Source organism: Muntiacus reevesi, chromosome 1, assembly GCF_963930625.1.
Source record: "Muntiacus reevesi chromosome 1, mMunRee1.1, whole genome shotgun sequence".
NCBI classification, from domain to species: Eukaryota; Metazoa; Chordata; class Mammalia; order Artiodactyla; family Cervidae; genus Muntiacus; species Muntiacus reevesi.
The window spans coordinates 187,734,762-187,795,709 of NC_089249.1; the positions used below are offsets into that span (position 1 = coordinate 187,734,762).

The 60,948-nt window shown below is 39.8% G+C and overlaps 2 protein-coding genes across 2 annotated transcripts; one reads left to right on the forward strand and one right to left on the reverse strand.

Moving 5' to 3' along the window:
- Positions 1-4,883: 4,883 nt before the first annotated feature.
- Positions 4,884-5,846, reverse strand: LOC136155721 (olfactory receptor 7C2-like). The gene has a single exon (XM_065917746.1). It carries the CDS (start codon positions 5,844-5,846, stop codon positions 4,884-4,886), a length of 963 nt encoding a protein of 320 aa, XP_065773818.1.
- A 40,449-nt stretch (positions 5,847-46,295) lies between these two features.
- LOC136155726 (uncharacterized) lies at positions 46,296-58,287 on the forward strand. Its single transcript, XM_065917758.1, has 3 exons — positions 46,296-47,216; positions 48,736-48,914; positions 57,312-58,287. The coding sequence occupies exons 1-3, from the start codon at positions 46,296-46,298 to the stop codon at positions 58,285-58,287; spliced, it is 2,076 nt and encodes a 691-aa protein (XP_065773830.1).
- The last annotated feature ends 2,661 nt before the right edge of the window (positions 58,288-60,948 follow it).

The window sequence follows — 60,948 nt, forward strand, 5'->3', positions numbered from 1 at the left end:
CTTTGTTTGAAAGATTGCACTCAAAGATAGGAATCCTATTTTGATCCTATATAGAAAAGCAAAGGACTCACACACATAATTTAAGATAGAGAAAATAAATGGCTAATGAAAGATCGGAATCCTATTCTGATCCTATATAGAAAAGCAAGGGACTCACACACATAATTTAAGAGAGAGAAAATAAATGGCTAAGGAATCCACACACACATTCAGCCTCAGAGATAATGAAGCAATTGCAAGGTAATTTCATTAACACTTCCCTGGCAGCTCAGTGGTACAGAAGCTGCCTGGCAATGCAGGAGACACTGGTTCAAGCCCTGTGTCTGTCAGATCCCGTGGAGGAGAAAACGGGGCCCACTCTAGTATTCTTACCTGGGAAGTGCCATGGGCAGAGGAGCCTGGCGGGCTACAGTCACAAAGAGCTGGACACAACCGAGCAACTACCCAACAGCAAGCTCATAGGACGCTCCTCTTTACATTTGATTGTTTTTCACAGGAGATACTGTTAAGTGTATGTCTCTGACAAATACTGCGGCAACGATGCATTTACAAGCGTTCCTTGGTATGCATATGTATTTATTTTTTTTCGGAAGTGCTAGGTTATTGTTGCTCAGTGGGATTTTCTCTAGCTGCGGTGAGGAGGGTTTACTCTTGTTTGCAGCACATGGGCTTCTCTTTGCGGGGGCCTCTCTTACTGCAGAGCACGGACTCTCTGGGGTGAGGACCTCCGTAGCTGTGGTTCCTTGGCTCTAGAGCACAGACTCAGTAGTTGTGGTGCACAGGCTTAGCTGCTACGAGGCAAGTGGGATCTTCCTGACCAGGGATCGAACACGTGTCTCCTGCACTGGAAGGCAGATTCTTTACCACTGAGTTCCCAGTGAATCCCTGTATGTATACTTTTAATCAATATGAAATATGGTCAAATATGGTCCACCAAAAAAATTAGAAAGAAATGCCCTAACTATATTTTATATACCTACATCACTAATACACTAATTCTCTACTCAAACTATTAATAAGATACATGGTCATAAGTTCTACTTTTACTGGAAGCACTTTATGCCTCGTCTGTGTTCAGTCACTCAATCATTTCCAACTCTGTGGGACCCCATGGACTGTAACCCGCCAGGCTCCTCTGTCCATGGGATTCTCCAGGCAAGAATACTGGAGTGAGTTGCCATAGAACCAGAGATAAACCCTTTACAGAGGCACTTCTCTTTCCTCCTTGTGCCTATAGGTCAGCAGGATTCTAATTCAAGTGCAAATTCTGATTGAATAGGTCCTCAGTGGGCCCTGGGACCCTGCATTTCTAACAAGCTACTGGGCTCCGTGTTGATGCAGGTCTGAGTATGAGGGTCACACTTTCAGTAACAAAACACTGGTTCTGTGTTTAATTCAGGTACGGGAACTTGAATTTATGTTAAATTCAGATACAGGCATTTAAATTTATATATGGCAGACTGATTAAACATACACAAACACACATATATATTCATATATAATGCTAGGCGCTCAGTCCTGTCTGACTCTTTGTGACCCCATGGTGTGCAGCCTGCCAGGGTCCTCTGTCCATGGAATTCTCCAGGCAAGAATACTAGAGTGGGTTGCCTTTCTCTTATCCAGGGCATCTTCCTGATCCAGTAGGTCTCTGTTCGTTATCCATTTTAAATATAGCAGTGCATATATGTACATGCCAAACTCCCTACCTTTCCCCCACATTGAAAATATATATCATTTTGTGTGTCGGGGGGGAGAATTGTGGATTGGATTAGATAATCTTTTCATTCTTTCAATCCTTCATGCCAACCAGAGTGAGACAAACTTATCTCTGACGCCTGAAGTTATCTATTGTGAAATATGTGAACTTCTTTCTGAGTTTATCCTGAAATGAGAAGACAGACTGGAGGTTCATCAAAGGCAGGCTGGAAGCTACAAGCAAGAGATGGAAACTCAGGGGGATGGAATAAAACCTGCGTTCATCTGTACTGCTTCTGACCTCAGTGATGAAGGATCCTGCAGAACCCAAAGACCTTTGTCATGGAGACAAATATACACACTTGGCCCAAGAGGTTCTCACGGAATGTAGAACAGTTGTAGGTCCATCTGCAGCTTCATGTGCACATGTGCTAAGTCGCTTCAGTCATGTCAGATTCTTTGTGACCCCATGGACTGTGGGCTGCCAGGCTCCTCAGTCCATGGGGTTTCCCAGGTAAGAACACTGGAGTGGCTTGCTGTCCCTTCCTCTGGGGAAATCTTCCTGACCCAGGGATCAGGCCTATGTCTCTTCTGTCTTGTGCATTGGCAAGCAGGTTCTTTACCACTAGCACCCCCTGGGACGCCCCTGCAGCTTCATGCTAGTGAGCAAATCAGCAGGCCTTCAGCAGTGTGTGTGTGTGTATACACAAATGGCAGCTGATTCCTGTAACCCTCCAAATACACTAAGAATCTTCCTTACAATATGTGTTAGTTGCCTATGGCTGTTGTTACACATTATCACAGTGTGGGTGCCTTATAGGGCTTCCCCTGTGGCTCAGCCTGCCATGCAGGAGACTCTGGTTCAATTCTTGGGTGGGAAGATGCCCTGGAGGAGGGCATGGCAACCTGCTCTAGGATTCTTGCCTGGAGAATTTCTTTGGCAGAGGAGCCTGGTGAGCTACAGTCCTTGGGGTTGCAAAGAATCGGACATGCCTGAAGCAACTGAACACATCCATGCAGGTGCCTTACAGGAACAGAATTGTTTTCTTACAATTCTGGAGACCAAAAACCCAAAATCAAGACATCAGTAGGGCTGTACTCCCCCTGAAGGCTTTATTGCAGTGATCCCCAACCTTTTTGACTTCTCAGGTGTTGCTAGTGGTAAAGAGCACAGCTGCCCATGCAGGAAACGTAAGAGATGCAGATGCGATCCCTGGGTAGGGAAGATTCCCTGGAGGAGGGTGCGGACACTCACTCTAGTATTCTTGCCTGGAGAATTCCATGGACAGAGGAGCATGGCGGGCTATGGTCCATAGGGTTGCAAAGAGGATTGGACATGACCGAATCAACTTAGCACGCATGCACCCCAACCTCTTTGCACAAGGGACTTGTTTAGTGGAAGACAATTTCTCTTAGACCTCGGATTTCAGGATGTTTCAAGCACATTGTTTTTATTGAGTTTGTTGAGCAGGAAGTGGAACTCAGGTGGCAATGCAAGCAGTGGGGAGTAGCTGTAAATACAGATGTAAATACTTGCTGGCCTGCTGCTCGCCTCCTGCTGAGTGGCTCAGTTCCTAACAGGCCATGGGCTGGTGCTAGTCTATGGTCTGTGGCTTGCAGACACCTCCTTTAGGAGAGAATCCATTCTTGCCTCTAACAGCTTCTGGTGGCTCCAAGAGTCCCTTGCCTTGCTGCCACGTCACTCCAATTCCTGCCTTTATGTCACAGGGCTTGTTTGTGTCGTCTCCTCTGCAGTATCTATTTTTTTTTTTTTTTTTGATAAAGCATTTTTAAAGTTTATTTTCATTTGTTTAGCTGTGTCAGGTCTTAGTTGAGGCTTGAGGGATCATTCATGTGGCTCAGGGTCTTTCTCGCTGTGGCGCACAGGCTCAGTGGTTGTGGCTCAGGCCTTCATTGCTCCAAGGCTTGTGGGGTCTTAGTTCTCCAGCCAGGGATCAAACCCAAGTCCCCTGCATTGCAAGGTGGATTCTTAGCCACTGGACCAGCAGGGAAGCCCCTCTCCTGTATCTTCTAAGGACAAATGTCATTGGATTTAGGGCATACCCAAGCAATCCATAATTATCGCATTTGAAGACTTAATTAAATTGGCAAAGATGCTTATTCCAAAAAAGGTCCCATTCACAGGTTCCAAGTAGGCATATATTTTGTGGTGTTGCCAATCAAGTTACTATGTGGTTCAGGAAATGTAGCTCAGTCTAGTGAAGACAAAGATTTTAGTGGTCCTAAGAAACAGAACCATGAGTCAGGAAGAGAAAACAACCATGAAAGACGTGTTTATCAAGCCAATTACCACCATGATCTGCTGAGACTTCTGCTGGGGAAAGACAGGAGCCAGTAAAATATGTGTGCTTCAGACTTATTTCACTCAATAGGCAAGTGATTTATACACCAATTCCTGTTGGTCTTTGGTTAAGGAGTGATTCCTGGGACATTAACTCTCTAAACATGGGCAGAGCAGACTAGAGAAATTTCTTAGGTAATGGATACAGATGTGAAAATTTGAATCCAGACAGAATACACTAAAGTGATCAATGATGAAGGAATATCTTCTATATTATAATTTTCCATTCCACCTTCCTGGAATGCAGTTGCAATTGCTGGAAGGGCAGAAGCCATTTTGCTACCTTGAGGGTAGAAACCCCATGGTCAAGCTAGAGATAGAGCAAAAAAAGCAGAAGGATTCTCAGTACTTGACAGTACTTTGAACTGTTCAGCTCCAGAATTCACATATCAAGAATGAAATAAAATACTTTAAGTTTGATGTGAATGAAAGTTATTCAGAGAAAAGGCACTTCTTCCAGTTCATTTAATTCACACAACCTCAGAAAACGTCTCTGTAAATGAGTTTGCAGGGCAACATTTCCATAATAGTTATACATCCCATCACTTTGACAATATCTATTAAAAACATGAGATTCAGTTTATTTTTTAAGAACTTTAAATCATCACTAAGTGTAACAGAAAATGTCAGGTTCAATTCATATGAAGTTAAAATTCATATGGTTACAAACTGAAAAAGGGAAACAAAGATATATTATGAAGGAAAATAGAGAGGGTTGTGAAGACCCAAGGAAAGTTTTTCTTTAAAACATGAGTATTAGGAAAGATAAAAACATCAAGTGAAGGAAGCCAGGATTTCTGGTCCTCAATGTTATGTGCCCAGTTACTTATGAGAGTCCTCCGAAGGCCCTGTGAATGAGAGACGGTGCCCTGCTAATGAGCCGCACAAGGACCCCCTTCATGTCCCTGCTCCTCAGACTGTAGATGAAGGGGTTCAGCATGGGGGTGACCGTGGTGTACATCACAGACGCCACCAGACTTGTCCTAGAGGATGAAGTGACTGCAGAACTGAGGTAGACCCCTAGGCCTGTGCCATAGAACAAGGAGACCACTGAGAAGTGAGACCCACAGGTGGAAAAAGCTTTGTATCTGCTGCTGACTGATGACATTCTCAGGATGGAGGAGGAAATCTGATAGTAAGAAAAGAGGATCCCAGAGAGAGGAAAAACACCTAGGGTAATAGTCATAAAATAGACCACTGTGTGATTGATGAGGGTGTCAGAACAGGCAAGCTTCAGGATTTCAGGAAGATCACAAAAAGATTGTGGGATCTTCATGCTTCTGCAGAAAGACAGCCTCAAGATAGTCAAGGTCTCAGGCAGGGAGGCTGTGACGCTGAGGCACCAGGACCCCAGAGCCAGCAGCCCACAGACCCGGGGGCTCATGATGACCATGTAGTGCAGGGGGTGACAGATGGCCACGAAGCGGTCATAGGCCATCATGGTCAAGAGTAAATTGTCCAGGCATCCAAACAAAATGAAAAAGAATACCTGGCTGAGGCAGCCTGCATAGGTGATAACTTGACTCTGTTTCTGGATGTTCCACAGCATCTTTGGGACAGTGGTGGAGGTGAAGCAGATGTCAGCGAAGGACAGGTTGGAGAGGAAGAAGTACATGGGGGTGTGGAGGTGGGAGTCTGAGATGACAGCTAGGATGATGGCCAGGTTTCCAGTGAATGTGACCAGGTACATGGAAAGAAAGAGCCCGAAGAGGAGAGGCTGTAGGTCTTGGTAATCTGTGAATCCCAGGAGGAGAAAGTTTCTGATTCCTGTTTGGTTTCCTCTTTCCATGAGTCTGCTGGGCTAGCCAACAAGGAAGAAAAAAAGAATACAAAATTTACCCCAAATAAATATTCCCCAGAGAGGCAGAAATATCCTTAATCCAAACCCAGGAATACCATGAAGTCATTCATTTGCGCTAAGGATTGACTTCATTTGATGACAAATTGTGGTCACTGTTGACATCTAGAACAATTGTCTTTGAGTTCAGCAATCCTCAAATTGTGATTGTCTCTCACCAGCAACATCAGCAACCCCTAGAAATATTAGAAATTCACATTTTTAGGCTCATCTGACCTGCGTGTGCGCTCAATCATGTGTTTGACTCTGCAACCCCATGGGCTGTAGCCCACCATCTCATCTCCTCTGTTCGTGAGATTTCCCAGGCATGTGGGCTGAAGTCAATTGCCACTTCCTCCTCCAGGAGACCTTCCCAACCCAGGGGTTGGAGCCAGCATCTCCTGTGCCTCCTACGTTGGCAGGTGGATCATTTACCAGAGTCACCTCTGACCTACTGAATCAGATACGCTGGGTGTGAAGTCCGCACTTGGTACTTTAACAAGCCCTCCTGGAAATTCTGACACACATTTGAGATGCACTGCTCTAGTGCTCGCCTGCATCCCCAAACAATCGTCCCTTCCCTGGCATCCAGGATGGCTGCTCATGAGGGTTTAACAGTGCTTATAGAAGTGGGGAATTCTCTGACTCTAGGCAGTTTTTTTCATCGTTGAGAGTTTCTTTCGTTGTACTGTCTTTCTGTAATTTCTATATCATATCCTGTGGAACTTGGGTGCTCCTTTTGTAAAAAAAGGGAATAAAAAGCCCAATATTATCATTAATCCTCATTTACATGTTATTTATATTGTCAATAACCCTATATAAATTCAATCACAATTGAACTTCTAAATATAGACTCTCCTAGAGTTTCTAAATATGGAGTTTGTCTTCACATAAATCATCTTTTGTTTTGCGTTTTGGGTGAATGTGTGCTTAGTCGTGTCTGACTCTTTGGGACCCTGTGGACTGTAGCCTGCCAGGCTCCTCTGTCCATGGGATTCTCCAGGCAGGAATACTGGAATGGGTTGCCATTTCCTTCTCCAGGCGATCTTCCAGACCCAGAGATCCAAGCTGCATTTTGTGTCTCCTGCATTGGCAGGTTGATTCTCCCTGAGCCACCTGGGAAACCCATAAAAACAGCCTACCACCTCCAAAACTGACCTTGTATTCTTTTGTGTGGTATGAATACTTACAATCTATCCTTCTAAACTATTTTAAAGAATACAATACCATATTATCAACTTTCTTAACTATGTTATATCCCTGGAGAAGGAAATGGCGATCTGCTCCAGTATTCCTGCCTGGAAAGTTCCATGGGCAGAGGAACCTAGCAGGCTGCAGTCCATGGGGTTGCAAGAGTTGGACACAACTTAGCCACTAAACCACCACCACCACCATGTTATATGCCACATCTCTAGAGTTTTTTCATTTTGTATAACAAAAACTTTATACACTGAGCAAGAGTTCCCTATTTTCCTTGCCTTCTAGCCACTTACAATCAACATCCTATTCCCTGCTTCTATGAGTTTGATAATTCTAGATGCTTCAAGTGAGTGGAATCATACATCATACAGTATTTGTTCTTTTCTGTATGGTTTATTTCATTTTTTATAATGTCCTCTGATTCATCCAAAGTGTTGCGAGCAGCAGGATTTCTACATAGCATTTTAATGTGGTATAGGTTTAATATCATTAATAATGACATTTAGTCCTTCCCATTAAATCTCTGAACTTGCTTTTATATTAGGAAAGCATTAGATTTTGTTTTTTGTACTTATAAGCTGCTATGGGCATTTTCTAGATTTCCTTATTAATTTCAAGATTTTCTTTAATATTTATATATTTTCTCCAAATAACATTATTTTACAATGTCTGTTGGTGTTTAGGTTTAATTGCAATGCTATGAAGCTCCACAACACTGTTCAAATTTATGTTAAGAGTTGGAATTCTTACTATTCTTCTTTTCCTTCAGGGGAATAATTCTAGAGTTTTTATTTAATATATTTACCATAATTTAGGATATATCTATATGTATTTTTATCATCTGAACTTTCATTTTTATTCTTGGATATGTTAGAGGGCCATTTAGAGAGGTAAATAAGTATTTCACAACTGATTAATAATTTAGAAAAAATAATGTTAAATCTTATCTCCATATTTCCTAATGAATTTCAAATGTTAAGTGTGGAACAAGGGACCATATAGACTATCAGAAGGAAATAAATAAAATACATAGATAATATAATTTATATATGAATATATGTAATTTTTAAAAGCAGATATTCTCACTGAATAAAAAGTTTTTGATAGAAAAAAGGTGAGAAAAGATGAATAATTGGACCATAAATTGAAAAATTATTAATGAGAAAATGTACCATGCAGAAAGATAATGTATTTGACTAATAAAAATTAGTATCTTTAACCTATAAAGCCTTAATTAAAAATCATAGAAACATTAATGTATTAGCTGGAGAAAAGGCATAAGATATTAAATATTTATAGAAAGTGTAAAAAAGGTAATAAGTTTTGAGAATTTTTTTTATAGTATTAACCTAGAGTGTGAAAGTAAAATAAGATACACTTTTCACTGAGGTCATTAAGAAGCCATTGGAAAAAATAAAGACTCAGAATGCAAAATTTCATCAAGTGAAAAGAGAAATAGCACTTCATATACGTAGGCGGCTGCACTTTGCTGGAGTGGCCATGAAGAGATACCTCACTTCCAAGGTAAGAGAAACCCAAATAAGATGGTAGGTGCTGAGAGAAAGCATCGGAGGGCAGACAGACTGAAACCACAATCACAGACAACTAGTCAATCTGATCACACGGACCACAGCCTTGTCCAACTCAATGAAACTAAGCCATGTTGTGTGGGCACACTCAAGATGGAGGGACCATGGTGGAGAGGTCTGACAGAATGTGGTCCACCAGAGAAGGGGATGGCAAACCACTGTAGTATTCTTGCCTCGAGAACCCCATGGGCAGTATGAAAAGGCAAAAAGATAGGACATTGAGAGATGAACTCCCCAGGTCAGTAGGTACCCAATATACTACTGGAGATCAGTGGAGAAATAACTCCTGAAAGAATGAGGGATTGAGTCAAAGCAAAAACAACACCCAGCTGTGGATGGGACTGGTGATAGAAGCAATGCTGTAAGAGCAATATTGCATAGGGACCTGGGATGGGAGGTCCATGAATCAAGGCAAATTGGAAGTGGTCAAACAGGAGATGAGAAGAGTGAATGTTGACATTGTAGGAATCAGTGAATTAAAATGGACTGGAATGGGTGAATTTAACTCAGATGACCATTATATCTACTACTGTGGGCAGCAATCCCTTAGAAGAAATGGAGTAGCCATCACAGTCAACAAAAGAGTCTGAAATGCAGTACTTGACTGTAATCTAGAAAACAACAGAATGATCTCTGTTCACTTCCAAGGCAAACCATTCAATATCACAGTAATCCAAGTCTATGCCCTGACCAGTCATGCTGAAGAAGCTGAAGTTGAACGGTTCTATGAAGACCTTCAAGACCTGCTAGAACTAGCACCCCCAAAAGATATCCTTTTCATTATAGGGGCTAGAATGCAAAAGTAGGAAGTCAAGAAACACCTGGAGTAACAGGCAAATTTGGCCTTGGAGTACAGAATGAAGCAGGGCAACGGCTAACAGAGTCTGCCAAGAGAATGCACTGGTCATAGCAAACACCCTCTTCCAACAACACAAGAGAAGACTCTACACATGGACATCACCAGATGGTCAACCTCAAAATCAGATTGAGTATATTCTTTGCAGACCAAAGATGGAGAAGCTCTATGCAGACAGCAAAAACAAGACAGGGAGTGGAGTGTGACTCAGATCATGAACTCTGTATTGCAAAATTAAGACTTAAATTGAAGAAAGTGGGGAAAACCACTAGACCATTCAGGTATGACCTAAATCAAATCCCTTATGACTATATAGTGGAAGTGAGGAATAAATATAAGGGACTAGATCTGATAGACGGAGTGCCTGATGAACTATGAATGGAGGTTTATGACACTCTACAGGTGACAAGGATCAAAACCATCCCCAAGAAAAAGAAATAGAAAAAAGCAAAATGGCTGTCTGAGGAGGCCTTAAAATAGCTGTGAAAAGAAGAGAACCAAAAGGCAAAGGAGCAAAGGAAAGTTATACCCATTTGAAAGCAGAGATCCAAAGAATAACAAGGAGATAAGAAAGTCTTCCTCAGCGATCAATGCAAAGAAATAGAGGAAAACAACAGAATGGGAAAGACTAGAGATCACTTCAAGAAAATTAGAGATATCAAGGGAACATTTCAGGCAAAGATGGGTTCGATAAAGGACCGAAATGGTATGGACCTAACAGAAGCAGAAGATATTAAGAAGAGGTGGCAAGAATATACAGAAGAACTGTACAAAAAAGATCTTCAAGACTCAGATAATCACAATGGTGTGATCACTGACCTAGAGCCAGACATCCTAGAATGTGAAGTCAAGTGGGCCTTAGAAAGCATCACTATGAACAAAGCTAGTGGATATGATGGAATTCCAGTTGAGCTCTTTCAAATACTGAAAGATGATGCTGTGAAAGTGCTGCACTCAATATGCCAGCAAATTTGGAAAACTCAGCAGTGACCACAGGACTGGAACAGGTCAGTTTTCTTTCCAATCCCAAAGAAAGGTAATGCTAAAGAAACTCAAACTACAGCACAATTGCATTCATCTCACATGCTAGTAAAGTAATCCTCAAAATTCTCTAAGCCAGGCCTCAGCAATACGTAAACCATGAACTTCCAGATGTTCAAGTTGATTTTAGAAAAGGCAGAGGAACCAGAGATCAAATTGCCAACATCTGCTGGATCATCGATAAAGCAAGAGAGTTCCAGAAGAACATCTAGTTCTGTTTATTGACTATGCCAAAGCCTTTGACTGTGTGGATCACAGCAAACTGTGGAAAATTCTGAAAGAAACGGGGATACCGGAACACCTGACCTGCCTTTTGAGAAATTTGTATACAGGTCAGGAAGCAACAGTTAGAAATGGACATAGAACAACAGGCTGGTTCCAAATAGGAAAGGGAGTACATCAAGACTGTATATGGTCACCCTGCTTATTTAACTTATATGCAGAGTACATCATGAGAAACGCTGGACTGGAGGAAGCACAAGCTGGAATCAAGATTGCCGGGAGAAATATTAATAACCTCAGATATGCAGATGACACCACCTTTATGGCAGAAAGTGAAGAAGAACTAAAGAGCCTCTTGATGAAAGTGAAAGAGGAGAGTGAAAAAGTTGGCTTAAAGAGCAACATTCAGAAAACTAAGTTCATGGCACCCGGTCCCATCACTTCATGCCAAATAGATGGGGAAACAATGGAAACAGTGGCTGGCTTTATTTTTCTGTGCTCCCAAATCACTGCAGATGGTGATTGCAGCCATGAAATTAAAAGACACTTACTCCTTGGAAGGAAAGTTATGACCAACCTAGATAGCATATTGAAAAGCAGAGACATTACTTTGCCAACAAAGTTCCATCTGGTCAAGGCTCTGATTTTTCCAGTAGCCATGTATGGATGTGAGAGTTGAACTATAAAGAAAGCTGAGCACAGAAGGATTGATGATTTTGAACTGTGGTGTAGAAGAAGACTCTTGAGAGTCCCTTGGACTGCAAGGAGATCCAACCAGTCCACCCTAGAGGAGATCAGTCCTGGGTGTTCATTGGACAGACTGATGTTGAATCTGAAACTCCAATACTTTGGCCACTGACTCATTGGAAAAGACCCGGAGGCAGGGAAAGATTGAAGGCAGGAGGAGAAGGGGACGTCAGAGGATGGGATGGTTGAATGCCATCACTGACTCGATGGACATGAGTTTGCGTGGACTTCTGGAGTTGGTGATGGACAGGGAGGCCTGGCGTCTTGTGGTTCATGGGATTGAAGAGACGGACACGACTGAACAACTGAGCTGAACTGATACCTCTCTGAGGTGATAATTGATCTGTTTTTCTGGACTGGAGAAATTAAATCAGTGTACAGATCTTTTATGCTTCCTTGCACTTATCCAAGGAGAATTTTCTACAAGAAATATCCAAATGTGGATAAGAGTCACCTTGGAGTGATAAAATGAGTCTTGAATTTTATATTCGTTTTCTTCTATTACATATTTCAAAAAACTGCAAATGACCCATGTGTAGTCTATCCTCAAGAAGTAAAGACATGAAGATTTGCACGATGTTGTTAATGAAAGTTACATATAACAAACGTAAGTAAAGCAGAAAATTAAGATAGAAGCAGAGTTAATGAATTAAAAAGCAGAAAATTTCTAGAACTGAGACATTCCAGAGCTAATTCTTTGGCAAAAGCAAACATATGGGCAAAAGTAGTTTGATGAGTGAAATAAAAACAAAAAGAACAAAAAATGCCTAAAATTAGGAATGAGAAAAATAAACATGGAGGTAAGGAGATGCTCAACTTTACAAGAAAATATTAATTAAAGCTTCATGTTAAAATTAGAAAATCTCTAAGAAATTAATTTATTTCTAATAAAATGTAAGTGTCCAAAGTTGATTCAGGATGGAGGAGAACAGATGAATAATTAGGGAAGGAATTGAGCAAACAACAAGACTTACATCCAAAAATGTGTTTGTGGGACCTAAAGACAAGAACAATATAAGAATTTCCCTTTAAATATTAAAGAAGAAAAGAAAGATTATTGTCACTATTATCAATTCTCAGGAAGTTGTAGCCAATGTAGTACAAAGAGAAAAAGATCCAAAAATTGTTAAGTATCAAAAAAGCAATTATTGTTTGAAGATGATAGATTGGCTGAAGATAATAAAAAATTGGCAATGTAAAAGTTCTTTTTAAATGTATTTTTTATTGGAAGAGGAAAACCAAATCTTTGAACTGAAAATGATTTTAGTAAGGCAACTGACACCAAAAAATAAAATAATAATAATATAAAATAAAAACCAATAGTCACCTTAAAGTAACCTTCAATGGCATTTGAATGATTTGCAGCCATTGCTTCTGTCTAGTTTCAAAAGGTTTTCATGACTATGGGAGCTTTCTGTACTATCTTTGCAACTTTTCTTTAAAATTCTCTAAAACTATTAAAAAATAAAAATTAACATAAAAACAGGGTGCAAGGGGGGGAAAAAAAAAGTCCAGGAAGTTTCATATGTGCAGTCAAGTCTCTCAGAAAATAGATCACAATCATTTCACATATTAACAAAAATGTAAGCCAATTAGAACAGGGGCTAGAAACTTGCAAATACACAGTAAATGAAAGTGATACAGTTACTAAATAAGTCAAATTATTGAGGACCTCCATGTGTCAAGTATTTGTGCTAAGTTTTGTATGCCTTAGCTCATTTTATCATGCTCATTGTTGCTTTGATTTAACAAATGATTGTATGTGAACAGTAATAAAATAGTAATGATTAACATGTATAGATGCTCACAGGGTAATTAAAAAACCTCTCGTGCATTATCTCCTTTAATTTAATTTTCATATTAACCTTACAAATTGGACACTGTTATTATCCTCATCTCACAGATGGGGAAACTGAGACAAACATTCAGCAAACTGTTTGAATCACAAAGCTGTTTGAATGGGCTTGTAAGGTGTAAAGAGTCTGCCTGCCAATGCAGCAGAGGCAAGAGACCCGGGTTCAATCACTGGCAGTTGGGAAGATCTCCTGAAGTAAGAAATGGCAACCTGCTCCAGTCTTCTTGCCTGGAAAATCCCATGGGCAGAGGAGCCTGGTGGTTTACAGTCTATGCAGTTGCAGAGTCGGACCCAACAAAGCATGCATGCACGTAGGTACGTGCTAACTAGGAAGGACCGCTAAAATGCTTCTTGTTTGAGTGAGTGAATAAATCAGTAAGATATGATAGACAAAAGGAAACAGGAGAATCTGCTGGAGACTAGAACCACTTGACTCCTAAAAAACAACTAAGATGGTTGCATAAGAAATCTGGAGAGATGCTGGGTACTGAAACAAGTTCAGTTTCCATTAAGAAGGTGAGAGATTCTCAAAAATGGGTCTCAGAAGAGAGGGGAAGGAACCCGAGTGGAAGAGAGTTTTAGAGACTCGGGACATAACTGTGTAGACTTACCATTGTGTTATACTCATTTGTGCCACCCAAGTTAATACGCTGAGAGTTCTGCCTGTCTCCATACCTGTTTCCCACAGCACACACTCTAATAATGTCCTCAGTGAGCCTCTCGTTCCCTGGAACCTTTCATTCCTGGGTGATGGATCCTCAACTCAACTCCAATGAAGTGCAAGGAGGTGGCATCAGGCATCCATTCTCTGAAAGGACACAGCTGAACCACCTCCTTTCTGGGACAGTTGAACCGCAGTGAGAGAAGTTAAGGGGCATTTTTACTGTTTCTGTGGCTTCCAAGGTTGAATTCTCCCAAGTGCTCATTAAATTAATTGTTCCATTGTTACTCTGTTCTCTGAACAATTTGGTTCCCACTAGTGAGGAAGCCAAACTAGAAAGGAGCTTCTGCTAGTTTTGTTCCCATGGGAACATCTTGGATGCAAGAGATGCTTCCCCCTCCCCATGCACCTTAGTCACAATGCTCTTTTCTCCAGGATCTGATCTCCATTATCTTTTCCCACAAGCACTTCCTCAACATTTGAGATGGAATTTCTTTGTCAAGGGCATGATGGCACATTTTTCAAGAGCATGTGAATGTCAAGCATCTTAATGTGGAATTATGATCAAGGATATGGGTTGCACCAGTCTACCAACAAAATCAGGCCATGACTTTGCCACAACTTCTGCTCTTGTTGTTGAAGGTGTAATCTGGAGAAGGTGCCAGAAATACAAGAAGAGAAATGGTGTGAGAAGGGGTTCGGCTGGATGTTCAGGCAGACTCCATGGGAATAAGTTGCTTTTCAGGGTCAAAACTTGACTTCAGGGTCAAGTTCATTGGATGGCCCTCAACACTTTAGTCCAGAGAGAATGGGCTGTCTTAAATAATTCACAAGAGAATGACTTTTTTTTCTGTATATCTCTCATTTTATAAAAGAATTATATATTTTTTAATTGAAGGATACTTGCTTTACAAAATTTTGTTGTTTTCTGTCAAACATCGACATGAATCAGCCATAAGTGTACATATCTTTTATAAGTGAAATCTAAAAATATGAAACAAACTAGTGAATATAACCAAAAAGAAACAGACTCACAGACATAGAATTTCTTTTTCTTTTTTTGACTGCATTGCTCAGCACGTAGAACTTCCCTGACCATAGACTGAATCCATGCCCTCTCCACTGACAGTGCGGAGTCTTAACCACTGGATCACCAGGGAAGTCTGGACTCAAAGACAGAGGGAACAAACCAGTGGCCAACAGTGGGAAGAGGGAAGGGAGAGGGGCAAGACAGGAGCAAGGGATTAAGAGGTACAAACTACCATGCATAAGATAAGCCACAAAGATATACTGTAGAGCACAAGGAATGTAGCCAATGTTCTATGCTAGCAGTGAATGAACTATAACATTTAAAATCGTGACTCACTATGTGACTACACCTGAAACTTAAATAATATTTTTTTTGCAAAGTTTGAACTTTTAATTTTGTATTGAGGTATAGTCAGTTAACATTGTTGTGGCTGTTTCAGGTGAACAGCAAAGGAACTCAGCCTTATGTATACATGTATCCATCCTTCCAAACCCCCAGCCCATCCAGGCTGGCACATAACATTGAGTAGAGTTCCATGTGCTATGCACGAAGTCCTTGTTGGTTATCCATTTGGAATATGGCAGTGTGTACATGATTTTCCCAGACTCCCTTACTATTCCTTCCCCCTGGCAACCATAAGTTCATTTTCTAAGTCTGTGAATCTCTTTCTGGTTTATAAGTAAGTTCATTTGTATCAATTCTTTTTGGATTCCACGTATAAGAGATGCAATACAATATTTCTCCTTCTATGACCAACTTTCTTCACTCAGTATGACACTCTCTAGGTTCATCCACTGACTGCAAGCAGCTCTATTTCATTCTTTTCAATGTCTGAGTAATACTCCACTGTATGCATGCGCCACTTCTTTATCCATTCCTCTGCTGAAGGACATTTAGGTTGCTTCCATGTCTTGGCTATTATAGACAGTACTGCAATGAGCATTTTGGTGCATGTATCCTTTCAGATTGCTTTTCTCTGGATATATACCCAAGAGTGGGATTGCAGGGTCATATGGTAGCACCATTTTAGTTTTCTAAGGAACCTCCATACTGTTCTCCAGAGTGACTGTACCAATTTATATCCCACTGACAGGGTAGGAGGGTTCCCTTCTCTCCATACTCTCTCAAGCATTTGTTGTTTGTGGATTTTATTTTTTAGTTTATTTATTTTTTAATAGAAGGATAATTGCTTTACATAATTTTGCTGTTTTCTGTCAAACCTCAACATGAATCAGCCATAAGTATACATATGTTCCCTCCCATTTGAACCTCCCTCCTTCCCATCTGCCTCCCCACCCCACCCCTCTAGGCTGATACAGAGCCCCTGTTTCAGTTTCTTGAGACAAACAGCAAATTCTCATTGGCTATCTATTTTACATATGGTAATGTAAGCTTCCAATTTACTCACTTCACACATCTCACCCTCTCCTCCCCTTTCCCCATGTCCATAAGTCTATGCTCTATGTCTGTTTCTCTATTGCTGCCCTGCAAATGAATTCTTCAGTACCATTTTTCTAGATTCCATATGTGTGCATTAAGTATACAATATTTATGTTCCTCTTTCTGACTTACTTCACTCGGTTAATAGGTTCTAGGTTCATGCACCTCATTAGAACTAACACAAATGTGTTCCTTTTTATGGCTGAGTAATATTCCGTTGTGTATATGTACCACTATTTCATTATCCACTCATCTGTTAATGGACATCTAGCTTGTCTCCATGTTCTAGCTATTGTAAACAGTGCTGCAATGAAAAATGGGATATATGTGTGGTTTTCAGTTTTGATTTCCTCAGGGTATATGCCTAAGAATGGTATTCCTGGGTCTTCTGGTGGTTTTATCCCTTGCCTTTTAAGGAATCTCAATATCATCTTCTATAGTGTCTGTATCAATTTACATTCCCACCAACAGTGCAAGAGTGTTCCCTTTCTTCCACACTCTCTCCAGCATTTATTGTTTGTAGATTGTTGTTGTTGTTGTTGTTGTTTCCATTTATTTTTATTAGTTGGAGGCTAATTATTTACAATCTTGTAGTGGTTTTTGCCATACATTGACATGAATCAGACATGGATTTACAAGTATTCCCCATCCCGATCCCCCCTCCCACCTCCCTCTCCACCCGATCCCTCTGGGTCTTCCCAGTGCACCAGGCCCAAGCACTTGTCTCATGCATCCAACATGGGCTGGTGATCTGTTTCACCCTACATAACAGACATGTTTCGATACTGTTCTCGGGACATCCCACCCTCGCCTTCTCCCACAGAGTCCAAAAGTCGTTCTGTACATCTGTGTCTCTTTTTCTGTTTTGCATATAGGGTTATCGTTACCATCTTTCTAAATTCCATATATATGTGTTAGCATACTGTATTGGTCTTTATCTTTCTGGCTTACTTCACTCTGTATCATGGGCTCCAGTTTCATCCATCTCATTAGAACTGATTCAAATGAATTCTTTTTAATGGCTGAGCAATATTCCATTGTGTATATGTGCCACAGCTTCTTTACCCATTCGTCTGCTGATGGACATCTAGGTTGCTTCCATGTCCTGGCTATTATAAACAGTGCTGCGATGAACATTGGGGTGTACGTGTCTCTTTCAGATCTGGTTTCCTCGGTGTGTATGCCCAGAAGTGGGATTGCTGGGTCATATGGCAGTTCTATTTCCAGTTTTTAAAGAAATCTCCACACTGTTATCCATAGCAGCTGTACTAGTTTGCATTCCCACCAACAGTGTAAGAGGGTTCCCTTTTCTCCACACCCTCTCCAGCATTTATTGCTTGTAGACTTTTGGATAGCAGTCATTCTGACTGGCATGTAATGGTGCCTCATTGTGGTTTTGATTTGCATTTCTCTGATAAAGAGTGATATTGAGCATCTTTTCATGTGTTTGTTAGCCATATGTATGTCTTCTTTGGAGAAATGTCTGTTTAGTTCTTTGACCCATTTTTTGATTGGGTCATTTATTTTTCTGGAATTTAGCTGCAGGAGTTGCTTGTATATTTTTGAGATTAATCCTTTGTTGCTTCGTTTGCTATTATTTTCCCCCAATCTGAGAGCTGTCTTTTAACCTTGCTTATAGTTTCCTTTGTTGGGCAAAAGCTTTTAAGTTTCATTTGGTCCCATCTGTTTATTTTTGCTTTTATTTCCAATATTCTGGGAGGTGAATCATAGAGGATCCTGCTGTGATTTATGTCAGAGAGTGTTTTGCCTATGTTCTCCTCTAGGATTTTTTTTTTTTCCTTCAAGGAAGGCTTTCTTTTTTTTTTTTTTTTTTTTGCTTTTATTTTTTTTATTATTATTTTTTTTTAATTTTATTTTATTAGTTGGAGGCCAATTACTTCACAACATTTCAGTGGGTTTTGTCATACATTGACACGAATCAGCCATTGAGTTACACGTATTCCCCATCCCGATCCCCCCTCCCACCTCCCTCTCCACCCGACTTCTCTGGGTCCTCCCAGTGCACCAGGCCCGAGCACTCGTCTCATGCATCCCACCTGGGCTAGTGATCTGATTCACCATAGATAATATACATGCTGTTCTTTTGAAACATCCCACCCTCACCTTCTCCCACGGAGTTCAAAAGTCTGTTCTGTACTTCTGTGTTTCTTTTTCTGTTTTGCATATAGGGTTATCGTTACCACCTTTCTAAATTCCGTATATATGTGTTAGTATGCTGTAATGTTCTTTATCTTTCTGGCTTACTTCACTCTGTATAATGGGCTCCAGTTTCGTCCATCTCATTAGAACTGATTCAAATGAATTCTTTTTAACGGCTGAGTAATATTCCATGGTGTATATGTACCACAGCTTCCTTATCCATTCATCTGCGGATGGGCATCTAGGCTGCTTCCATGTCCTGGCTATTATAAACAGTGCTGCGATGAACATTGCGGTGCACGTGTCTCTTTCAGATCTGGTTTCCTTGGTGTGTATGCCCAGAAGTGGTATTGCTGTGTCATATGGCAGTTCTATTTCCAGTTTTTTAAGAAATCTCCACACTGTTTTCCATAGTGGCTGTACTAGTTTGCATTCCCACCAACAGTGTAAGAGGGTTCCCTTTTCTCCACACCCTCTCCAGCATTTATTGCTTGTAGACTTTTGGATAGCAGCCATCCTGACTGGCATGTAATGGTATCTCATTGTGGTTTTGATTTGCATTTCTCTAATAATGAGTGATGTTGAGCATCTTTTCGTGTGTTTGTTAGCCATCTGTATGTCTTCTTTGGAGAAATGTCTGTTTAGTTCTTTGGCCCATTTTTTGATTGGGTCATTTATTTTTCTGGAATTGAGCTTCAGGAGTTGCTTGTATATTTTTGAGATTAATCCTTTGTCTGTTTCTTCATTTGCTATTATTTTCTCCCAATCTGAGGGCTGTCTTTTCACCTTACTTATAGTTTCCTTTGTAGTGCAAAAGCTTTTAAGTTTCATTAGGTCCCATTTGTTTAGTTTTGCTTTTATTTCCAATATTCTCGGAGGTGGGTCATAGAGGATCCTGCTGAGATTTATGTCAGAGAGTGTTTTGCCTATGTTCTCCTCTAGGAGTTTTATAGTTTCTGGTCTTACATTTAGATCTTTAATCCATTTTGAGTTTATTTTTGTGTATGGTGTTAGAAAGTGTTCTAGTTTCATTCTTTTACAAGTGGTTGACCAGTTTTCCCAGCACCACTTGTTAAAGAGGTTATCTTTTTTCCATTGTATATCCTTGCCTCCTTTGTCAAAGATAAGCTGTCCATAGGTTCGTGGATTTATCTCTGGGCTTTCTATTCTGTTTCATTGATCTATATTTCTCTCTTTGTGCCAGTACCATACTGTCTTGATGACTGTGGCTTTGTAGTAGAGTCTGAAGTCAGGGAGGGTGATTCCTCCAGTTCCATTCTTCTTTCTCAAGATTACTTTGGCTATTCGTGGTTTTCTGTATTTCCATACAAATTGTGAAATTATTTGTTCTAGTTCTGTGAAAAATACCGTTGGTAGCTTGATAGGGATTGCCTTGAATCTATAGATTGCTTTGGGTAGAATAGCCATTTTGACAATATTGATTCTTCCAATCCATGAACATGGTATATTTCTCCATCTGTTTGTGTCCTCTTTGATTTCTTTCATCAGTGTTTTATAGTTTTCTATGTACAGGTCTTTTGTTTCTTTAGGTAGATATACTCCTAAGTATTTTATTCTTTTTGTTGCAATGGTGAATGGTATTGTTTCCTTAATTTCTCTTTCTGTTTTCTCATTGTTAGTGTATAGAAATGCAAGGGATTTCTGTGTATTAATTTTATATCCTGCAACTTTACTATATTCGTTGATTAGCTCTAGTAATTTTCTGGTAGAGTCTTTAGGGTTTGCTATGTAGAGGATCATGTCATCTGCAAACAGCGAGAGTTTCACTTCTTCTTTTCCTATCTGGATTCCTTTTACTTCTTTTTCTGCTCTGATTGCTGTGGCCAAAACTTCCAAGACTATGTTGAATAGTAGTGGTGAGAGTGGGCACCCCTCTCTTGTTCCTGATTTCAGGGGAAATGCTTTCAATTTTTCACCATTGAGGGTGATGCTTGCTGTGGGTTTGTCATATATAGCTTTTATTATGTTGAGGTATGTTCCCTCTATTCCTGCTTTCTGGAGAGTTTTAATCATAAATGGGTGTTGAATTTTGTCAAAGGCTTTCTCTGCATCTATTGAGATAATCATATAGTTTTTATCTTTCAATTTGTTAATGTGGTGTATTACATTGATTGACTTGCGGATATTAAAGAATCCTTGCATTCCTGGGATAAAGCCCACTTGGTCATGGTTTATGATTTTTTTAATATGTTGTTGAATTCTGTTTGCTAGAATTTTGTTAAGGATTTTTGCATCTATGTTCATCAGTGATATTGGCCTGTAGTTTTCTTTTTTTGTGGCATCTTTGTCTGGTTTTGGAATTAGGGTGATGGTGGCCTCATAGAATGAGTTTGGAAGCTTACCTTCTTCTGCAATTTTCTGGAAGAGTTTGAGTAAGATAGGTGTTAGCTCTTCTCTAAATTTTTGGTAGAATTCAGCTGTGAAGCCATCTGGTCCTGGGCTTTTGTTTCCTGGAAGATTTTTGATTACAGTTTCGATTTCCTTGCTTGTGATGGTTCTGTTAAGATCTTCTATTTCTTCCTGATTCAGTTTTGGAAAGTTATACTTTTCTAAGAATTTGTCCATTTCATCCAAGTTGTCCATTTTATTGGCATAGAGCTGCTGGTAGTAGTCTCTTATGATCCTTTGTATTTCAGTGTTGTCTGTTGTGATCTCACCCTTTTCATTTCTTATTTTGTTAATTTGGTTCTTCTCTCTTTGTTTCTTAATGAGTCTCGCTAATGGTTTGTCAATTTTGTTTATTTTTTCAAAAAACCAGCTTTTAGCTTTGTTGATTTTTGCTATGGTCTCTTTAGTTTCTTTTGCATTTATTTCTGCCCTAATTTTTAAGATTTCTTTCCTTCTGCTGACCCTGGGGTTCTTCATTTCTTCCTTCTCTAACTGCTTTTGGTGTAGAGTTAGGTTATTTATTTGGCTTTTTTCTTGTTTCTTGATGTAAGCCTGTAATGCTATGAACCTTCCCCTTAGCACTGCTTTTACAGTGTCCCATAGGTTTTGGGTTGTTGTATTTTCATTTTCATTCATTTCTATACATATTTTGATTTCTTTTTTGATTTCTTCTATGATTTGTTGGTTATTCAGAAGCGTGTTATTTAGCCTCCATATGTTTGAATTTTTAACAATTTTTTTCCTGGAATTGAGATCTAATCTTACTGCACTGTGATCAGAAAAGATGACTGGAATGATTTCAATTTTTCTGAATTTTCCAAGACCAGATTTATGGCCCAGGATGTGATCTATTCTGGAGAAGGTTCCGTGTGCACTTGAGAAAAAGGTGAAGTTGATTGTTTTGGGGTGAAATGTCCTATAGATATCAATTAGGTCTAGCTGGTCCATTGTATCATTTAAGGTTTGTGTTTCCTTGTTGATTTTCTGTTTAGTTGATCTATCCATGGTTGTGAGTGGGGTATTAAAGTCTCCCACTATTATTGTGTTGCTTTTAATTTCCTCTTTCATACTCATTAGCGCTTGCCATACATATTGCGGTGCTCCTATGTTGGGTGCATATATGTTTATAACTGTTATATCTTCTTCTTGGATTGATCCTTTGATCCTTCTTTGTCTCTCTTCACATCCTTTATTTGAAAGTCTATTTTATCTGATATGAGTATTGCGACTCCTGCTTTCTTTTGGTCTCCATTTGCGTGAAATATTTTTTTCCAGCCCTTCACTTTTAGTCTGTATGTGTCTCTGGTTTTGACGTGGGTCTCTTGTAGGCAGCCTATATAGGGGTCTTGTTTTTGTATCCATTCAGCCAATCTTTGTCTTTTGGTTGGGGCATTCAACCCATTTACATTTAAGGTAATTATTGATAGGTGTGGTCCCGTTGCCATTTACTCTGTTGTTTTGGGTTCACGTTTATACAACCTTTCTGCATTTCCTGTCTAGAGAAGATCCTTTAGCATTTGTTGAAGAGCTGGTTTGGTGGTGCTGAATTCTCTCAGCTTTTGCTTGTCTGTAAAGCTTTTGAATTCTCCTTCATATCTGAATGAGATCCTTGCTGGGTACAGTAATCTAGGTTGTAGATTATTCTCTTTCATTAGTTTCATTAAGTCCTGCCATTCCCTTCTGGCCTGGAGGGTTTCTATTGATAGATCAGCTGTTATCCTTATGGGAATCCCTTTGTGTGTTATTTGTTGTTTCTCCCTTGCTGCTTTTAGTATTTGTTCTTTGTGTTTGATCTTTGTTAATTTGATTACTATGTGTCTTGGAGTGTTTCGCCTTGGGTTTATCCTGTTTGGGACTCTCTGGGTTTCTTGGACTTGGGTGGCTATTTCCTTCCCCATTTTAGGGAAGTTTTCAGCTATTATCTCCTCGAGTATTTTCTCGTGGCCTTTCTTTTTGTCTTCTTCTTCTGGGACTCCTATGATTCGAATGTTGGGGTGTTTCACATTGTCCCAGAGGTCCCTGAGGTTGTCCTCATTTCTTTTGATCCTTTTTTCTTTTTTCCTGTCTGCTTCATTTATTTCCACCATTCTATCTTCTACCTCACTTATCCTATCTTCTGTCTCCGTTATTCTACTCTTGGTTCCCTCCAAAGTGTTTTTGATCTCATTCATTGCATTATTCATTTTTAATTGACTCTCTTTTATTTCTTCTAGGTCTTTATTAAACATTTCTTGCATCTTTTCAATCTTTGTCTCCAGGCTATTTATCTGTAACTCCATTTTGTTTTCAAGATTTTGGATCATTTTTATTATCATTATTCTAAATTCTTTTTCAGATAGATTCCCTATCTCCTCCTCTTTTGTTTGACTTGGTGGGCACTTGTCATGTTCCTTTACCTGTTGGGTATTTCTCTGCCTTTTCATCTTGTTTAGATTGCTGTGTCTGGAGTGGGTTTTCTGTATTCTGGAGGTCTGTGATTTCTTTTTATTGTGGAGTTTTTACCCAGTGGGTGGGGTTGGACGGTTGACTTGTCAAGGTTTCCTGATTAGGGAAGCTTGTTTCAGTGTTCTGGAGCGTGGAACTTGATTTCTTCTCTTTGAAGAGCAATGGTGTGCCCAGTAATGAGTTTTGAGATGGGTCTATGTGTTAGGTGTGACTTTGGGCAGTCTGTATGTTGACTTTCAGGGCTATGTTCCTGTGTTGCTGGGGAATTTGTGTGATATGTCTTGCTCTAAAACTTGTTGGCTCCTGGGTGTTGGTTGGTTTCTGTGTAGGTATGAAGGCTTTTGGACGGTCTCTTATTACTTAAAGTTCCATGTAGTCAGGAGTTTTCTGGTGTTCTCAGGTTTTGGGCTTAAATCTCCTGCCTCTGGATTTCAGTTTTATTCTTCCTGTAGTCTCAGGACTTCTCCAACTATACAGCACTGATAATAAAACTTCTAGGTTAATGGCGAAAAGATTCTCCCCTGTTAGGGGCTCCCAGAGAGGTTCACAGAGTTACATGAAGAAGAGGACAGGGAAGAGGGAAATAGAGATGAGCAGGAGGAGAAAAAGGGGGACTCAAGAGGAGAGAGACAGATCTATGCAGTCGTCTGTTCCTAGAGTGTCCTCCGTAGCCCAGACACCAGCAAAGATTCACAGAATTGAATTGGGAAGAGAAGGGGAAAGGAGGAAATAGAGGTGTTCTGAGGTAGAAAACAGAGAGTCAAGATTGGGAGAGAATAATCACCACACTCCTGAATAAAAATGGAAACTGAATATTGGATTCTTAAATGTTTACAGTTTATATCATATACTGAAGAACAAAAATTAAAAATCTAGAGTATAGGTTAGACTCATAAAAATACTATATTAAAAACAAAAACAAAAACACCCCCCAAAAATTTTTAGAAATATATATGAGGTTCGGTTTAAAAATAAGGCTTCTCTTCTTTTTTTTCCTTTTTTCCTCTCCTCTTTGTAAGGTTATAGTGTATTGAAAATGAATAATTAAGGAGTAGTAGAGGAGTACTAGAGGACTTTAAAAGAAATAAGAGAAGAAGAAAAATAAAAAATAGAGGAGGAGAAGGGGAAGAAAAAAAAAGAAAAAAAAAAAGAAGAAGAGAAAAAAAAGAGGAAAAAAAATTTTCCCTAACTACAAAAATCATAAGAATTTATGAAAATGAATGTTAAGGAGTAATGGGGGAGTAATAGGGAATTTTAAAGGAAAATAAAAGAGAAAAAATTAAAAAGAAAAAATAAAACTAAAAAAAAAAAAATTTTCTTTTTTTTTCCCTGCTTAAAAAAAAAAAAAAAAAAGAAAGAAAGAAAGAAAGAAAAAAAAAAAAAGTAAAAATATATGTAGGAAGTTCTCTGGAGCTGTTGCGGTCAGTGTGGGTTCGGCTGTTTCAGATAGCTCCTCGTTCCAGCTTACACTTCTTGATATCTACAGGACCCTTGTGGTGTGGTCAGTGTTTCCTACAGGGATTTTAATCTGTTGCACCAGTTCCTTCTCAAGCGGTTTGGCTTCTGTTTGCCAGGCTCTTCAGGGCCTCGTTTCCGCCCTGACCCAAGCGGGCACAGGTGGACTCTTATTCAGGTAGCTAGTTCCGTCGCGCTGCAGGGAGGGGTTAGAGTTGCTCGGGCTCCGGAGCTGCTCAGGCTCCCAGCTGTTCTATATGGAGCGGCGCTGCGCGCAGTTCCAGCCCTCGGGTGTTCCGCCAAGGGTCGGAACTGAGATCTGCGCCTGCTCCCTGTGCCCTCCCCGTCAGAGCGGTCCAGGCAGCCAGGGGCTTGACGCTTGACGGGCGCACTCTCCCCGGGTGCGCGCGCCCACTCCCTTCCGCGGTCCCAGTCTCAGATTCCGCTGGCGCCAGTCCGGTGCGTGTGCCTTCTGCCCGCCGCTTCCCTAGCCCCAGTCCCCGCCTGCGCCGGTCGGGTGCCTGTGCCCTTTGTCTCGCCGCGACCCTCCCGGCGAATGTCGACCATCCAGAATCTCGGTCCCTTTGCTCTGCGAACCGCAGGCAGCGTGTTCTGGCCGGTTAATTTTCTCTCTCTTGCTCTCCCACAGTTCAAGCTGGGAACTCACAAAAGCTCCCTCCGATTGTCCACAGGGCTCTCAGGCCCGGACCCTGCCCCAAATAATGCCGCTCGCTCCTCTCCGTTCCGCTCCCACTTGCTGGTGGCGGATGTGGGTGTCTGGGGTACTTTCCTGCTGGGAGTTGCTTTTAGGCTCGTAATCTGTGGGTTTTATTATTGTTTCTCTCCCAGTCAGGTTGCCCTCTGAGATTCAAACACTTCCCCCAGGCCCGCCAGGTCGAGGGTTCGCCGGTGTCTGGGAACGTCCTCTATTAAGACCCTTCCCGGGACGGATCTCCGTCCTTAGCTCTTTTGTCTCACTTTTTATCTTTTATATTTTGTCCTACCTCCTTTCAAAGACAATGGGCTGCTTTTCTGGGCGCCTGGTGACCTCTGCAAGCGATCAGAAGTTGTTTTGTGAAGTTTGCTCTGCGTTCAGTTATTCTTCTGATGAATTTCTAGGAGAGAAAGTGGTCTCCCCGTCCTACTCTTCCGCCATCTTGACTCCTCCCTCCAAGGAAGGCTTTCTTATCTCTCCTTGCTATTCTTTGGAGCTCTGCATTCCTCCTCTAGGATTTTAAAATTTCTGGTCTTACATTTAGATCTTTAATCCAATTTGAGTTTATTTGTGTGTGTGGTGTTAGAAAGTGCTCTAGTTTCATTCTTTTACAAGTGGTTGACCAGTTTTCCCAGCACCACTTGTTAAAGAGGTTGTTTTTTTCTATTGTATATACTTGCTTCCTTTGTCGAAGATAAGGTGTCCATAGGCTCATGGATTTATCTCTGGGCTCTCTATTCTGTTCCATTGACCTATATTTCTGTCTTTGTGTGTTTGTAGACTTTTTGATGATGGCCATTCTGACTGGTGTGAAGTGACATCTCACTGTAGGTTTGACTTGCATTTCTCTGATAACGAGCAATGTTGAGCATCTTTTCATGTGTTTGTTTGCCATCTGTATATCTTCTTTGGAGAAATGTCTGCTTAGGTCTTTTACGCACTTTTTGATTGGGTTGTTTGTTTTTCAGGCATTGAGTTGTATGAGTTGCTTGTATATTTTGGAGATTGATACTTTGTCAGTTGTTTCATTTGCTATTATTTTCTCTCATTCTGAAGGTTGACATTTCTCCTTGCATATAGTTTCCTTTGCTGTGCAAACACTTTTATGTTTAATTAGGTCCCATTTACTTTTGTTTCTATTTACATTCCTCTAGGAGGTGGTTCATATAGGATCTTGCTTTGATTTGACATCAACTGTTCTGCCTCTGTTTTTCTCTAAGAGTTTTATACTTTCTGGTCTTACATTTAGGTCTTTAATCCATTTTGAGTTTATCTTTGTGTATGGTGTTAGGAAGTGTGGACTTAGGGCATCCCCATTTAGGATGCCTGTAGCCACAGCTACTGAGACTGCACTCCTTAGAGCCCATGCTCCATAACAAGAGATTCTGCTACAATGAGAAGTCTGAACAATACAATGAAGAACAGTCCCCACTTGCCACAACTATATATATAGAAAGCCCAAGTGTAATAGGGACATTCAGTGCAGCCAAAGATAATAAATAAAATTTTTTAAAGTCTTAATGATTTTTAAAAAGTCTAAAGTGATGTGGCCAAGTGTCTTCTTTGTCCACGTATCACTTGATTAGTAGATTTTAGCTTTTCAATGTCATCAATCTTGTAATTGATCCAGGCTCCAGCCCTTCTTATGGCTGTTATGCAAAATATAGTCAAATCTGGGATTCTGCTGCTCTATTTGTACAGGGATTTGTGGTTCATTGTTGTCAAGTGTAAGAAATGTTTTGCTGGAGAAGGAAAGGGAAACACATTCCAGTATTTTCGCCTGGAGAATTCCATGGACAGTAGAGCCTGGTGAGCTATCTTCCATAGGATCGCAGAGTCAGACATGACTGAGCCCACATGCACACACAAGGTGGCAGGGGGAGAGGGGATGGTTTCAGGATGACTTAAGTGCACTGCATTTATTGTGCACTTTATTTCTATTATTATTATGAGTTCCTCCTCAGATCATCAGGCATTAGATCCTGGAGCTTGGGGACCCCTGCTTTAGCTCACTCCCTTGGGGATTTTGCACATAGAACATTTTCATATGTTCACATTCTGTTTGGAAGATACATCCCCATGGTTCTCAAGGGTGATTTGGCCCCTTGGAGTATATGAAGACACTTTTAGTCCTTGAAACTCGGCTGGTGATGCTAGTGGCATCCATATCCAGAGATATAGCTAAGCATCCTACAATGTACAAGACATCCCCTATAGCAAGCAAACCAAATGTTCATGGTGCCAAGGTTGAGAAATTCTGCTCCACATTACATATCCTCTTCCTTCCTGGGGGATACTGAGCTTTATGACTTAGACCTAACAGATGACAGTGTATATGGAGAGAAATTGGCTTAATAATGTGGGAATAAAAACCTGGAGCATTACAAAAATTACTCTTGTAGGTAACAACAGCTGAGATTTATTTAGGACTTGCCACCTGCATTCCTTAGCAGAACCTGTGCCATTTTATTCCATTTAATTCTCTTGTCACCCTTCTGAGGCTGACCTTGATATAAGTTCATCTCACAGACAGAGAAACGGAAGTCCATGGGGGTTGAGTATTCTTTGGATAAAGAGGGTGTGGTACATATGCACAATGGAATATTACTCAGCCATAAAAAGGAACACATTTGATTCAGGTCTAATAAGGTGGATAAACCTAGAGTCTATTATACAGAGTGAAAGAAGTCAGAAACAGAAAGACAAATATCATATATTAATGCAGATGTATAGAATCTAGAAAGATGGTACTGATGAACCTATTTGCAGGGTAGCAATGGAGACACAGACATAGAGAAGAGACTTGTGGACTCATCAGTGGATGGAGAGGGTGAAACGAATAGAGTCAGTACCATTGAAACACATACAGTACCAGATGCACAATTAGAATAGCCAGTGGAAATTTACTGTATGATGCAGGGAGCTCAAATCTGGTGCTTCGTGATAACCTAGAGGTGTGGGATGGGGTGGGAGGTGGGAGGGAGACACAGGAGAGAGGGAAGGTGCACACACCTGTGGCTGACTCATGTCACACACAGCAGGAGCCAGCACAATACTGCAAAGCAAGCATCCTCCAATTAAAGATAAATAAATACTTTTTAAGACAGAAAAAATAAAATCTAGGAAAGACAAAAATAATGCAATGAAATATATTTATCTTATCACTGAGGATAAAATAACCAATACTTTTGCTGAATGGTCTCTTCTCTCTTGTCTATCAGTTTGGGGTCTCCTAATACCATCATCTTCTCCTGTGTTGCAACCACTAGCTAGAAATGCTTCACATGAAAAGTAATTTTGCATCCAAAGAAGATCTCAGTTGTTTAACTACCTTGACCCCTGGTCACCCAGGCTTAATTTTCTCAGATGCTTTTGAATTGTTTTGTACTTTATTGTTAAATGTGTTTATAATAAAATAATTATTTATTTAAATTATTACTCATTTTATTTAAATTATATTGATTTATAATCAATTGATACTAGTATTTTATTTAGATTAATATTTTAATACATTAATTAAAAAGGCATGACCCTGTGCATACTTTCCATAAACTATGTTAATGACATGGTATTTTCTACTCACTTGATTAGGATGTATAATGGACAATCATGAAATAAGATATTGAGTCATCAACCAACTTTACCACCCAGAGAAGATTTCAAAATTGCTAATTTTGAAATCTCAGAAAACCTGTTTGAAATACATAAAACATATCTGCAGGCACGTGAAAATAAGTGTTAGTGAATTTTCTAAAACTATTTTAATTATGATACCAAAAGCCAACAGCCTTCTACAATAGCAGTGGTATGAGAAAAACCAAAGACTAATCTCTAATTTTCATATTATTTTAAAAACTCCAAGAAAATAGCAATAAAATATAAATATATTCATCAATTTATCATGCAAATCAAATAATATGACCTAGTAACATGTAACCCTCGCAAGCAACCAACATTTCATATTGCTAATGTATTTTTTACAGTATAGCAAATAAGTAGAAGAAAAAAAATCATCCAAAAGATAGGATCATCTTATTGAATGCTAAAGATACTGCACGAAAAGAGTTCTGAGGAAACTAAATAGGTTTCATTCCTATGAAAAAAGTGTCCTTGGTCATCAGCTTATATCAACCTGCACATGAAAATATTTGAAAAGTGGTTTTCAAGCCAGTTCCAGTATTCTCATCAATACACTCCACCAGGACCTGAGTCTGAGCCTAACAGCTCAATAGGGTAAGACTTAAAACCAAAGGGAGAAAACGGCGGTTTTAAAATTCAAACCACTGGGAATGCTCCCTCAGCCAGGCCTTACAAACAGTAAAGCCTTAGTCATCTGAGCAAGTCACTTTAATGTCCCCCAACAGTTAGTAAGCTAGTAAGTTTATATTGTAAACTTCAGTTTTCAGTCAAAGTAGAACCTAAGCCCAAGTACATTTGTCATTAACTGAAGTAGAGTTAAAGGGTATTAGCTGTGGAGGGATGTACAGTGATGTAGCATGTTTTTCTAACAGAAGCATATTTAACTATGATGAATAAGATGCAGACCTAGAATGCTGGCAAACATTTCCCTTGCAACAGCAATTGATGTGGCATACATTTCAGTGTCTCCGCCCTCTTAATATTCAAATAAAAAAGATTATTAAATCAAAATTGTATGCCAAAGAGCTTACCCTGCCATTATTTCATTTCCTATAATATTAAATATATGTGTAGAATCATTCAGTTCAGTTCACTTGCTCAGTTGTGTCTGACTCTTTGCAACCACACGGACTGCAGCACACCAGGCTTCCCTGTCCATCACGAACTTGCAGAGCTTGCTCAGACTCATGTCCCTCAAGTCCGTGATGCCACCCGACCATCTTATCCTCTGTCGTTCCCTTCTCCTGCCTTCAATCTTTCCCAGCATAGGGATCTTTTCCAGTGAGTCAGCTCTTCACATCAGGTGGCCAAAGTAGTGGAGCTCCAGCTTCAGCATCAGTCTTTCCAATGAATATTCACACTGATTTCCTTTCTGAGTGACTGTTTTGATCTGGTAGAATCGTTAGCCCATTACTGTTTCCTTTTGCAACTGATCAGTCAAGTTATTTACTTTCATATAGGAAATTCAGCATGTTTTTGCTCCTGTTTTTCTTTTTAATCATTATATGCCTTGAAACTAGGAATTGGATTTTTATGATCAAGATTGCTTTTATCCTTAGATATGTCATTATGTATACAATTATTTGTGCAGAATTTCTGAGAATTTAAATTTTGTATGGCAAAATCTGTGTCAGTCATCTTAGGCTCTCTCCAATATTTTTTAACTGAAGGAATTGAGCCATCAATCAAATATTCTTCTCTTGCAAATCCTTGCCTTAAACAAAAATGAAAAGGAATATTCTTCATATGTGGTGCAAATACATCACACTTTTGCATATTTTCAACTACTTTCCACATCTCTTATTCCTCATGGTTCTTTCATTCTAAATCTATTCTTAAAGTTGCACATGATAGCAGGGTCAAAGCCTCAGGGTCACATATTTATTATTCCTTGATCAGATTATGAAAATGGCACTTGATCCTTCTGCTTATTGTCTGCTATTTCCATTTCTTTGCTTTAAACTTCTCTATACAATTTCAGCAACTTGCTTCATTAACTTTTTTCTACTTTTCTAAATTGATTCACCTCCTTAAGTCAAATATATGGAAATGCCCATATATCTCATAAGACTGGGTGCATCTGTGTTGGTCCTTTATTGGACTGGAACTTGGTGGTCCAGAGTGGACGATGAGAGAGTGAAAGAAGGAAAGAGGCTAATATTCCCTGGGTTATGCAGTTGGCCTTTGCAATCCTGGGAATCAGCCAGGAATAGAGAGATAGAAAGAGAGGAAGAGAAAGAAAGAAAGAAAGACATGGGGACCCAAGCTCTGATGGAGCAAAGGTGTTTTAATCAACATGGTGTGGGCATATATACTCCCTTACAAGGTAGTTATTCTCAGCAAAGATAAAGATTAAAATTCTAGACTTACAAAACATAAGGCGATCCATATTAAAGAGACAGAGTTGTAAACAATCACTTTTACCATATGGTTCATAAGAAGGAAGAGGGTACTTATTATCACTGTATTGAAAAACTAACAAAGGAAATGCCTGGATTTCTCAGCCCTGGTAAAGTCTTGTCCCTGCTCTTAATTCCTGAATATTCAGGAAGTCATAAGGAACAAAGGATCCCTGACAGATACAAACAGCACACAGGAAGCCTCCCGTTAACTGCTTCCTGACAATTTCCCCTAATTTATTATATTTGTAAAAAAAAAAAATCCTGGCCAAAAGAGTTTGGTTAGTATTAACCAACCTTATACAAAGGTGACGACAAGCAACAAATATAATTATCAAGACAATCACCAAAGTTACAGTTCCAGACCCGATGCTGTGAGTAATACTTTGAAACCAACCTTGTGGTTCTAGCCAGGGTAATTTGTTCAGCTAAAGTTTCCAAATCAGTGGAAGAGTGCAGACGTTTAGGAAAAGTTTTAAAGATTTTTTGTTTTGCAGTAATTGTACATTCAGAGAGGCATTATCATGTAAATGAAATTTGATTTGTTCCCAGTTGTAGGTAGTATGATTGTACTGAACAGGAGTAACACAAAATTGACAATTAATACAAATTACAGAACATAAAGTCTTATTAAATTGTAAATTTCTTATGGCTATAACAAAATGAAGTGGGACACAGGTCTGTATAAAATATGACTGATTATAGCGAAAGAAATAGTTACTATGACCATGACTGGTCCCTGTGAAATGTCTGGTCTAAGTACCAAGTTCTTCAGTGCTGGCAGCGCTTCCATATGTCCCATTGTTCAGGCCCAGTTTGTTTATGGAGGACGATGTGAGGAAGTGAGGGGGTGCCATTCCACCCTCAAGCCAGCCAAGAAGTCCTCTGTCATGGTAATGTTCCAGCGCAGGGTTAGCAATTTTGAGTAGCACAGTCACATGCAATGCTGTTAATATCATCTGAGCGGTTAGACAACCACATACCATGGGGTCCCCAATCAACAACTGTATGATTAGCCACAAACATTAACTTCCCAGATTTGGCTTGACATTTGTCTCAACGAACAGGAGTATATGTAAAGTTCTTATAAGTAAACCCTTTGCATAATGTTCTCTGTTCTTTCCCTAACTCTTTCCCTAAAGTCTCAGGTGTATAAACATGGTTCACAGACAGGGAAAGGGCAGCAATGTCCGAAAGTCTTCTTTTGGAGGCAGGCAAAAGCCCAAGTTTGTCAGCTAATGTTTACGCATAATTTTGTTGGGCCTATACACAAAGGAAGGACTTCATAGCCTAAAGAAATGCTAATTAGTTTTCTTTCCTCCCCAGGGTGTGAGGGTTCCAGGGAGGGTGCGTATGGGTGGAGTCATTGGTTGATATGATAGATCTTTTCTCCATCCATTTTATGACCTGTAATAAAGGGGGGTTGGGTAAGTAAGCCCAGTCAAGTCTGAGAAGTGTGGTTTTTAATATTAGTTAAGCCTGCTTGAGTGTGGGTCACATAGGCCAAGAGAGCATAGTGATAAGAAGGTTTTCAGGACTCTGAGGCATTTCCTGTTGAGAAACCAGATTTTTAACTTGATTAGTAAGGGTTTTTATTTGTCCGCCAGTGGGGAGATCAAAGGGTTGATGTCCCTGAGGGCGGTGCTTCCTGGAGATCTTTAGAGCTGCCATGGCCCATATTGGAATTTCTTCCTCCTGGGGTTCTTGTTGTTTCATCTAAATTTTGAATGTCGGGGTCCCCCTTGGGTTGAATCTTCCAAAGAGGTTAAAAAATGTAAAACAAATAAAACTGTATTAACAATAGTTATAGGTTTAGAAAATATCTTATGTTGGAATCTAGTAAAGTCTGCTTTAGATAAGGAAGAAAGTAGTGTATCTGTGTATTCCCCCTTCTTTTTTATTTGTAACTCTATTTGTAACTTGTGTGATGTGTTCGTTCAACTATGTCTTGTGCCTGTGTATTATAAGGAATATCTGTAATATGTTTAATAGAAAAAGATTGCAAAAATTGTTTAAAGTGCCTAGAAATATAGGCAGGGCCATTGTCTGATTTAATAGAACTAGGAGTTTATTGTGGAGATTTCTATATTTTTTTAATACAAAAACAATATATAGAGTCAGAGACTATATTAATGGGGTGAGGATGTAGGCAAATAACTTGAATAAGGGCATATAATTCATTTTGTTGAGCAGAATGAAATGTAGTATAAAATACTTTATATCTTTTAAGAGACCAGAGTGAAGCTTTGGCATTTTTAGTTCCATCTATATAAAAAATTTCAGCTTGTGGTATAGACTGTGATGTGATATTGTGAGAAATAATAAATTCAGTATTTTTGAAGAAATCTCACAGCTTACCAGAAGGATAAAGAAATGAAATTTCTCAAAAATATTTTAGAAAAGCTATTTGGAAATTGGTAGAAGTTTGTAATGCATTTTCAAATTGAGATTTATTTGTAATAAAGTTTTATTGAAGTATAAATGAGATAGAGAAAGCTTCTGACAGACATCAGAATGGGGCAGAAAGAGTGCCCCCCTGCTAGTCTTTAGCCAGATGTCATATAACTACTAGCAGTCTGCTAATTAGAGAAAGGAAATGTCTCAAAACTCAGAGAATAGCACCAGGCCCCTCACCCACAACATGCATTTTGAGATAACCTTGGCACCAGGCGAGTTGTCCCCTCCCATAAAATGATTGACATGCATCTTGAATAAAGGCAGATTACCACACAGCACATTAACATAGCTTAAGACAAACATTTCCATAAGAAAAATGCACTGGTTAACTCAGGGTTTGAGAGTGGTTCATTCTAAGTGAAACCAGCTGTCATTATGGCAACATAGCATTTTAAGAGAAACCTCCTTTTAAATTTGTAAGGAAAAAAAAAAAATATATATATATACATATATATATATACATACATACATACATATAGTTTGTTTCCTCCTGCCGCTAAGAGAGATAAAACTGACACTTGCAGCCTATTTTCTCCATTTGGAGACCCCCTGGCCTTCCTGCCTGTTAAGTCAAACTAGATCAGCCAAGTAAAAGACCGAAGGTTTGTGGGGGCAGGGGCCCAAAAAGTCCGGTAGGTATTCTAGAGGGGACTGCTTGAGGGTAAAGGAGAAAGTCATTTAGGGCTGGTATATTGACAGCTGCACTGTCGGATGTTGAGGGTTTGAGGGAAAAGATGGAATTTGCCCCCGGTTTTTGTTGAAGGGGATCTGGGGGGTCTCCTGCTTGGAGTTTTCCGGATTAGGTTTTCCTTCAATATCAAATTTAGATTTACACTCTTTGGCCTAATGCATTTCTCTATGACAGGAGGGATGACTTTTGGAGTTTTTTTTAATTTTTAATTTTTATTTTTTTATTAGCTCTCTTAGGGCAGTCCCTTTTTTGGTGTACTTGATTTGCATTTTCAGAAGCAAGTAATTTTTTTAGTTGTCTTTTAGCACTTGCTCCTTCAACTTATTGTCTGCTATTTCCTTTTCTTAGATTTTGACTTCTCTATGCAACTTCAGCAACTTACTTCATTAGCTTTTCTGTTCTGTCATCTATGCTTCATCTTTTGCCATTTTTCTACTCTCTCAAATTGATTCACAACCTTAAGTGAAATAAAGTTGTGAATATGTGTATCTCATAGACTGGATGTATCTCCAAAGAATGATCTCTTTGAAATGTTATATACAGATCAAATTGATTTCATTTTATTGAGTGAATAATCATGAGTTCTGTTTCCTTTCTGGAAAAGAGAAACTACCTTGGTGACTAAACCCAGTGACATAATTTTATGAATGTAAGTATGATAGCTCAGGTTATCACCTTCTGTTCATCATTCCTTTGGATATCACTACCGTAATTTCTCTTCTCCCAAATGTAGACCTTAGCATATAGTGTGTTTCGTAGCAAGGCATTCCATTTTATTCCCTATAGGATCTTGCTCTTTAGCTCAGTCCTTTCTTTTAGAAAAGTTGTTTCTGTTAGAAAAGTCGTTGGCTTTTCCAACTTAAGGTCAAGGTTAGATGTATATGTATGCATATGTGTGCCTGCATCTGTACACACCTTTCTCTGAAATTAATACACTCACACTTGTATGCACGTGCCTACAGTCTCATTTGTAATCCATCCCAAGTTGAAAATAAACTTGAGAGGAAGTTAGACGGATGGAAGTGAAAAGGACAGATGCTTGAAATCACAGAAAATAGAAAGAACTTAGAAATATTGACAGAAAGCTTTTAAGTACAATGTGTGCCTGTAATATTAATAATAATTTACATTTCTCATCTTAAATCTTCAAAGACCTCACAGTTAAAACCATATTTACCTTTAGGCAATGAGAAATTCTCTCTAGCAGCTAATGAATCAGAATACCTCATAAAGGACTCAGTTGTCTCCTGTTTAAGGTAGGATTTCATGACAAAATACCTTTAGATAAGAGAAATTCACTAATTGAATTGAAAGGTTTAAACTCAGCTCCAAGAACAATATCTGATTGGACACATATCTAGATTAGATTCCTATTGCTCCCGCAAGAGACACAGGTTCCGTCTCTGGTTTGGGAAGACTCCTTGGAGGAGGGCATGGCAGCTCACTCCAGTATTCTTACCTCAAGAATCACCATGGACAGAGGAGACTGGAAGGCTACAGGCCATGGGGTCGCAGAGTCAGACACCACTGAAGTCACTTAGCATGCATGCATGCTCTTGTAACAAATTACCACACTAGTGGTTTAAAATATATGTGTATCTTAAAACTCTTGAGAAGTCTGAAGTCTCACTGAGCTAAAATTATGATGCCTGCGGGACCCTGATCCTCCTGAACACTCCAGAGGGCAATGCATTCCCTTTGCTGTTTTTCTTCTAGTGGCCACCAGCATTCCTTGGCTCATGGTCTTTCTTCTATCTTCAAACCCAGGTGCAGAGCATTTAAAAATAACTATCTGACTCTAATTCTTCTTCCTTTCTCTTCTGCATTTAGAGGATCCCTGTGATCACATTATTCAAAGCTGAATATTCATGTTAATCTGATATCAAGATCAATGATTATTTACTTTATTTCATTTGCTAATATAATCTCGGGCTTCCCTGGTAGCTCAGCTGGTAAAGAATCTGCCTGCAATTCAGGAGACCCTGGTTCAATTCCTGGATTGGGAAGATCCCCTGGAGAAGGGACAGGCTACCTACTCAAGTGTCTCCCTTGCTATCTAGATTGGATATTCAAAAGGTTTTAGAATGGGGTGTGGTTATCTTTTGAGTATCTTATTCTGCACTAAAGTACTAAAGTGTCTTTCCTCCGATATATATCATTTGATGTCACTCAAAAGTTCTTTCTAAAAAGATTACTTTAACTGGAGGATAACTACCATAACGACATTTTTGATGGTTTTTCACCATATATCAACATGAATCGACCATAAGTATACACGTGTTCCCTCCCTCCCCATCCTGAACCCCCTTCCACCTCCCTCCCGCTCTATCCCTCTGGGTTGTCCCAGTGCCCTGGCTTTGGGTGCCCAGCTTCATGAATTGATATTGCACTGGTCATCTGTTTTACATATGGTAATGTACATATTTCAATGGTATTCTCTCAAACCACCACACCCTTGACTTCTCCCACTAAAAAAATCAAACAAAATTTACCACTGCTTACAGAGCAAGTGAAATGTTCAAAATTATATACATGGAAGATTCTTGATAAAGACCTAAAACTGTTTATATCTGATTCTAACAGAATCAGTGCTACCAGACAAGGATCGGCAGTGTCAAGAACATGTAGGACATTGTCAGAAATGTAGAGTTCCTGGTACCTTGAATCAGACCTGCTGAGTCATAATTTGCATGTGAATTATAGTCCTTGGTAATTTTTAAGAATCGTCAACTTAGGAAAGTGCTAGACTAGAATAAGTTTTATTCCTTTTCACTGATGGTATTTGAGGCAGTATAAATGTTTGTATTGGATGCTGTCCTATGCATTACATGTGTAGGATTCCTTTAGACACTGAAACACATGACCAGCTGCAAAGTCATCTCTGATTGAGATTCACTGCCACAGACCTTGTGAACTAAATGTGTTCTGATAATTGAGACTCCCAATCAAGTCTTTCTTGGTTTATATTTTTGAACAGGACATTAAACCCCCCTGTATCTCATGTCTATACTGGAGCATGAAGAACATAAGGAGATTACATCACAGAAGGAGCTAGTATAAAAATTAAAGCAGACGGTCCGCATAATGTGCTAAGATAGGTTGTAGTGTTTGTGCTGTGCTGTGCTAAGTCGCTCAGTCTTGTCTGACTCTTTGTGACCCCATGGACTGTCGTCTGTCAGGCTCCTGTGTCCATGGGGATTCTCCAGGCAAGAATACTGGAGTGGGTTGCCATGTCCTCTTCCAGGGGATCTTCCCAACCCAGGGATCAAACCCAGGTCTCACAGAAGGCAGATTCTTTACTGTCTGAGCCACTAGGTGTATAAAAATATCTAAATTTGCAGAGTTTAATAACAGAAACATTTTCTTGCTACCTAGACAAGGATATGCAGTGTTAAGAACATGTAGGATCTTGTTAGAAATGCAGAGTCCCTGGCTTCTTGAATCAGACCTGCTGAATCATAGTTTTCATTTGAACTATAGTTCTTGGTATAGAACTTCTTATAGTTCTTTTTAAAAACAGTCAATTTAGAAAAGTGCTGGACTAGAATACATTTTAGACCTTTCCACTGATGGTATTTGAGGTGGTATAATTATAAATATGGGATACTGTCCTATGAATTACAGGATCCCTTTAGATCCTGAAAAATATCACCTGCTGCAAAGTCATCTCTGATTGCAAATCACTGTCATAGAATTTATGAACTGAAAGCATTCTGACAATCAAGACACCCAATCTAGACTCCATCCCTTTCTTGGTCACACCTTGGAGCAGAACATTAAGCCCCTCTGTGTCTCATTTCTCTAGTGCAGAACGAAGTCATAATATATAAGAAGACTGTATCACAACATGAACTTCTATAAAAATTAATGCAGACAGTCCATATTCTGTGCTTTTAGGTTATAGTGTACAAAAATATTTAAATTTGTCACATAATTCAAAACATAATGAAGTACTAAAGGACAGCTCTTAACTTCTGATATAAGCATAAAAATCCTAATTGAGTTGGCAAAAATATCAGGGAGTCAATGAGTGTAGTGCCCAGCGTTTTATGTGGAAGGACATAGTTGTCATATTCATAAAATATTTTTTAGAACTCTCAGGAGTTATGTGGTCACCACTCTTGAAAACTTGAAAGATCTGAGGGACTAAATTAAGTGAGAATTCTTAACCTTAGACTTTGAGGAAACTTTAGCTCAGACTGGGATACATTGCTGGCATGGTTTAGACCTCTGGACACAGGAGAATTAAGGAGAAGGAGGAATAAAAACAGAATTCACCTGCCTTGTAACCTGACCTCTTAGGAACAAAGAATGAACTGGAAAATTTTCCTTTCCGTCCAGAACCCTGTCCCCAGGGAAATCAGGTACAGAGTATGGATATTACAGCAGAAAGATGCCAAATGAGAAGCCAGGTGAGCTATAAAACCTCCTCTGCTGCGGTCCCCTCAGCCTGAGAAATCTTGGATGCCACAGACATGTTTCCTTTGAAAATCTGAGTTTGGCTTGGAAACCATTCCTTTACTCCCTCCAGTTCTCTTGTGGGGACAGAGCTTCTATTATCAACCCTCCAGGAGGCATTTGAACTTCCACACAAAGACCTTTCTTTCAGTTCCCATCTAGGTGAATCTGAGAGCCCAGTAGACACTGTGGGAGAGAAATGCCATGCAAACCTTGAACATTTATCTGAGGTCACCTGTGATTGAGTCCAGCCCATCTCAGACACCAGAGATTAGTGAGAAATTTTGCTACCCTGATTATTGTGTGTGCATGCTTGTTTACTCAGTCATGTTCGACTCTGCAACCCCATGGGCTATAGCCTGCTAGGCTCCTCTGTCCATGGAATTTTTCAGGCAAGAATACTGAAGTGGGTTGCTGTTTCCCCCTTCAGGGGATCTTCCCAACCCAGAGACTGAACCTGAGTATCTTACATCTCCTGGATTGGCAGTGGATTCTTTATCACTAGCACCACTCAGGAAACCCTAATTCATAAATAAATGTATTTACTTAGGACTAAAAGAGGAGCAAGGGCTTCCAGATGGCACTAGTGGTAAAGAATCTTCTTGGCAATGCAGGAGACGTAAGACACACGGATTCGATCCCTGGGCTAGGAAGATCCCCTGGAGGAGGACATGGCAACCCTTTCAGGATTTTTGCCTGGAGAATTCCATGGACAGAGGAGCCTGGTGGGCTACAGTCTGGAGGCTCGCAGAGTCGGACACAACTGAGCGACTGAGCAGGCACACAAAAGAGAATCAAAAACTGACCTCAATAAGATAAGGCTCAGTGTTGCCAATTAAACGATAAAAATGGAAGTCCAGGTAGAAGACAGAATGGGAGGCATAATGTGTTTCCAGTAAAATTTGAAAATAGGCTAATGTGAGTACGAACCAACAAGAGTAGAGAAATAAGTTATTAGATGTGGACATATGTATAATGAAGTAAGGATTTTTTTTTTTAAGATGGGTCATATTTGACTGTTTCCATATTAATGAGTAAGATCTGAACCAAGGGCTTCATGAAAATATATCCCTGCAAGCATATGTATGTGATGGCTGATTCACGTTCATGTAGGGCAGAAATCAATATAATAGTGTAAAGTAATCATCCTCCAATTAAAACTAAATAAATTTAAAAAATTATTGACAGATAATCACTTTCTTTTTGTTGTAATGTTCAGTATTGTCTGACTCTTTGTAACCCCATGGACTGTAGCCTGCCATCTCCTCTGTCCATTGGATTCTCCAAGCAAGAATACTGGTGTAGGTTCCCGTTTCCTCCTCCAAGGGATAATTCCCATCCAGGGGATCAAATCCACATTTCCTGTGTCTCCTGCATTGCAGGCAGATTCTTTACCTCCTGAGCAACTGGGAAAGACCTTTGCTGAAAAGTTTTATATGCATACTTATATAGAAAGAGTTGGAAATGACTGAGCGCACACACATACACATACACATATATATTTATCTCTATTATACATTTACTCTGTTGATCAAACTTGTCTGTGGGAACCCTTTGTTTGCTGCAGTTGGAGTATTTTTATTCCTGTCTTTGCTCACATTATTCAAGATGAATTAGAAGCTTTATTTTCTTTCCACAAAATGCTTGCCATTTAGTTATTTTATGTATATATAGTTGTATTTGTGACAATGTTTGGTAATTTATAAAATTTATGTGGTCAGTCAGTCATATGGCGTTTTCTCCATTGCTTTTCACATATTTATTGAAATAATTGAGCTGTCACTGTAATATTCTTCATTGAAAATATTTGTTTTTAAATCATGGCAGTGATTGTTTTCCTGTATATTTTTTAATGCTAATTAATCACTTATTATGGGCCTCCTAGGTGACACTAGTGGTAAAGGACAAACCTGCCAATGCAGGAGAAGTAAGAGAATTAGCTGCATCCCTGGATCTGGAAAATCCCCTGGAGGAGGGCATGGCAACCCACTCCAGTATTCATGTTTGGAGAATCCCATGGACAGAGGAGCCTGGTGGACTGTGGTCCATAGGGTTGCAAAGAGTTGGAGATACATTCATCTACGTATGTATCTATGGAGATAAGATACATCTATCTTATGCTGGATTTCTTGCTTTAAGACAGTTCGGCACACTTGTGGATTTTAGTGTGTAGTTTTCTAGGTATTCACCGAAGAGGACTGATATTATATTGGATAGATAATCTCTCTGATTTATTCTATAATCTAATCTTCCCAAATTGAAGTACAACCTTATATGTCTTTAACAAAATCTATTACATTATATATTATATTCATATTTACACATTTCCCAATTTAATTATTAGTCCAATTGGATATCAGCACATCATTACCATTTTAATGTTTGAGTAGTGTATGAAACTCCATTCAATTTTTAAAAATACAAATACTTTGGAACACATTTATTCAATTATTTTTCCTGCAATTCCCTTTATTTTGTAACTTCACATATATTTAAATAAGTTTCTGTTTGATGGCATGCCTGCTAAATGGCTTCATTTGTATCTGACTCTGCTACCATAAGGACTGGAGCTCACCAGGCTCCTCTGTCTATGGGATTCTCCAGGCAAGAATACTGGAGTGGACTGCATTCCCTCCTCCAGGGGATCTTCCTGACCCAGGAACTGAACCTGCCTCTCTTATGCCTCCTGCATTGGCAGGCAGGTTCTTTACCACTAGCATCACCTGGAAAATCCATGTTTCTATATGAGGTCACATATATTCACATATCTTTCTGAAAGTACAATAGTGATCATAGCAGTTGAAGTCTCTAGTGATTAGGATTTTGCATTTTCATGGTGAAGTAATAGTACAATGAACATCTATCATAATATAACTTTTATAGGCATGAATCCTATGAAAAATATGAAAAAATCCTATGGAAAAATTATATTCAGGACAAAAAGATCGATTGACATGGTATTTGTAGAGTTTACAGAGTATAGTTTGAAAACCCTTTTGCATGTTGAACAAAGACCAGATAGTGGGGTATGCTCATCAAATTTATTTTTTAAAATGTGATAGTGCATAAACTCCAAGAATAACAAACACACAGTGCCCCATAAGGAAACTGGGAAAGAGCTTGCCGCATTCCCTATAGAACAGTAGGAAATTGGTCAAATAGATGGAAAAGATTCAGGAAAAGTGTCTTCTATTGCTTTATATAAAACATGTTTAGCTTTTGCTGTCTTCCTTTGGATATTCATTTTTGTTGGTTTATTTACTTTGCCCATTTTTCTTTTGGGGTAGTCAAATATTTCAGGTTTATTTCATTATAAAAGTATAACTATTTCTATCATGGCAAACATGTATTTTCTTTTTGAAAATTATTTTTCCTGGGCATCAAGTAGAGATAACTGGAATTAGAATGTTGTCAAACAAAGGAAGTTTTAACACATCACATAGTTTCAGGGACCATTCAGTTCCGTTCACCTCAGTCACTCAGTCGTGTCCGACTCTTTGCAACTCCATGAATCGCAGCATGCCAGGCCTCCCTGTCCATCACCAACTCCCACAGTTTACTCAAACTCATGTCCATTGAGTTGGTGATGCCATCGAGCCATCTCATCCTCTGTCATCCTCTTGTCCTCCTGCCCCCAAACCCTCCCAGCATCAGGGGCTTTTCCAATGAGTGAGTTCTTCACATCAGGTGACCAAAGTATTGGAGTTTCAGCTTCAGCATCAGTCCTTCCAACGAATACCCAGGACTGATCTCCTTTAGGATGGACTGGTTGGATCTCTTTGCAGTCCAAGGGGCTCGCAAGAGTCTTCTCCTACACCACAGTTCAAAAGCATCAATTTTTCGGTGCTCAGCTTTCTTCACAGTCCAACTCTCACATCCATACACGACCACTGGAAAAACCATCGCCTTGACTAGATGGACCTTTGTTGGCAAAGTAATGTCTCTGCTTTTTAATATGCTATCTAGGTTTCATAACTTTCCTTCCAAGGAGCAAGTGTCTTTTAATTTCATGGCTGCAATCACCATCTGCAGTGACTTTGGAGCCCCTCAAAAATAAAGTCTGACACTCTTTCCACGGTTTCCCCATCTATTTGTCACGAAGTGATGGGACCAGAGCCATGATCTTAGTTACCTGAATGTTGATCTTTAAGCCAACTTTTTCACTCTCCTCTTTCACTTTCATCAAGAGGCTGTTTAGTTCCTCTTCACTTTCTGCCATAAGGGTGGTGTCATCTGCATATCTGAGGTTATTGATATTTCTCCAGGCAATCTTATTTCCAACTTGTGCTTCTTCCAGCCCAGCGTTTCTCATGATGTAATCTGCATAGAAGTTAAATAAGCAGGGTGACAATATACAGCCTTGACGTACTCCTTTTCCTATTTGGAACCAGCCTGTTGTTCCATGTCCAGTTCTAACTGTTGATTCCTGACCTGTATACAGGTTTCTCAAGAGGCAGGTCAGGTGGTCTGGTATTCCCATCTCTTGAAGAATTTTTCGCAGTTTGTTTGATCCACAGAGTCAAAGTCTTTGGCATAGTCAATAAAACAGAAATTGATGTTTTTCTGGAACTCTCTTGCTTTTTTGATGATCCAGCAGATGTTGGAAATTTGATCTCTGGTTGCTCTGCCTTTTCTAAAACCAGCTTGAACTTCAGCATGAAGTTCAGCATGAACTTCACAGTTCATGTATTGCTGAAGCCTGGCTTGGAGAATTTTGAGCATTACTTTACTAGCATGTGAGATGAGTGCAATTGTGTGGTAGTTGGAACATTCTTTGGGATTGCCTTTTTTTGGTACTGGAATGAAAACTGACCTTTTCCAGTCCTGTGGCCACTGCTGAGTTTTCCATATTTGCTGGTATATTGAGTGTAGCACTTTCACAGGATCATCTTTCAGGATTTGAAATAGTTCAACTGGAATTCCTTCACCTCCACTAGCTTTGTTTGTAGTGATGCTTTCTAAGGCCCACTTGACTTCACATTCCAGTATGTCTGCCTCTAGGTGAGTGACACACAATCGTGATTATCTGGGTCATGAAGATCTTTTTTATAAAATTCTTCTGTGTATTCTTGTCACCTCTTAATATCTTCAGCTTCTGCTAGGCCCATACCATTTCTGTCCTTTATCAAGCCCATCTTTGCATGAAATGTTCCCACGGTATCTCTAATTTTCTTGAAGAGGTCTCCAATCTTTCCCATTCTGTTGTTTTCCTCTATTTCTTTGTATTGATCGCTGAGGAAGGCTTTCTTATCTCTCCTTGCTTTTCTTTGGAAGGCTACATTCAAATGGGAATATATTTCCTTTTCTCCTTTGCTTTTCACTTCTCCTCTTTTCACAGCTATTTGTAAGGCCTCATTGCTGCTGCTGCTAAGTTGCTTTAGTCGTGTCCGACTCTGTGCGACACCATAGATGGCAGCCTACCTCTGTCCATGGTATTCTCAAGGCAAGAACACAGGCGTGGGTTGCCTTTTCCTTCTCCGATGCATCAAAGTGTAAAGTGAAAGTCAAGTCGCTCAGTGGTGTCTTACTCTTCACAACCCCATGGACTGCAGCCTACCAGTCTCCTCTGTCCATGAGATTTCCCAGGCAAGAATACTGGAGTGAGTTGCTATTGCCTTCTCATTAGAGCTTATTAAATCTTTTACCCTCCAAAGTCTATTTCATTTCCCTCTCTTCTCTCTCCCTCCATCTCTCTTTCACACACACACATACTTTTTTGTTTCTTTAAATACAAAGCTGAAAGTGATCATAAAAATGCACCCCAAGTTTGTTGGTCCATGGGCAGTCTATAAACTGGAATTTCTGGGTACCACTTACACATTCTGTAGGAGAAAGATTATCTGGCATGATTAGCTTGAGTTATAATGGTATATGGTGTGAGGAGTATGTTTGTGGGTGAGAAATGTGTAGTAGCAACATAGTCCAGGATGACACGGTGTGAATGTGTGTGTGTGTGCACGTGTGTGCTTGTTCCTTGAAGGCAGTTCTTCAAGCAGAGGTGCTTGGACTCATATGTTAACGTGCCTTATCACAGAGTCCAGACCTCAGTCAGCAGAAGGTACTAAGGACAGGAGAAGTTTTAATTCACAAGATGCTTTTGAAACTAAATTCACAAAGTTCAAGGAACAAGCATTTTCCTTAGGTCCTTTGTAGTGGCCATTCCCTCGCCAGGCACATATTTCTCTTGATATCATACTAGATCCTTCTTTCCCTTGCTTGAGTTATCTGTTCAATTGTCACCTTGTCTGCTAGCCTTACTTGAACACTCAGTACTTGAAAATACATCCTACTACTCTCTTTTATATCTAGTTGTGTTTTTTTTTTATCACAACTGTTATTACTTGACATATTAAATTATATTTTACTTGCACATCATCTTTCACCATCACTGGATTGTGAAAACTTCCGTTTTTCAGCACCATATATTTGTTACCTGTATCTGTTTGGAGGAACTTGCCAGGTGGTCAGTGATAGAGAACCTTCCGGGCAATGCAGAAGAGGCAGGTTCAATCCCTGGGTTGAGAAGATCACCTGGAGAAGAAAATGGCACCCCATTCCAGTATTCTTGCCTGGGAAATCCCATGGGCAGAGAAGCCTGGCAGGCTACATACAGTCCCGGGGGTTCTCAAAAGTGCCAGATCCGACTTAGGGACTAAACAACATGTGTTTTGAACATGGTGGACAGTCAATATATATTGTTGAAATGTATGAAAATATTTCTTATTACAACTGTAGAATGCATGATTTCTCTGGGAATATACTGAGAATGGGCCAAAAATGCCCCAACAGAGATGAAATAGCACTTTTCTAAATACAAGATATTAAACTCAATTTACTGAGAGCAAAATAGAAATTGCACTATGTGAGTTATGCCAATTTGTGTGAAAATCACTCATTTTATTTTTATTTCTCCTGGTAGTCACTTCCTCCACATGGAACCAGGTAACAATACACAATTTTCTGAATTTTTTCTTCTGGGAATCTCAGCGGATCCAGAATTGCAGCCCCTCATCTTTGGGCTTTTCCTCTCCATGTACCTGATTGCTGTGTTTGGAAATCTGCTCATTATCCTGGCCACCATCTCTGACTCCCACCTTCATGCCCCCATGTACTTCTTCCTCTCCAACCTGTCCTTTGTAGACATCTGCTTCACCTCCACCACCATCCCAAAGATGCTTAAGAATATCCAGACCCAGAGCAAAGTCATAACCTATGAAGGCTGTACCATCCAGGTGTATTTTTACATATTCTTTGCAGGATTAGATGACTTCCTCCTGACAGTGATGGCCTATGACCGCTTTGGGGCCATCTGCCACCCCCTGCACTACACGGTCATCATGAACCTTCGGCTCTGTGCACTGCTGGTATTGGTGCCATGGATGATGAGTGCTATGAATTCCTTGTTACAAAGTTTAATGGTTTTGAAACTGACCTTCTGTAGAGAGGTGGAAATTCCCCACTTTTTTTGTGAACTCAATCAGATGGTCCAACTTGCCTGTTCTGACACCTTTCTGAATGACATGGTGATGTATTTGGAATCAGTGCTTCTAGCTGGTGGGCCGTTTGCTGGTATCATTTACTCTTACTCTAAGATAGTCTCTTCCATACGAAGAATCTCATCAACTCAGGGAAAATTTAAAGCATCTTCCACTTGTGCATCTCATCTCTCAGTTGTCTTATTATTTTATTGTATGAGCCTAGGAGTGTACCTTAGATCTGCTGCTACACACAGCTCACACTCAAGTGCAACAGCCTCCGTGATGTACACTGTGGTCACACCCATGCTGAACCCATTCATCTACAGCCTGAGGAACAAAGACATAAAGAGGGTTCTGAAGAGAGTCTGTGGGATAGTAGGTATAAAAAGGCCAACTGTCCTGGGGCAGATGAAGTGCCCTTGATTGTATTGCTCAAAGTTTGAGAATCAGTAATTGTGACATTCTTCTCAGTGTGGAATAAAATTCGCTCCTCCTTATTTCCTTGGATATCCATTTTTATAAAAATTCAACTTTTTATACAATCTCAGTTACTCACTTTATTAGACTTTCTTTTCGTTCTCTCATTTAGGTATTTTTTTAAAGTTCTGCTTTTTTCTACTGCAAACTTTTCCAAACTTTGGATAGGAAATGTTTTATTTTTTATGGAGTGTCATGAGGAATAATACTTTCTTAAATGACAAAAGTCATCCTGAGTAATTTTTGCCCTGCCTTCTGGAAAAAATTCATGAGATATATTACTCACGTAAAAAAAGTATACGAGTCAGATAGAAGGCAATTTATATAATTTTATAAAAGGGTGGACTGAATCAGAGGGTGTGGAACTATGGATAAGGAGAGTTGATTGCAATGTTGCAGGCAGATTTTCAATTACGCAAGGTGCCATTGCTCCAAACTCTGTATTATTGAACGGTCAAATCTATCTATATGCATAGTGTGCCTATATACCTCATGATGAAAGATGAATCACTAAAGAGCTTGACTGCCTATCCACTCATGTGGTTCAGGTCACAATTTGAACAAACACATTTGCCAATGTCCTGCTTACCTGAGAGGAAACTGCAATGGAATAACTTTTATATAACTATCTGTCATACAACTAAAAATCAGAGTAGTGAATGCTATCTATAAATATTATAATAAATGCATAGAATGAGATTATTGGAGTTGATCTCCAATAATTTGTTAGTTCTATACCATTTTGTTTTTTATTCAGTTACTTGGTGCTGCATAACCACTCATCCTAACAGTAACTGTTCTAAACGATGTCTTTATTATCAAATAAGATTTAATATTAAGGAATTGTTCTGATCTCTGCTCAGTTTCTCATGAGTCTATGTTTCTCTGTAATTCTATATGTTGGACTCTAAAGCTCATCCATGAGGTTGTATGGAGCCATGTAGCAATTCTTTCCTCACTAATATATGATAGTCTACTCCATATATTTGTGTATTTTAATTAATGCTTATGCATGTGTCCTCAGTGGTGTCTGATCTTTGTGACCCCAGGAACTGTAGGTCAACAGGCTCCTCTGTCCATGGGATTCTCCAGGCAAGAATATTGGAGTGGGTTGTCATTTCCCCTTCTGGGGATTTTCTTGACCCTGGGATGGAACCTGCATCTCCTGCATTGGCAGGTGGATTCTTAGCCACTGAACCCCCTCAGAAGCCCCAGTTTTAATCTTATAGTTTGTGGGGAAAAGTTTAACAGGGTGACTTCAATATTATGGTGGCAGAAGACACTCCCTTTGTCTCTCCCCGTCAATCTGCAACTTGTAGATAACATCATGCATAACTAAATTTTTTTCTACCCAATACATTGGGACACCAGACATACACAAAGTTGTACATGTGAAAGTGAGTGCATTTTCACATAGAGGCGGTGGACCCAGGGGAACAACAGAGGCAGTGATGCTGATCCCAGCCCCATGGCTGAGGCAACTGAGCCCATAGCCCCAGAACCCCTGATAGTACCCCTGGAGGTGGTGCCTGTAACCCTGGCCTCCTGGATGCAGCGGCACCTGCGGCCACAGGGAACCTGGCATCAGTGGTGGTGGTGGGGCCCTCAAACAAGGTCACCCTGGATGTGGCAATAGCACCTACCACTCTGGGACCCCCAGCAAAGATACCACACATCAGGGACACTGACAGCACCAGGTCACCAGTGATGCTGGAGGCACAAACATTGATGGCAAGACAATGACAACGCCTCTTGAAGAGGCCATGAAATGCAAAGCATGCAGTTCCTGAAATATAGCCAGAAGCAGCTCATGTGAAAGAAACCAAAAACTTGTGCCACAAAGTCACTTAATTGAAAAATGTAGAAGGATCTCTGTTAGCAATCTATTGAATTGTTAGAATCAAACTGTACAAGGCTTTGTCTACATAAGAAAACTGTTTGCTCCTTCAAATGCATGGACAGAGGAGCAACCCACTGAGCACCATGAAAAATCACAGTAACATGGAATCACAAAAAGAACACGGCAGTTTTCCATGAACTAATTTAAAGTCAGGAAAGATTGTGATCAAGCAAGTGGAGAATTCAAAATAGTGTCATGAATAAGCTCAACAAGCTACAAGAAAACTCACAAAGACATTTCAGTTAGCTGAGAAATAAAAATAATGATCATAAGGAACAGTTTCCAGAATGATGAAATCTCTTAAACATAAGTAAACAGAAATTCTCGTGCTGAAGAACTCAGTAACTGAGATGAAGGATGAGTTGCAAAGCACTGGAAGTGGAGACCATATGGAGTAGAGAGACTGAGTTCAAAGGTAGAATGATTCAGGTAGATGTGAGGGCAGAACTAAGATTTTTTTTTTTTTTTTAATGAAGATATTCTCTGAGAAACTTCTGACTCTACCAGACCGGTAAGAAGGATACTGGGTGTCTCAAAAGCAGAAGAGAGGGAGAAAGGATCAGAGAGATTATGCATAGAAACAATAGCTGAGAATTTCCCAAGTCTGGGGAAGGAACCGAATGCACATATCCACAGAGGTATTATAATAGGACACATGAATGTTTCAGTGCAAAGGACCTTCTCCAACACACACATATTAAAACTGTCAAAAGTCAATGAAAGAAAAGACTTAGGTTGTGGGTCAGTAGGTAAGAATCTGCCTGCCAAGGCAGGAACAGGCGTTGGGTTGATCCCTGGTCGGGAAAGATTCCACACACCCGAGAGTCACGAAGCCGGGGCACCGCGACTGCTGAGCCTGCAGTATGGAGCCCGCGCTCTGCAGCCAGAGAGGTCAGCGCGGTGAGAAGTCCTCCTACCGCAGTGAGGAGTAGCGCCCGCCCCTCCGCAACCAGAGAAAGCCCCGGCAGAGCAAGGAAGACTCGGGGCAGTCAGCAAAAACCACTACAATACTGTAAAGTAACTAGCCTCCAACTAAGAAAAATAAATGGGAAAAAAAAAGAAATAAAGCAAATAAATAAATAATTTTTTTTCCAAAAGTCAGTGAAAGAATGCTGTTTTTATATACTAGTATGTATATTTAAAATAGGCAGTCAACAAGGGCTTAGGGAATTAAAGACAGGGAGATAAACTCAATATCTTGTAATAATCTATAGTGGAAAAAGAATCTAAAAAAGAGTCTATCTATATATATGTATATAATTTTGCTGTACACCTGGAACTAATATGACACTGTAAAATAATTACATTTTAATAAAAGTTATTAAAAAGAAAGAATATTAAAGGTATCCAGGAAAAAAAGTGAGCACCCTGCAAAGATACCCACATTGGATTATCAACAAAGTTCTTAGCAGAGACTCCACAGGCCAAGAGAGAATGGAATATCATTCTCAAACTATCGTGATGTAAAAACTGCTAGCCAAGAATCCTCCATCCAGGAAAGTTATCCTTTGCATATGAAGAAGAAGTAAAAGCTCTCCCAGATAAAGAAAAGCTGAGGGAGGTCAGCACCCAGAACTGTCTTATAAGCAAAGTTGAAGTCGTCTCTTCTACTTGAAATGAGAAGGCAAAATTACCCAAAAGATCAGGTTGATAGGCAGAAACAGAAAACTTAAACTATATATCAGACTAAGTCAACTCCATTAAATAAATAAATACACAACCATATTAAAAATGGGTAGAGGACCCTCAATAGACATTTTCTCCCAAGGAAGACATACAAATGACCAACAGACACAAGAAAAGTGGCTTACCATCATTAATCTTCAAAGAAAGAGAAACCAAAATTGCAAGAGGTACACCTTCCATAGGAAGAATGGCTATTACAAAGAGACAAAATTCCTCAAGCTGATGAGAGCCACATGAGACCAGGAAATGTTACACCGATTTCACAATTTCTTCTTCTGCAATTATCAGTGAAACCAGAACTGCAGCACCTTATATTTACACATATTCTCCCATGTTCCAGATCACTGTGCTTAAAAACCTGCTCATTATCCTGGCCACCATCTCTGACTCCCACCTCCACACACCCATGTAATTCTTTTCCAATCTGTTCTTTTAAGATATGTTTCACATTCACCACCATCCCAAAGAAAGCAAAGCCATAACCTGTGAATATACTGTTACCTACTCTTTGGGCAGCATTATACTGACAACAAAGACCTATGATCACTTCATGGCCGTCTGTCAAATTCTGCACTATCCTGTCCCCATGAACATCCCTCAGCCCCCAACACACACACTTTGTGGACTGCTGGTTCTGGTTTTTGGTTCATGAATGCTCTACATTCTCTGTTACAAAGATTAACAGTGTTGCAACAGTCCTTCTGTACCTTCTTGGAATTCTGTACTTTTCCCGTAAAAGCAAATAAGAGGTCCATCTAGTCAAATGTGACATCTTTCTTAATGACATGATGCTATAATTTGAAACTGTTGTAGTCCAGGTTTAATGGACTGGTTCCAAATTGGGAAAGGAGTACGTCAAGGCAGTATATTGTCACTCTTCTTATTTAACTTATATTCGGAGTACGTCATGAGAAATGCTGGGTTGGATGAAGCACAAGCTGGAATCAAGATTGCCAGGAGAACTAGCAATAACCTCAGAAATGCAGATGACACCACCCTTATGGCAGAAAGTGAAGAGGAAGTAAAGAGCCTCTTGATGAAAGTGAAAGAGGAGAGTGAAAAAGCATTCTTAGAACTCAACATTCAAAAACCTAAGATCATGGCATCTGGTTCCATCACTTCAAGGTAAAGAGATGGGGAAACAATGGAAACAGTAAGAGATTCTTTTCTTAGGCTCCAAAATCCCTGCAGACGGTGACTGCAGTCACAAAATTAAAAGACACTTGCTCTTTGGAAGAAAAGCTTTGACAAACCTCGACAGTATATTAAAAAGCAGGGACTTTGCCAAAGAAAGTCCATCTAGTCAAAGCTATGGTTTTTCAGGTAGTCAGGTATGGATGTGAGAGTTGGAACGTAAAGAAATCTGTGCACCAAAGAAATAATACTTCTGAATTGTGGTGTTAGAGAAAACTCTTGAGAGTCCTTTGGACTGAAAGGAAATCAAATGAGTCAATACTAAAGGAAACCAATCCTAAATATTCACTGAAAGTACTGATGCTGAAGCTCAAGCTCCAATATTTTGGCCACCTGATGCGAAGAGCTGACTTGTTAAATAAAACACTTTGATGCTGGGAAATATTGAAGGCAGGAAGCAAAGGGGACAACAGAGGATGAGTTGGTTGGATGGCATCACTGACAGGATGGACATGAGTTTGAGCAAGCTCCAGTACATGGTGAGGGACAGGGAAGCCTGACGTGCTGCCGTCCAGGGGGTCACAAAGAGTCAGATACAATTGAGTGACTGAACAACAAATGTCTTACCTGGCATCCTTTTCTCTAAGATAGTTTTCTCTCTCTCTGGAACACCATCAGCTTGGGGGAAGTACAAAGTGCTTTCCACCCGTGTATCTTACCTCTCACTTGTATCTTGTTTCATTGGATGGGCTTTGAGTGTACCTCAGCCCTGTGGCTACTCATGCCCTTCTGCTCAGAGTCAAGTGCAATCACCTCGGTGATGTACAGTGTGATCATACCCATGCTGAGCCCCTTCATCTATAGTCTAAGGTACAAAGACATACACAGGGCTCTGAAAGGATTATTTGGAGTGGCAAGTATAAAAGGACCACCAGTGGTAGTGTTAAAGAAGTTCCCTTTTTATCAGGGTGTAAAGAATTTGAACTGGAATCTGATATTCTGTCTCAAATGATCAGAGACACAGTCCCTGGACCACTAAAGACTTGAGGAATCCTAATCTGCATTTAAACCACAGACCTTGGTGATTTGTATGAACAGTGAATTTATAGATATTCTTATCTGGAATAGGATTACTCACATTCTTACGCTGCCTTGGGAAGGAGAAATGTTTGTATTGGGAGCTTTTCTGTGTTTATAGGAGATTAGTAGCTTCCCTTCTGATATTGCCAGGTATCTCCAGTGTCAAAATCATGTCTGGTTGAGAATGACTGGGACTGAGTTCCAGAACTGAAAGACCTCAATCCAGACTCCAGCCCTCACTTGGTTTGTACTTTTCAAGCAGAACATTAAATCCTTCTGTGTTCCAATCTGACAATGGAGAATGGAGTTCTTAAAGTGCTACCTCAAAAACCGCACTATTTAAAAAATTAAATCTGACAATCACTATAACATGCTGATATAGTTTAATGGTCATGTGTTAGTCACTCAGTTGTGTCCAGCTGGTTGCAGCACCATGAACTGTAGCCTGCCAGGCTCTTCCATCCATAGGATACTCCAGGGAAGAATACTGGAGTGGGTTGTCATTTCCTCCTCCATGGAATCTTCACAACCCAGGAATCAAACCTGCATCTCTAACGTTTCCTGCATTTACAGGCATATTCTTTACCACTGAGCTACTTGGGAAGCCTGGTTTATGGTCATGTTAATATCACATCAGGCTTCTCTGATAACTAAGCTAGTAAAGAATCTGCCTGCACTGCAGGAGACCCTGATTCAATTCCTGTGTCAGGAAGATCAATTGGAGAAGGGATAGGAGCTACCCACTCCAGGATTCCTGGGCTTCCCTTGTGGCTCAGCCAGTAAATAATCTGCCTGTAATGCAGGAGACCTGAGTTTGATCCCTGGGTTGGAAAGATGCCCTGGAGAGGGGAATGGCTATCCAGTCCAGGATTCTGGCCTGGAGAATTCCATGGACTGTATTGTCCATATGGGCCAAAGGGTCAGACATGACTGAGTGATTTTCACTTATCATATCAACATATAAATATTTTTCTTATAGTTATAAACATTTTATAATGAGAGACTAAAGGGCAGCTGTTGACTTCTGATATAACTGAGAAACTTGTAATTGGCTTGGAAAAACTGGCATAAATCCAGGCAGTATAATACCCACAATTTTATACTGAAAGAGTAATGTTGTCCCCAGTTCTGAAGACGGAAATAGTAGTTTTAAAGACTTCAGAAATTTTTTTGTTTTTTTTTTTTTCCTCTACCACAAATCAAAGCTTTGAAGGCCCAAGGGAACTTGTCAAGACAAATCCTCAGTGTTATAGTTTAAAGAAGACTTAGATCTCAGGGATGTAATGAGGTTTTGGGAGCCTTAGTGCTTTGAAAGCAGGAGAATTAAAGGGGAAGGAGTGATAAAAACTGAATCACCCAACTTATAACACAATCACCTAGTAACAGAGAATCAACAGAAAAATAATTGCATTGTGTCCAGCCCAGTGTCCCCAAGGGAAATCATGTTATGGGAGGCTGGAGTAACAAAAGGAAAATATGCCTAACTAGCTGACACGTGGGCATGCTTGCTAAGTCCCTTCAGGCCTGTCCAAGTCTTTGAGACTCCACAGACTGTAGCCCTCTAGGCAACTCTGTTCATGGGATTCTCCAGGCAAGAATACTGGAGTGGGTTTCCATACAGTCCCCCGGGGGATTTTCCTGACTCAGGGATCAAGCCCCCATCTCCTGTGACTCCTGCATTGCAGGTGGATTCTTTATTACTGAGTCACCGGAGAAGCCCTTTGAGCGGAAACAAGAAGCTGCAAATATCTCCTCTGCTGCAGCCCCTCCGCCTATGCCACTTTGGTTGGTAAGGACCTAGTTCTTAATTTAGGTCCCTGAATCCGTCTGGGAGCCAATGCTTGATTTTATCCCTTCCTGTTGTCTTGTTTAGGGACAAAAATTCGGTCTGTATCATTAATCATTTAGAAAGGATTTGGATTCTACAGGGAGAGCCTTCTCTCTCAGTCTGCAGGCAGGTGAGAGCTCTGCACACATTTCAGGGGAGGTTCAGAGAGGACGGAAGCCAGGAGAATGCACCTGAGGTCACCTGAGGACCATCTAGCATATCTAGAGGCCAGAGGTCACTGTGATTATTTCTGGCTTTCCTAACAGTGGTGTATCTAGTTAGGTCTAAAAGTAAAGTGACCCTTTCACTCGTCAATGTTGATAAATTGTAACAGAGCAAGTTCAATTAGAAGGAACAGGTGGTGGTGATTTAGTCTCTAAGTTGGGTCTGACCCTTTTGTGACCCCATGGACTGTGGCTACGCGGCTCCTCGGTCCATGGAATTTCCCCGGCTAGAATACTGGAGGGGGTTGCAATTTCCTTCTCCAAGGGATCTTCCTGACCCAGGGATTGAACCTTGACCTCCTGGATTGCAGGCAGATTCTTTGCAATGAGCCACTAAGGAAACCCCCTTAGAAGGAATGGGAGGCATAAATGGCTTCCAGTAAAAGTAGACAATAAGTCTAATCATCTTATTTATGGACTGAAGTAAGCAAATAGGATAAAGCCTCATGAAAAAGAGGTATTCTGCATCTTCATATAAAATATATCCAACTTTTGTCACATTTCATTTATTTCTGCTTTTGAATTGGTAGTTTATATTCCATTTGCTTATTCTCTTGGGGTATTAAAACTGTAAGATATATCACGTCATGAATATATATCCCTGTTTATGTCCTTGGAAAAATTTATTTTTATTTATTATATTTTTCTGGGCATGAAGGAGATGCCACTGGAGTTGGAATATTGATGAAGGAAGGAAACTTTTTATCGTTGCATTGGCTCAGGGCTAACTTGAGTTTATTGGCTATTTTCCTGCTTAATTTGCCTATGTCCATTTTATTTCTCTCTTTTTTTTTCTTTCTCTCTCATGCTTTTCATTCTTCTCTAAATACTGAGAAGAAATTGGCCATACCAACGTTGAACCCAAAATTTATTGTTTTGTGGGAGGTTTATAAACTGGAATTTGGTGGTGGGATGGGGAGGTAGATGGGACAGGGGTTCAGAAGGGAGGGGATATATGTATACCCATGGCTGATACATGTTGAGGTGTGACAGAAAACAACAAAATTCTGTAAAGCTACTATCCTTCAACTAAAAGACACATAATTTAAAAAAAATCCTGGAACCTCTAGGCAAAAATAATACATTCTTTTGGAGAATAATAATTTGATCTGAGCAGCTTGATATGTAACCATGCATGGCCTAATGAAGGTGGATCTGGGTGACCAGTTTATGATCATAACACAAGTCAAAAGGACATCGTGTGAGCGTGTGTGTGTGTGTGTGTGTGTGTGTGTGTGTGTGTGTGTGTGTCTGCCTGTTCCTTGTGAAGAGAGACTAGTTCTTAAAGAAGAGGCATCTGTACTCATATGTTAAGATGACTTATACTACAGAGGTCAGAAGTTGGTCAATAGATGGAACTAAGTAGGGAAACTGACATACTTCATAGGATGGTTTTAAACTAAATTCATAAAGTGCAAGGAACCGCAGGGAAGGAGGGATTCTCTATGTGGTGAAGGTTCAGCTGTAGCAGGGAGGCCACCTTGTTCCTCAGCATCCTTGACACTGTCTCTGATCACTCCCCCTCCTACTTATTCCTTCGCCCCACTGACTTCCTTGTTTGCACTTGAACATGGGGAACAAGCATCTCTGTCAGGTCCTTAGCAGTGGCAGCTCCCTCTGCCAGGCACACACTTCTTCTGACATCACAAAGGTTTCTTCTCTCTTTCTTCAGGATCTTAAACATCACCTAGTTTGAAGCTCTTCCCTGAACACTCAGGACAAAATAATACTCTCTGCCACTCTCTCCTTTATACCTAGCTTTGTTTTCTTCATAGCATGTGACATTCTGACATATTCTATCATATTTTACTTGAATATCCTCATTCACCATCCTTGGATTAGGGGAGGTTTATTTTTCAGCACTTTCTTCTGGGTCAGCACCAAATACGTATTTCTCAAATAAATGAAAAAATAGCTCATTAGAACTCTAGAACAGATGAGCTCTTTGCCAATGTGATGAGAATGAGACCAAAATTCTTTGTCAGACATTAAATGGAGTATACTTTCAAAGAGAATTTTTCTATAAATAAGGTGTTAAGATCAACTACTTGAGGGCTACATAGAAATTGCAGTATTTCAGCTATGTGAATTATGCCAGTTCGTGTGCAAACGAGTCACATTATTTTCCTTTTTCCTGGTAGTCATCTCCACCCCATGGAATCAGGGAATAATACACGAATTTCACAATTTCTTCTTCTGGGACTTTCAGAAGAAGAAGAACTGCAGCCCCTCATCTTTGGGCTCTTCCTCTCCATGTACCTAATCACTGTGTTTGGAAACCTGCTCATCATCCTGACCATCATCTCAGACTCCCACCTCCACACCCCCATGTACTTCTTCCTCTCCAACCTGTCCTTTGTAGACATCTGTTTCACCTCCACCACCATCCCAAAGATGCTGTGGAATATCCAGAGCAAGAACACAGGTATCACCTATGAAGGCTGCATCACCCAGATATATTTTTACATACTGTTTGCAGGATTGGATGACATTCTCCTGACAGTGATGGCCTATGATCGGTATGTGGCCATCTGCCACCCCCTGCACTACATGGTCATCATGAGCCCTCGGCTCTGTGAACTGCTGGTTCTGATATCCTGGATGCTGATTGCCTTGTATTCCTTGCTACACAGCTTAATGGTGCTGCGATTGTCCTTCTGTCCACTTGTGCAAATCCCCCACTTTTTCTGTGAACTTAGTCAGGTGGTACAACTTGCCAGTTCTGACAACTTTCTTAATAACATAGTGATGTATTTTGCAGCTGTCCTGATGGGTGGTGGCCCTTTTGCTGGTATCCTTTATTCATATTCTAAAATAGTTTCCTGCATATGTAAAATCACATCAGCTCAGGGGAAGTATAAAGCATTTTCCACCTGTGTGTCCCACCTCTCAGTTGTCTTCCTATTTTATTTTACAGCCTTAGGAGTGTTCCTTAGCTCTGCGGCTACCCACAACTCACATTCAAGTACAATTGCGTCAGTGATGTACACTGTGGTCACACCCATGCTGAACCCTTTCATCTACAGTCTGAGAAACCGAGATATAAAAGAGGGTCTAAAGAGATTGTATTGGATGCCAAGTATAAAACCAATTATGCTAGTGCTCTGGATTGCATAACTCAAAGTATCAAAACCAGAAATTGTTCCTTGATCATTGTGAAAGAAATTTTGCTCCTTGCCCTTATTTCCTGGGATTTCCATTTTTCTTTCTTTCTTTTAATTCAGTATCTTTATAGAGTTTTAGGTACTCTGTTTTTATGCTTTATTCTCAGTCTTATATATAGACAGTTGTTATTTTTTCCTACCCACAGTTTTCCTATCTTTGGATCAAAAATGTTTGGAAATCCATTTCTTTGATGGAGTATCATAGAATCATGGAGACTTCATCAGGTGCAATGTCTTTTTTTCAGAGCATTTAGTCTGTTGTTGGTCAGTTACACAGTTGTGCCCCGCTCTTTGTGACCCCACGGATTGCAGCAGGGCTGGCCTGCCTGGCCCTCCCCATCTCCCAGAGTTTGCAGAAGTTCATGTTCATTGCATTGGTGATGCCATCCAGCCATCTCATCCGCTGATGCCCTCTTCTTCTCTCCTTGGTCTTTCCCAGCAGAAGGGACTTTTCCAATGAGTCATCTGTTTGCATCAGATGACCAAAATGCTGGAACTTCAGCTTCAGCATCAGTCCTTTCAGCAAATATTCAGGGTTGATCTCCCTTAAGACTGACTGGTTTGATCTCCTTGCTGTCCAAGGAACTATCAGGAGTTTTCTCAAGCAGCATAGTTCAAAGGGGTCAATTATTCCACCTTCTGCCTTCTTTACAGTCCAGGTCTCACAACCACATGTGACCACAGGGAAGACCATAGCCTTGACTATGGACCTTTGTTGGCAGAGTAATGTCTCTGCTTTTCAACACACTGTGTAGGTTTGTCATCAGTTTCCTGCCAGGAAGCAATCATCTTCTGATTCCATGGCTGCACTCATCATCCACAGTGATTTTGGAGCCCAAGAAGAGGAAATCTGTCACTTCTTCCACATTTTCCCCTTCTATTTGCCATGCAGTAATGGGACCAGATGCTATGACCTTAGTTGTTTCAATGTTTAATCTTAAGTTGTCTCTTAGGAGATCATTTAATTTACTGGCAGTTTAAGAATTTTTTCATAAGTATTACTTATTGCCTATTTTTAACTTGTTTTCTGTTAGTGTCATTCTTTGTTTTTCCTTTTTCTTTGTGTTTCTTTTCTTATGATTTGATGATTTATTTAGTGATATGCTTGTGTTCCTTTCTCTCTAGGTTTTAACTTGTGTAGATTTTTGAAGTATGATAAAGGGTCTTCATATGATGGCCTACAATGATGTCTACTTATAAAAACAAGTTGTCTTTTAAGTTCATACACATACTGATCACACTACATTTTCACTCCCTGCCCTACATTTTATGTCTCTGAAGTCACATTTGATACCTCCTTAGTTATCCCTTTAATTCTTATTGCAGCTATACTTGATTTTAGGATTTTTTGGTCTATTGAGTCCTCACACCAGCTCAGTGATCTGACCCTCAGCCTCTCTCTGCGTCTACCTTTACTCACAGGGTTTCCTCTTATAATTTCTTCCCACTTGCTATGCCTTTCTTCCTTCTTTCTTAGAGATGGTCCTATAATGTTCTGTGTAGAGTACCTTTAGAATTGATAAATTCTATTAGTCTTAGATTGTCTGAAAAGTTCCTTATCTCTCCTTCAATTCTCGATGTTAATCTTTCTGGGCGGAAAGCCCTAGTTTGCACATTTTTCCCTCTCAACATTTTAAATATATCATGCCTCCCCATTATATCGTACAAAGTTTCTGCAAAAAAAAAAAAAAAGAAATCAGCTGATAGACCTATGTGCTTCCATATTATATGACACTGTTTTATTTTTGCTGGTTTTAGAAAACCATATCTTTAACTTTGTGGCTTTAATTGCTGTATCTTGGTGTAGGTTTTGTTGCTGTCATTTTGGGTACTCTTTTTGCTTCTGGTACCTGAATTTGCTTTTTTACTCAGGTTTGGGAACTTTTCAGACATAAGTTTATCACATAAGTTCTGATGACCTTTCCTTCTGCCTTTCCCTTCTTGGGCACTGCAGTTATGCCAGTGTTGGTGTTCTTAATGCAGTTAAACATCCCTCAAATTATTCCCTTTTATAATCTGTTTTTTTCTTTTCTGACTAATCATTTCCATGATTCTATATTTCAGTTAGATTATGCATTCTTCTGTATCACCTGGTATATTATTAATTACTTCTAGTTGTTCATTTCATTTAATGGAATGTTGAGTTCAAACTAGTTTTTGTTTTATAGTTCCCTGTTAAAATCATAATGAATTCAACAGTCCTTTTTACACAAAATTAAATATTTTATGGTCTTCCATTATTAACAAAATGCACAGGGTGAATACCGGAAATAAAACTTCTTTTGGAAAATTTCTTGAATCATTTTAGGTTGAGAAAATGGAGTTTTATATCTTTACAAATGCATTGATTCCAATCTGGTGAACTGTTTGTTTCTCTTTCATTGGCTGTTTTCTAGGCATGATATCTTTTTATTTAAGTTGGGACAAATTCCTCTGTATTTTCTTTTTATTTATCTTTGTCTGTCTTCTGAAATTATATGCCACAGTTAACTCTTGCTGTCTTAGAGTTGTATCTTTTTGTGGGAATAGTTATATGCAGTTGATGTGTGCCCAGTGACTTTACTGGAAGAGCTAGATGTGATGCTATCACAATTCATGCCTTTCTTTGGGGTGT

Coding starts and splice junctions, on each gene's coding strand:
- LOC136155726 (XM_065917758.1), top strand. CDS start 46,296: ATGGAACCAGGTAACAATACACAATTTTCTGAATTTTTTCTTCTGGGA. Junction 47,217..48,735: donor TGAAGAGAGTCTGTGGGATA/GTAGGTATAAAA, acceptor ATTTTCACATAG/AGGCGGTGGACCCAGGGGAA. Junction 48,915..57,311: donor ACCTGGCATCAGTGGTGGTG/GTGGGGCCCTCA, acceptor TTTTCCTGGTAG/TCATCTCCACCCCATGGAAT.
- LOC136155721 (XM_065917746.1), bottom strand. CDS start 5,846: ATGGAAAGAGGAAACCAAACAGGAATCAGAAACTTTCTCCTCCTGGGA.